This window comes from Meriones unguiculatus, chromosome 7 (genome assembly GCF_030254825.1).
Source record: "Meriones unguiculatus strain TT.TT164.6M chromosome 7, Bangor_MerUng_6.1, whole genome shotgun sequence".
NCBI classification, from domain to species: domain Eukaryota; kingdom Metazoa; phylum Chordata; class Mammalia; order Rodentia; family Muridae; genus Meriones; species Meriones unguiculatus.
Window position 1 is genome coordinate 21,207,888 of NC_083355.1, and position 68,682 is coordinate 21,276,569.

At 51.4% G+C, this 68,682-nt stretch overlaps 4 protein-coding genes and 1 long non-coding RNA gene across 5 annotated transcripts in view; all 5 read left to right on the top strand.

Annotated features, from left to right (window-relative positions):
- The window catches only part of LOC110541626 (keratin, type I cytoskeletal 14), a 4,276-nt gene extending 2,295 nt beyond the window's left edge, over positions 1-1,981 (top strand). The window contains exons 3-8 of the mRNA XM_021628349.2: positions 81-237; positions 386-547; positions 632-757; positions 863-1,083; positions 1,176-1,240; positions 1,735-1,981. Coding sequence (XP_021484024.1) covers positions 81-237; positions 386-547; positions 632-757; positions 863-1,083; positions 1,176-1,240; positions 1,735-1,832 — 829 coding nt within the window. The 3' untranslated portion in view covers positions 1,833-1,981. The remainder of the gene's footprint in view (positions 1-80; positions 238-385; positions 548-631; positions 758-862; positions 1,084-1,175; positions 1,241-1,734) is intronic.
- A 7,791-nt stretch (positions 1,982-9,772) lies between these two features.
- On the top strand, positions 9,773-16,070 carry Krt9 (keratin 9). The gene is made up of 11 exons (XM_060386728.1): positions 9,773-10,357; positions 11,257-11,339; positions 11,480-11,636; positions 11,905-12,066; positions 12,607-12,732; positions 12,847-13,070; positions 13,416-13,474; positions 13,562-13,921; positions 14,321-14,404; positions 14,561-14,737; positions 16,051-16,070. The coding sequence occupies exons 1-11, from the start codon at positions 9,773-9,775 to the stop codon at positions 16,068-16,070; spliced, it is 2,037 nt and encodes a 678-aa protein (XP_060242711.1).
- A 15,392-nt stretch (positions 16,071-31,462) lies between these two features.
- On the top strand, positions 31,463-37,475 carry LOC132655137 (uncharacterized). Its single transcript, XR_009592779.1, has 5 exons — positions 31,463-31,817; positions 33,057-33,270; positions 33,554-34,312; positions 35,149-35,368; positions 35,734-37,475. It is a non-coding gene; the product is annotated as an uncharacterized LOC132655137 (long non-coding RNA).
- Positions 37,476-53,141: 15,666 nt separating this feature from the next.
- Positions 53,142-57,855, top strand: Krt19 (keratin 19). Its single transcript, XM_021626276.2, has 6 exons — positions 53,142-53,654; positions 56,193-56,275; positions 56,527-56,683; positions 56,978-57,139; positions 57,252-57,377; positions 57,496-57,855. Exons 1-6 carry the CDS (start codon positions 53,223-53,225, stop codon positions 57,748-57,750), a joined length of 1,215 nt encoding a protein of 404 aa, XP_021481951.1. The 5' UTR covers positions 53,142-53,222; the 3' UTR covers positions 57,751-57,855.
- Positions 57,856-62,958: 5,103 nt separating this feature from the next.
- Positions 62,959-67,092, top strand: Krt15 (keratin 15). Its single transcript, XM_021626275.2, has 8 exons — positions 62,959-63,552; positions 64,285-64,367; positions 64,488-64,644; positions 65,063-65,224; positions 65,336-65,461; positions 65,640-65,860; positions 66,250-66,275; positions 66,739-67,092. Exons 1-8 carry the CDS (start codon positions 63,064-63,066, stop codon positions 66,846-66,848), a joined length of 1,374 nt encoding a protein of 457 aa, XP_021481950.1. The 5' UTR covers positions 62,959-63,063; the 3' UTR covers positions 66,849-67,092.
- Positions 67,093-68,682: the final 1,590 nt, after the last annotated feature.

Genomic DNA, 68,682 nt, shown 5'->3' on the forward strand with positions numbered 1-68,682 from the left:
ATAATGTGCAAAGGAAGAGAACAAAGCTGTCAGTGTGGCTGGGATGGATAGCTCATTCCTTTCCTCTTGAATCATTCCAGGTATGAGACGGAGCTGAACATGCGCATGAGCGTGGAGGCTGACATCAACGGTCTGCGCCGGGTGCTGGATGAGCTGACCCTGGCCAGAGCCGACCTGGAGATGCAGATCGAGAGCCTCAAGGAGGAGCTGGCCTACCTGAAGAAGAACCACGAGGAGGTGAGAGATAAATGGAAAAGCTGTGGATGGAGAAAAGCAATGGAATGGCAGACGGTGGGAAGGCCGTGTTCAGCCAGGATCACCTCTTGCTAGAAAACCCTGCCAGCCATGAGGCTCTTGACTATGAGACCTTTTCCTGCCTTTTCAGGAGATGGCCTCCATGAGAGGCCAGGTGAGCGGGGACGTCAACGTGGAGATGGACGCGGCACCCGGTGTGGACCTGAGCCGCATCCTGAACGAGATGCGAGATCAGTATGAGAAGATAGCCGAGAAGAACCGCAAGGAGGCCGAGGAGTGGTTCTTCAGCAAGGTGGGTGTCATTAGGAGAGGGAAGGGGTGCAGACCACCTGCTCTCCAGGGCTTTCTGGTGTGAACGGCGCTCTCTTTACCACAGACCGAGGAGCTGAACCGCGAGGTGGCCACCAACAGCGAGCTGGTGCAGAGCGGCAAGAGCGAGATCTCAGAGCTCCGACGCACCATGCAGAACCTGGAGATCGAGCTGCAGTCCCAGCTGAGCATGGTAGGGGTGCTGCTGACACGCGTGCGCGCGGGGGTGGGCCCTTGAACTCACCAAAGGGGCATGGCCTTTCTCAGCCATCCACCACCCCGTTTCCCTCCTTCACAGAAAGCATCCCTGGAGAACAGCCTGGAGGAGACCAAAGGCCGCTACTGCATGCAGCTGGCCCAGATCCAGGAGATGATTGGCAGCGTGGAGGAGCAGCTGGCTCAGCTGCGCTGTGAGATGGAGCAGCAGAATCAGGAGTACAAGATCCTGCTGGATGTGAAGACCCGGCTAGAGCAGGAGATCGCCACCTACCGCCGCCTGCTGGAGGGCGAGGACGCCCAGTGAGTGCCTGCCCACCCTCTAGCCCATGCCCCTTTCTCTTCACAAATGTTCCCCATGGGTCTAACGGTCCTGCCCTTGTCTTTCTTTGCAGCCTCTCATCCGCCCAGTTCTCCTCGTCCTCTCAGTTCTCCTCCGGCTCCCAGTCATCCAGAGATGGTAAGATTCTTTTTTGCCTGAGCTTGGGAATACCTTCAGATCTCCTAGCAGATCTAGGACCTAGATTAGAACCTTCTTGGGGGTTAAGCGAAGTGTTCTTACTCAATATCCCCTGTGAGTCTCTTCAGGTAGAAAAAATAATTTTCTAACTTCCCTCAGGCCTAGAACTGGTGGACCTTAATCTTGCTCCTCCAACGGATGATGCCTGGTGCTAGAAATCAGCACCACGGACAGCACCCCACAGCGTCCCTCTAATCCGTTTGGGTTTAATTGGACCTTCTAGGGCCTTTGGGTATAGTTGGACAGCACTGGTTGAGTACTCCAGTCTGAGGGGGCGGACCCTTCATGACCACATCGTGCCCCGGCATCAGTGAGTGAGGTGGCAATCTGGACAGAGGGCATCAGGAGACAGTTTACTTCTCAGCTTCTTGGCTTCTCTCCACTTCAGAGCACTCCACCTGCCCACCTCACTAACGCCCTCTCATTTTCCCTAGTGACCTCCACCAACCGCCAAATCCGCACCAAGGTCATGGATGTGCACGATGGCAAGGTGGTCTCCACCCACGAGCAGGTCCTGCGTACTAAGAACTGAGGCTGCTACGCACTGCGCAGGCCTAGGAGGCTCCTGTGTGGGCACAGTCACTGCTGGAAGAGCCCCCTATTGTCCCTAGACGTTTCGCCCTTTACCTGACCCTTGTCCCTCCTGGAGAGCAATAAAGCTTCTTTTTCTGCGTTGCACAACCACTGTCTCCCTGGTCATTGTCAGGAGTTGGGGAGGGAGGATGTGGGGGGTGTTGGAGCTCAGAGAGCACCTGGGACTGGGAGAAAGGGCCCCGGGGGCGGGCTTGGCTCCCATCCCAGGTTGCCTTTCACCACCTCAGAAGATCTAGACTGCTGTGTGTACCAGGTCATGGGATCTCTTAGGGCAGAGGTGTATTTCCTCATTCACTCATCTGTCCACACATTCACCAGAGATGGAGTGCCTTTAGGTGCCAGGGAGTGTGCTAGGTGAAGAATTATTTAAAATAAAAATAAAATTTTATTATTATTATCATTATTATTATTATCATCATTATTATTATTATTATCGTGTGTGGGTGCGGGTGTGTACTTGGCACAAAGTATATGTGGAGGTCAGAGGAAAACTTTGGAGAGTTGGTTCTCTTCTTCCACTGTGGGTTGTGGGGATTGAACTCAGGCTGTCAGGTCTGAGTAGAGCTTCTCAGTGGCCTCAGGTTAAGGATTTCTAATGATTTTGGGATCTTTGTGGAACTCAGACATTCTTCTCCACATATCCTGTCTCCAGAGAAGTGGACATCTTTGTGTGTCGTGTTGTGGGGTTCACTGGTCCCCTAAAACTCTGTGAACCCAAGGCTCACTCATGCTCTGTTGGTGGTCATAGCTTCCTGACCTGGGACTATGCAGTGAGGGTGTTAGGGGCCTCCTCTTGGTGGAGGAGTGACTTTTACCTTGTCTGATACTGAATAAAGAGTAGGAAGGGGAGGAGCATTATCTGGGTACATGGCAGAGATGCCAGGGGTGGGGAGGGCTCATGGTCCCCCTCACCCTCCCCCCCCCCGCTAGGAAAGAGTTGACAAGCTCTGTATTGGCTCCAATAGCTTGTTCATTTGGCTGGGTGACGGAAACTTATAGGTAGAGTTGAACGTGGGGTTGGAATGAAGACAGACAACTTGAACGAAGGGGTTAAAACCGTGGACCTGAGAATTCTGTGCTTGAGTCCTGGGTTCCCACCTCCACCAGCCCTGGAGAATTGGGGCAGGACACCGAACTCATGCTCCTCTTTCACAAGGTGAAGGATAAATGCCGTCACCACACAGGGCTGATGATCTCATGGAGCCAGTGAGCCTAACCTCAAGCTTGGTGTCTAGTGCTCTGTGGTGGCCCAAGATGAGATGTTTTTAGTAAACTGAATGAACGGTTGCTGGGTTGCTGGCGTTCCTTGTCCCTAACCTACATGCCAGGAAAGTCATGATTGGTCCGTGGCTTTGAAACCCTGGGATAACTTTTGACCGGAGTCTTGGCAAGATTGAGCAGGGGTGGACGTTATCTGAAGGATTGCAGCCTGGAGCTGAAGGACTGGATCTTTAGGGAGGAGAAAGGGAGAGAGAGCTGCCTTAGGGATGGGGAAGGATGGTTTTCAGGCCCTCGAGTGGTGGGAACTGGGTGGGAAGGGGCTTCATGAGGCTTGTATGGAGGCTGAACCCCAGATATCAAGGCGCCCACCAGGACAATGAGCTTCCTGTCAAGTAAGACATAGAATATAGACATGATTTGCACTGTAGGGGTGGACAGAGGGCAAAACACAGCTGCACTCGTGGAAGCCCAGGATGCTATGGATTGCTTGCGTATCTCTAGTCATCACCCTACCTGTGATATTTGAGTTTCTCCCCAAAGGACCCTGCTTTAGAAGAATAAGGGAGTATGACTTCCTTTGGCTCCAGTTTGGTGGCAGGGGAACATCCCCTGTCCTTGCTTGGATGGCTGCCACCGCTGTTTGGAAGGAATACAGGGAAAAGGCAGAGTCGCTTGAGGCCATTTGGATCTAGGCAAGCCCGGAATCAGGGATTAGGGGAAAGTTAAGCAATGATCCTGGATTTCAGGGACTGCAGGAACAAAAGGCAGACATCGCCGCAGTTCTGGGGTCCCATACGGACACCCTCCTCTCCTGATTTTCACAGCCACATTCAGTGGGAAGGGTAGGGCCAACAACTGATTTCTACTGATGACCAGTTTCTCTTAGTCACAGGGCTAAAGGCTACAGCGCCCACTTAAGACCTGGGCTCTGCCCCCACCCCACCCTTGGAACAGACCAGAAAAGTGACTCAATAGCACCGCCTAGTGGAAGCAAGAGAGGTTGCCTTTCAGAGCCCTGGGGCTGGGCAGTTGAGGGCTGTGTCTCCACACCCCGCTGAATGAGATTTGGGAGGAGTTACTTTTCTCCACCCACTCCGCAGAATGGGGCTGTGCTAGGTGGATGGAGATCATGTCTCCGATCTCCTCGTCTAAGGGAGGCTATCCTGCCTCAAGTCATACAGTTTGAGCCTTGCTACACCCAGCCTTCAGGTTCCTCGAAGGAGGGGCTATGTGTCCTCCACAACACCCACGTGACACAGGCTCCTGATCTTAAGGGGGACCCAGTACACTAGAAGGATGAGCTGGTAATAAGCAGGGTAATTGACACCCAGCCATCCAGATAGTCCGGAAGGAGGGGCGGAAGCAGACCTCCTGTCGCCGAGACGCAGGATAACGTCTTACGGTGTGCGTGTGCATGCATGCGCGTGCGTGTGTGATATGTGTTCATGTATGTGAAGGTACACTTGCATGTGCATACACGTGTAGGCCAGAGGTCAAGGTTGGGCTTTTCCCTCTATGGCTCTCCGCTTCCGTTAAAAATCTCCTTCCGGCCTCACAAATGTGGCTGGGCTGGCTAGGAGTCCTCCTGCCTCTGCTTCCCCAGCAGAGGGGATGCAGATGTGCATGGCTAGACCTGGTTGGGTCTGAACTCAGTTCTCATGCTTGCGGGGCAGATGCTTTACCGACTGGGGCTTGTTCATCTTTTTTTTTTTATTCTCAACTCTCAGAACAATGTGTGGAACACAGTACTCGCTGAAGAAAAGACACACCCAAAACTTACTATGGGGAGGCTGGTTGGGGGTGAGGGGAAGCAATATTCCTTAAATAGGTGGAAGACTCTGGTTGGAAGGCTCAGGGAGTCTTGGTTTGGTGGGGTCTGGCTAGGTGGGGTGACGATAGGTGACAAAACAGTTGAAAGGTGCATGTGGGCACCTCCAGCCCTGCACCAATCAGAAATGCCCACGTGCAGAGGTGGTTCATGAAGGGGCGGGCCCACGAGCCAGGAGAGGAGCTGTGAGTCATGTTTGTGTTCCCTCAGCCAGCACCCAGCCTCATGATGACTCAGGGCCTTCTGGCCCCTCCTGAGCTTAAGGACACACAGTGGTGGGGAGACAGTGGGGCCACAAGGGTTAGGCAGCTGAATCCAGGCAGGCAGGAGGCTTCTACAGCCAGAGCCAAACTGGCCTTGTCTCCTCTTGAGTCCCCACACCCTCAAGAGGAACCTTTCCCCCTGACACCTTGAAGGTAGAACTCATTCAGGGTTCTCCTCTTTGTCTCTCTGGTCCTCAAAGCCCCTCTATTCCACTCTATATATACACGATGAGGACTGGGACCTTTCTTAGGAGACTAGTGTGGGGTCCAACTGACTGAAGGGATGGGTAATAATAAGCAAGAGGGCTGAATCCGGGCCATCCAGGTGGTCCAAGTGCAAGGAAAAAAAGCATACTCAGTGCCATTCGTAGTCAGGAGAGTGTCCCAAGATGTGCTAGAATTTTCCAATACTAGCTGCAGTCTGGACACGGCCTATAGAAACAGATTATATATATACACACCCCCAAGGCAGGGTATCCTGAGTTACATGAGATCTATTCTTCCTTCATTGTCAGGAGGAATGGGAATTAAGGTTCACAGGGAAGACCCCGAGAGAGTAAAAAAATGAGCCATGCCACACAGCCAGGACGAGAACTTTCATTCAGTTCGGGATGGTCAGCTTCCTCATCTCTGGCACTGCCTTTCCCATGCCAGGCAGAGCTTAAAGAAGGGAGAAGATGATGCCAAGCTGTGATAGCCCAGTATGGTGGGCTCCTCTTTGGGTTGGAAGTAGATCCAGACATGGAGAGGGAAGAAGAACAGGGAGGAGAAAGGATGGGAAGGAAGGTGGATGCGGGGAGAAGGGTCGATGGGGAGGAGGGCAGGAAAATAGGAAGGAGAGCAGACAGTGGGAGGAGGGCAGATATGGAGGAGGTGGGGGAGGAAGGAGAGTGGATAAGGGGAGGAGGAGGGAGGGCAGAGGACACACACACACAGCTGCGCTTTCATACCGGGATTCCCCCACCTTGCGCGGTATTTGTGTTCCTGGCAACTCCACATGCAAGGACAGCCCATGGGGAAACTGAGGTCAAGGTCACAAGGATAGGGAAAGAGAGACTGATGGTGGCCCAGCCTTGCCTCACTGACAAGCTACTCTCCACTGCACTGTCCCGGGAGGCTCAGTGGAGGGGACTCCCTTTCAGGGGTAGAGGCCCTGGAGCCATACACAGAGATGAACTAGATGCAAGGGAAAGGCCTGTGCCTGCCCTGAACTCAGAGTTGGGGGGGGATGCTTAGGGATTTTCTGGACCCACGCAGATGGTCCAGATAAGTGAACCTTCGGGGAAAAGCAAGCAGATGCCTGTAATCCCAGAACTTTGCAGTCAGAAGCAGGAGACTCATGAACTGAAAGGTCAGCTAGAAGAGTTAGACCCTACAACAAGCCAAGCTGAGCTGAGCTAAGCCAAGCCAAACCAAACCCAACATATGCTAAAAACAGGGATACAGAAGCAGCTGCTCTCCCAGAAGCTTCCCACCCCAACGTGCCCTAACCTATCCTCTGCCTAGCTCAAGCCCTGGGACTTGGAATCTCTGTTTAACCCAGAGTGGCCTAAAGGTCAGTGTGCCTTTGGCAAATGCTGGGAGAAAGGACATCAGAGTGGCTCTGGGCATCAGATCACATCGAGGCCAGGTCTTGGGTGTTTCTAGTGGAGCTTGGCAGGAGTGTGGGTAGAGGTTTAGAGACATCAAGAAGTGGGGACAGTGGTCAGGCTCCCTGCTAGCTTTGGTTGAAGAGTGTCCCGCATGCTAGGCTTGCAAAAATGCTGTTAGCCTCTAGCCCCATCTACTTAATTGTCTATTTTAATCAACGTGTCCCGTACCAACCATTTAAATATTTATCTCCTTCATTTTGGTAAACTAACTTACCTTTCGTTTCAGCAAGCGCATTTGTGGAGGAAATCCTGTATTACTACAGAAAAAGAGGAAACTGAGAATCAATCATCATTCATAGAAGGCAAAGGGGGGTGGGGTATGATAGGGGAGATGGGGAGGGACAGACACGCCTGACTAGACGCTGCTGCTCCCTGCAGGTTCTGAACTCAAGAAGGGCTTGATTTTATTCGCTAGGATGATTGACAGGTGTGGAAGCTGCTAAGGGGAGGGACTGAGGTTTCTTTCCTTTAGGATCAGGAGACTGGAGAACAGAAACGGAAAGGGTTAATGTTGTTTTTGACGGGATCTGGCAATGTATCTCAGGCTGGTCTCCTTGTAATCCTCCTGCCCCAGCTCCTGGTCTGTTCCACAAGCATCTCTCAAGTGCGACCATCCAGAGACCCTTTTCCAGGGTCTCTGCTAGGAAGAGCCTTGTACTCTTCAGCCACCTCCCCACTGCCCCACACCTCCCGGGCATTTGTCTGACGCGGCTGGTCCTTTCTCTTTTGTTCTGTTTTATTTGGATCTTACTTGGGTCAGGAATGGGGTCTGGGCGCTGGAGCGTGTGCAAAATGGGCAGGTACAGGCTCAGAGCAGGCCCCGCTGAGGTCGGGGAGGGGAGGAGTCCTTGCTGCCATGGGGTGGTGTTGCTGGTGGTAGCAAAGTAACATCGGGAGCAAAGTAACAGCTCAAAACTGGAGGGAGGAGAAGTGGGAATTCAGGAAGAGGAGGCACACAGGCTTGCCAACGATGAGCAGAAATTTGCTGAACAGAGAAGATACGAAAGAACATTTCAGTGGGAGAGGCACCTGTAGGAGTTTGAGGGTTGTTTAAGGAGCAAAATCACACAATCTGCTAGGTGGTTTGGAGAACAGAGGGAAACAGGGCAAAGCCTGGGGACTGAATCTGAATACCAGGAACATAGAGCTTGTCTTAAGGGTACAGAGAAGTCAGAGGAGAGACGTCATGGGGGGGGGCATCTCAGAAGGTCGACGGGGCCTGCAAGATGGCTCAGTTGGGTAAAGGAGCTTGCTTGCACAAACCTGGAGACCTGAGCTCATTCCTCAGAGCCTGAGTGAATTCCAAAGAAGAGAACCTTCCCTGTAAAGTCTGCTCCTGTTTTCACACTCGTGTACCCCTATCAGGAACACTCACACACATTAATTAACTCATTGTTTAAACTGAAAAAAAAAAAAAAAAAAAAGGGTCAAGGGGCCTGGGAGAGCAAGGAGAGGTCTTAGAAGCTGACATCTCAGGGCCAAAGGAGGGCGGTGGTGTGGGGGACTCAAGAAGAAGCTGAATGATGAGCAGCAGCCTAGCCTTTCCCGGGAAGGGCAAGCTGTTTTTTTTTTTTTTTTTGGAGGAGAGAACAGAGGCACAGCGTGAGAAAGCAAGTCATAGCACAGCCACGAGGCACAGAGTCTGGACTGCGCCCAGCTGACCTGGCAGCAGAGCCCATGGCCTCTTTACTACTCTCTCTTGGCTTTGGTGACCTTAAGTGTGGAGCAAGTGTAAGTCACACCATTGTACCTTGCCACACTGCCTCCCCCCCCCCAGGGCTGAGCATAAGACAGGCGCTCAACCGAGGGAAATTCTGTTCTATTCACTGCGGGGCCCTGCGAAAGGATCAGGGCAGAGGCTGACGGGATGGTTCAGTGGGTAAGGGGCTTGCCAGGCAAGGACAAGGACCTGGGCTTGATCCCCAGAACCTATGTAGAAAGATGGGCTTATCGGTGGGTAATCCTTGGGGAGGCAGAGGGAGGAGGATCCCTGTGGCTTGTTGACCAGGTGGGCTTGATGAATCAGTGAGCTCCAGGAGTAGTGAGAGATCCAGCCTCCAAAAATAAGGAGATGAGTGACAAAGAATGTACACAAACACACAAACACGCTTGAGGCTAGACAGGTCCATCATGCTCCTGTTGTAAAGACATCCAGCACCAACAGGGCTGTATTTACTGGCCTTGCTTTCTTCTCGTAGTCTTCCATGTTAGTGTGACATGCTGCTCTGGAACCTTGGAGGATGCATATCCTCTTTTGGCCACCATACTGCCTCAACAAACTGGCAAGCCCTAAGGGCAGAATCCTGTCTCTCCTGCCAGCTTAAAGGATGCTGACAGCTGGGTTTTCCATCTGGTGGGGGGCTTCACTTGGGCAGGTGCTGGCTTTCTGATTCTCCTTTCAGCTCCTTGTGGGTGGCAACTGCGCTTTTCCTCTCCTTCACAGTAACTTCTGGGCAGGGGTTTCCCAGCTCAGCCCGCAGCGACCACCAGGGTGAGTTCAGAGAGTGACAGTCAACCACGGGGGAGTTTTGCTCTTAGATACTGAGAAGGCCGAGTGTCAGGCCCATTGTCAAGGTTAGCCAGACACCAGACTGTAAGATGTAGGTCACCCCCTGAGCAGCACGGCTGATTTATGGTGCCCTTGACAGCCTAATATCGTCAAATTACCCAAGACAATGGAGAGAGGCTGGGCTGCTGACGGGCAGTCACCAAAGGACGCAGAGCCTGGGGCTTCCCTGAGGCTCCCTTATCCTAGACCTTCTCTGAGTCTATGGTGGGGAAGCTGGCACGGGATGAGGGCACACCCGGGTGTGCTACCTTCAGCAGGGGGTATAAGTAGGCAACTTGAGGGATGGCTCGGCACCCAGCAACCCCGAGACCGGCTTCCTGCCTACAGACTCTGGCAGGCAGCACCATGAGTTGCAGACAGATATCCTCATCTTGGAGCCGGAGCAGCAGCGGTGGCTATGGAGGAGGAGGGGGAGGAGGAGGCAGCATGCGCTCTTCCTTCAGTCGCTCCTCCAGGGCCGGAGGAGGAGGGGGTCGCTTTAGCTCTTCCAGTGGCATTCATGTGGGTGGCCATTCGGCCTGTGGAGTTGGTGGCAGTTTTGGTTCTGGCTATGGTGGAGGATATGGAGGCGGTTTTAGTTCAGGGAGTTCCAGCAATATGTTCAGCGGAGGCTCTGGAGGGGGCCTTGGAGGTGGCTTTGGAGGTGGCCTTGGCGGTGGCTTTGGGGGAGGCTCTGGAGGTGGCTTTGGGGGTGGCTTTGGTGGAGGCTCTGGAGGTGGTGAAGGTGGTATTCTGAACACCAATGAGAAGACAGTCATGCAGAATCTCAATTCCCGTCTGGCCACCTACATGGATAAAGTACAGCAATTGGAGAGTGACAATACCTCCCTGGAGAGGCAGATCCAGGAATGGTATTCAAAGAAGGGGTCCAAACCCTTCCAGAAGGACTACTCCAAGTACTACGACACTATTGAAGACCTGAAAGACAGCGTATGTACAAGAGTCAAATCTCTCTCTGTCCCCCTCCCCCCACCCTTTTCTTCTTCTCAACCACTCTTACAAAAAGGTAAGATGCTGGAGTCCAAGTAAAGCCATACCATCGAATTGTCTTTCAGAAACTGAGCTTTCATCAGAAACAAACTCGTGTTTGGTTTCTAAGGTTGTAGGGCCTTGGGCTTGGATTTGAACTTCGATATTTTTTTTTGGGCACAGTAGGGAGGGAGCCTGGATTAGATTAACACTAGCAAGGTTAAGGCCCAGCTGGAGCTTTGTTTTGACCTGGTTTCAAATCAGCCTTATCCTTCCTATTCCAATTCTCTTGGGCTCAGAGGGGTCTTATTGATCTTTTCAGGTCTTTAGGACTCAGATGCTATCTGGTTGAATCAGGGATGGAGAGAATCTTTGGTTGTGAGGATGACTTCCATCGATCCATCCATCCATCCATCCTCAATCTACTTATCTTTGTATTTCTGACTGTGTTGCTTCTCCAACTGTAGATTTCTGGCATCCATTTACTCACATGCAATCTTAGCCACCCTTCAGGACCTAGTTCAATTGTCATCTCCTTCCCAAGGTCTTTCCTGGTTTCCCACGATGGCCATCCTTTCGACTTTGTGGTCAATGGTGGGCTCTTGGGATTTGTCATAGGCCCTACGCTGCTTTTGAAGCAGATCTTCAAATATTTGCTGACTGATTGAAGACCACACTGGGCACATCCGCTGAAGGCTCCGAGGGTGCCCTGCAACATAGAAACTGATGGAAAATTCCTCTTGTTTCCTGAACACCTTGGATGGGATTATCTCCTCTGCTGGCTGTATCTGGTCTTTTCTTCTCTCTGAAGTTGATCCTATCAAAGGAGCATGGCCTAGTCATGCAGGATTCTCTTTCAGATTGTGGATCTCACAGTGAGGAGCAACAAAACACTCCTGGACCTGGACAATACTCGCATGACTATGGATGACTTCAGGGTTAAGTGAGTCCTGGCCCCTTCCTTCTCCCTGTACTCTTGTTATCCACACTACACAAACTCTGCCATGTCCAGAGCTCTGGAGGTCCCAGCAGGATCTTGATCATTGCCCTCTTGATCATTCTCTACCCATGGCTGGCCTGCAGGTTTGAGATGGAGCAGACCCTGCGCCAAGGGGTGGAAGCTGATATTAACGGCCTGCAGAAGGTGCTGGATAGTCTGAAGATGGAGAAATCTGACCTGGAGATACAGCTTGATGGTCTGGAGGATGAGCTGAAGGCCATTAAGAAGAACCACTGGGAGGTAGGGTATTACCATGGCTTAGTGGGAACAAGGAGGAATAAGAAGACAGAGGTAGCAGGATGTGTGTGTTGGAGCATGGACTGAGGGATCCCTCTTCTTTACTCTTGAAGAGGATGCCCCCAGTTTCTCACAGTGTGGCCTGCAGCGGCAGTTGTCCTTTGATTTCTCAACGGTATTCTTTTGCACTCTGAGAGGACTTGTGGGAGAAGGTTGAATGATGGTGGGAAGGGTCCTACTTCTGACCTCATGCCCTCTTCTTCCTTGGCAGGAGATGAGCCAGATGACGGGCCAGAATGATGGAGATGTTAACGTGGAGATAAATGTCGCTCCTAGCACAGATCTTACTCAGATCCTCAATGCCATGCGTGAGGAGTACGAGCAGCTCATTTCTAAGAACCGCCAGGACATTGAGCAGCACTATGAATCCAAGGTGCGAGGAGTGGGCTGCCTCTTCAGTTTCCTAACCCTCCTCCCAGGTACCCTTCTACTTCCTTCCCCTCTTTGTCATCTCTTCATCCTTCTACCTCTTCATCTCTCTACCCATCCTTCCAGCCTCCATTGGATGAAATGCATCCTTCTTCATTTGGGGTGGTGCTGGTTTTAGGCAAAGAGCTAATGACTCGGAGATGAGCCAAATAAGATTGCCAGCCTTGAGAAGCTAATAGTTTATTAGTGTTTGTTGCCCAGAGCACGGTCAACTCACTATAATCCTATGCGATGTAAGATCCTAGTAGAGTTATATAGCAGCTTCCACAGCACACTGAGTTTCATGTCTGTTCCCTTCCTCCCTGGTTTTCAAAGCTAGGAACAGAGCCTGATAGATAATCTATGCAAGGAAATAAAGAAGGAACTTTGGGGGTGCCTGGTCTCTGCCTCGGTTTTAAAGGTGGAGATCCCGGAGAATGAGTCACGGTCTTTCTCACAGATGTTCCTGGCTGCCCCTCTTCCTAACTGAGCCTTTGGTTTGCAGATGACCCAGATTGAACAAGAAGTGACAATTAGCGGCCAAGAGATGGAGAAAAACACAAAGGAAGTGTCCCAGCTCCAGCGCAACATCCAAGAGTTGAACATTGATCTACAGACACAGCTTACCATGGTTGGTAGTCCTGCTCCAGATTTGCTGCCAGGGTGGGCACAGGATGGCTTTACAGGACCTTCAGGAGGCTCAAGGAGTGAAACATCTGTCCTGAAATCTCCTCTTGCTCCCTAGAAATCGGCCCTGGAACAGGCTTTGGAAGACACGAAGAACCGCTATGTCATCCAGCTGCAGCAGGTCCAGGAGCAGATCAGGGAGCTGGAGGCCCAGCTTGCTGAGGTCCGGGCAGAAACCGAGTGCCAGAACCAAGAATACAGCATTCTGCTCAGCATCAAGACACGGCTGGAGAAAGAAATTGAGACCTACCACAACCTCCTTGAAGGCGGCCAGCAAGACTTGTAGGTCCTCGTGTGCCTATAGCTTCAACATTGTAGAATCTCGTAGAATCCCATAGGCTCTGACAACATTTCTAGCCTTCTGAATAGAAGCAGTTAGAAAAGTTCTTGTATGGAAGGGTCTGATGGATTGAGGACTTCATCCCTATGTGTGTTTGGGGGGAACACTTGGGGGCATCTGAGGTTGGAAAGGAGAATGGTAACAATGAGAGAAAGGGGATACCTTCTGCTCCAGGGAGAGGAGGGTTTTTCTTCCCTCCCAGCTGGGATACTCAATTCACACTTAAGTCTTAATTCTGGCCAAGTTCATTCTTGTGTATGTATCTATGTGTTTTCCTTTATCCTCAGTGAATCGTCTGGAGCTGGACAAATTGGCTTTGAAAGTGGCAAAGGAAGACAAGGAGGAAGTGGAGGAGGCCATGGTGGAGGAAGTGGAGGCAGCTATGGAGGAAGTGGTGGCAGCCACAGTGGAAAAAGTGGAGGCAGCCATGGAGGAGGAAGTGGAGGCAGCCATGGTGGAGGAAGTGGAGGCAGCTATGGTGGAGGAAGTGGAGGTAGCTATGGAGGAAGTGGTGGCAGCCATGGTGGAAAAAGTGGAGGCACCCATGGAGGAGGAAGTAGAGGTAGCCATGGAGGAGGAAGTGGGGGCAGCTATGGTGGAGGAAGTGGGGGCAGCTATGGTGGAGGAAGTGGAGGTAGCTACGGAGGAAGTGAGGGCAGCCATGGTGGAAAAAGTGGAGGCAGCTATGGAGGAGGAAGCAGTTCTGGGGGAGGAAGTGGAGGCAGCTATGGTGGAGGAAGTGGGGGCAGCTATGGTGGAGGAAGTGGGGGCAGCTATGGTGGAGGAAGTGGAGGTAGCTACGGAGGAAATGAGGGCAGCCATGGTGGAAAAAGTGGAGGCAGCTATGGAGGAGGAAGCAGTTCTGGGGGAGGAAGTGGAGGCAGCTATGGTGGAGGAAGTGGAGGCAGCCATGGTGGAGGAAGTGGAGGCAGCTATGGTGGAGGAAGTGGAGGCAGCCATGGTGGAGGAAGTGGAGGCAGCTATGGTGGAGGAAGTGGAGGCAGCCATGGTGGAGGAAGTGGAGGCAGCTATGGTGGAGGAAGCAGTTCTGGGGGAGGAAGTGGAGGAAGCTATGGAGGAGGAAGTGGATCCACGGGAGGAAGTGGAGGTGGTCAAAGTAGAGGAGGTGGCTCCAAGGGAAGCAGTGGAGGCAGCTATGGTGGAGGAAGTAGTTCAAGAGGAGGAAGTGGAGGCAGTTATGGAGGAGGAAGTAGTTCAGGAGGAGGAAGTGGAGGCAGTTATGGAGGAGGAAGTGGGGGCAGCCATGGTGGAAAAAGTGGAGGCAGCTATGGAGGAGGAAGCAGTTCTGGGGGAGGAAGTGGAGGAAGCTATGGAGGAGGAAGTGGATCCAGGGGAGGAAGTGGAGGTGGTCAAAGTAGAGGAGGTGGCTCCAAGGGAAGCAGTGGAGGCAGCTATGGTGGAGGTAGTTCAGGAGGAGGAAGTGGAGGCAGCTATGGTGGAGGAAGTAGTTCAGGAGGAGGAAGTGGAGGCAGCTATGGTGGAGGAAGTAGTTCAGGAGGAGGAAGTGGAGGCAGCTATGGTGGAGGAAACAGAAGGCCATCTCAGTCCCAGTCCTCAAAATCTATCGACTGTGATGATGAATCACAAGGTAAAGAATTACTGGATTCATAGTCTTGTGCACATTAAGCAGCTCTCCTTTTTATGTGTGTGTATGTTATCTTTGGACTTTTTTGGGGGAGGGGACTATGTGTTCTTAACAGAAATAGATTTTTTTAGAAAAGCATCTAGTGAAGTAGTATAGACCCATACTTGGTTCTGAGTCGACCACAGGATGAAATTGAATGGTCTGAGTCTCAGTAGTGAGAGGAGATGGCTTGAGAATTGTGCACTGTCATGCACATTTCTATTGTAGCCTATAGACAGGCTCTGCTTACGAGGAATGAGGTTCAGAAGGAGTAAATCAGTTTCTCATAACCATGTAATTTCCAAATGATGGGATCAGCACCGTGGGGGCTCCATGGCCAGGGCCTTCAATCATCATTAGGACGGAAGGCCCAGATCAGTGACAACACAGCAGAAAAGAGATGCAGGGGCCTTAGACAGTGGTCTTAGTGTGACAAGTGCATGGGATAACTGTGAAAGGGAATCTATCACTGCTCCCATCATCTACCTCTAAGAGGGATTCATGTGGGTGAGTCTCTAGGTCATAAAATATTTTCTATGTACAAACTGAGCTTAATGCAGTAATTAAAAATCTGGGTTGGAGAGATGCTCAGCAGTTAGGGCACTTGTTGCTTTTGTAGAGAACCCGGGTTCGGTTCTCTGTACCCATGGTGCCTTGCAGCCACCCACAATCCCAGTTTCAGGACATCCCATGCCCTTTTCTGATGTCTATGAGTACCAGACACACATACAGTGCACATACATATACACAAGGAGTCAAAAAATACCCGCGTAAATAGAGAAAGAATACAGCATTCTTTATTGCCTTAAAAGCCATTGCCTTTTAAGCTATGATTTCATCTTTTAAACAATTCAACATGAAGTTGTAATAAATGGCTGGATAACAACACGGCAATGTACAGTGCAGAGAACCCTCTTGGTCTCAGTGGCCTTTTACAATGTCTCTTATATGGTTTGCATGTCCATTTGCTCTGCAGGGGGATGGATGTGAATCTAAGAATGAGGTTGGGGCTATCTTTGCCTGAGTAGCCAAACAATTTACTGTCAGGGCTGTGGGATGGTGAAGGGGTCTGGTCCATGGACTCTCCATCCTCAGGGTTGTTGCTGAAGAGATTGGGAATTGGATGGGGCCACGGGCTGCCTTGTTTCAGACCGTCCATCTCAGGGTTCTCCAGCTCTCTGAGAGCCAGGTTTCTTGCTCCCAGTTTCTTCATCTTTCTTCACGTCTCCACCCAAAGTCTCTCTTCTTACTGTTCTCCCCTTTCTACTCCTCTACAGGCCACCAGATGCGATACTAGAACCCTGGTCAACTTCCCCCACCCAGCCCCAGCTGAGACTGCCCCAGGAGGGCAGAAGCTGCATGAAACGTGCTTGCTGCAGCCTGACATCGAGACTAACTGGCGACAAGCCAGGGTACCCCTTTGGAACCCAGTTGGCATTGCTCCTCTGGACATCTGTTGGCTCTGTTCCCTGCTGGGGAGGCTTCAGGGCTGGGGAGAACTTGATTCTTCTATGTGTTCTGGGGGTGGCTTCATTCCCTTCCTCATCCCGACTTCCTAATAAAATGCTCCTATTGCAAGTTAAACTTGGATTCCGACGTGTTTGTCCTCTGAGATTAAGTAAGTAGCATGATGTTTGATCTGGTTGTGAACTTGATTGGGTTGATAATCTCCTGGGAGACTGTGATGCTCGTTTGGGTGTGTCTGTGAGTCCATCTCCAGGGATAACTAATTAAGAGGATTACGATCCATGTGGAATATGGGTGACATCCCGTAGGCTGAACCCATGGACCAGATAAAAAAGGGAGATGGCCAGCTAGCACATGCGGCCTTTTCATCTCCCTACCACACCTTCGGGCCGTGATTTGAGCTAACACACCATCTCAAAGCTTGACTGTGTGTCCAGCCTTTTAAATAAATATGTGGAGGCCAGAGGACAACCTTGGATGTCATCCTTAGGAACACCAGCCACCTGTTTGAGACTGGCAGCCTGCCACCCACAGAGTAGGTTGCAATGTCCCACAAGTCTCAGGGCGACGGAAGTGGAGGAAATTCTGAGTAGAAGTGTGTTAGGCATGACCGTATCCTGGTCTCAGACCTAGAGGGAAACAGCAAAGCTTCTCCTCTCCCCTTCTCCCAGCAGTTAGGCTCTGAGGAAAACGGAAAAGCCTTGTCTTCTGGTCCATGTAGAGATGTTGTTTGTGTTTCCAGAAAATGTCCACCACAGCTTTCTGCTCCCAGAGACTGTGCCCTACAGATAGTGCTCCTGCTGATCTAACGCCCTCTCCTTGCTCCAGCAAGTACACCAGAGACCCTGCGTCCTTCAGCTGGATGCAATAACCCTGCCTCCCTGTTCAAGGCTTCATAATAAATGGGATGAGGTTCTGGGTTGCTGAGGTTTCTCTAGCTGAGATTTCAGTCCCTCTGAGCAGCTTTCCTGTGTGTTCGGGTGTCTGTCTTTCTGTCTCTTCTTCATTCCCTTAGCCCCTGGCACGTCTCTCAAAGATCTAACTATCTCCACCTCTCCAGTGCTGGGGTTACAAGTGTGGGCTGCCTTACCAAGATGGAGACAGAATTTAGATCCTCATGCTTCTGAGGCAAAGAATTTACTGGCTGAACTTTTCCCCAGTCCAGTGCTCATCCTTTTGATATTACGGATTGACCTTGTCACCTATAAAGTTCATTCTAGAAAATCAAGCAGTTGAGTTACAAAGAAAAAAAAATTGCCCAGATTACCTCAATGTTTTAAGGAAGTTTATGATTTTGTGTTGTGCCATATTTATTGCTCTCCTGGGGTGTATGTGGCCCTTTGGGTCACAGGTCAGACATACCTCACCAAGGATTAAGACAACATTTGTCCCAGGAACATCTGGACAGTGCTTGGCAAGAACAGCTCCCATCGGCTCCCTCAGTGCCACTGTGACTTGTGGGCTGGAGATAGATGAACACTTACTACTTTCTGTGTCTCCACTGGGGCTCCGCAGGAGTTCTTTGTCTCTGTGGACATTCTCCATGGGCTCCCTGCAGTGGGGTAGCTTTGGGACAGCCAAACTCCTTTTGTGGTGGCCCAGGGAACTGAAGACTTACCTTAAGTCTGAGAGAAGCCACTTCATTTCATCACCGCCTTTGGAAGTCCCACGTGCTAATTTCACTTTGGTCTCAGGCCTGCCTGATTCAAGGGGACCTTGAGTAGAGCTTACCTTAAGTGGATGCCCAAGATGGCCTCCCCAGGATCCTTGGCCTTGGGGTACCCATACTTCTTCTTACTTAAACATGAGCCTGCATATTGCCCCAAATGGATTTTGTTAATTAGGATGTTAATTACGTTGATCTTTTGAAATAGAGATTATTGGGGTGGGGGGTTGAACCTGGCTGAACACAATAAGGAGGAGCCTGTAGAGATGGTTCAAAGGCTTTTACATGAAGGCTTCGTGACCCAAGTTTGATCCATGGAACCCACATGGTAGAAGGAGAGGACTAAAGGTTCAGAAGATCTCTGCACATGAATTGAGACACATGTACACACACACACACACACACACACACACCACACCAATAATAAGTAATAAATAAACCACTTTTTCTGCATAGTCATAGAAATCAGAATTTGAAAAATGAAACTTTCAAATATTCTTTATGACATTTGCTAATTTAGTGGTGTGTGTGTGTGTGTCTCAGAGCATGTGTGTGGAGGTCAGAAAACAACTTGGAAGAGCTGATTCTCTCTGTCTAGCATCTGGTTCCCAGGAGTCAAACTAAGGTGGTCAGCACTGGAGGCAAGCCTCTTTAACCACTGAGCAATCTTGCTCTCCCTGACATCTTCCAAACACAAGGAGGCATTTGGAAGCAGATTTTACCTCGGTCTGTAGGTCAGAACTCACCTTGATTTTGGCTTTCTGACACCTTGCAGAGAATCCAGTCACACCTGTAGTCCTGCTGAATAATAATTAAAGACTTTCTCTAAGCCCCTTAGTTTGCAGAACTTGGTAGGAAGATACAAAATACAAATCTCATGATGGTTAGTGCTGACATTTTGACAGACTCTAGAACTATCTGGGCGATGGGCCAGCGGAGATGCCTTTGAAGGCGTATCTTGGCTGTGTTACTGTGGTGGTTTGAATAGGACTGTCCCCCATGGGTTCAGGCTTTGAACACTTGGTCCTCTGTTGACAGTGTTGTGGAGCCCTGGGGAGGTGGAGCCTTGGTGAAGTGTGAGAGGTCATAGCTTGGCCCAACGTCTGGTTTGCTTCCTCTTTGCCACTGAAGATGCGATCTCTCAGCTTTCTGATCCAGCCTCCCCTGCCATTACGGACTCTCTCTCTCTGGAACAATCAGCCCTGATAAATTGCCTTTTTCACAGGCTAATATTGGTCATGGTGTTGTCTCACAGCCACAGGTGGGAAGACTCACCCATTTGGGTTGTGTTATTCCATGGTTAGGAGACCCTGGACTGTGTGAAAAGGAAACTGTGGTGGTTTGAATAAAGAGAGCTCCAACAGGCTCATATTTTTGAATTGGTGTGGCATCACTTGAGAAGGATTGGGTATGGCCTAGTAAAAGTAGGTGTGGCCATGTCACTGAGGGTGGGCTTTGAGTTTTCCAAAGCCCGTGCCAGGTCCAGTCTCTACCTATGGATCAGGATGTAGCTCTCAGCTCCTGCTGCAGTGCCTGCTGGCGTGATGCCATGTTCCCCACCATGATGATAACGGACTAAACCTCCCAGACCATAGGCAAGTCCCAATTAAATGCTTTCCTTTGCCAGGATGGATTGTACCTTAAACCGTGAGCTAAAAAACAATAAAAAAATGCACCTTCTCTCCCTGATGTTGCTGTTGTCGGAGAGGTTTATCAGAACAAGAAATGCGTGAAGGGAATGCGTGGAGAACACACGAAGGCATATACAGGTGGAGGGGTGCCTTGGAAAGAGAGAGCGAGTAACTTGCCACAGGCTGGGTCAGATCACTGGGGAAGAGGTTAGTGAAAGGGACAGGGCACTCATGGGCAGAGAAGCTCAGAAATATCCAAAATCTTGGCATCTAAGGAGGTGGGAGGAGAATGATATCTTTTGTACAAAGTGACTCCCAGCAAGCTTGAGCAGGGACTTTGGGGTCCTTTGCCAGTGCTCCACCTCAGCTTCCTAAAGATGCCCTGTACCCCTCTCTATGTATTTCTTTTTCCTTCCATTTGGGAATGAGAGAACAAGTTTCTGTACGAAAACTTCACTCAATTTCCACACCTCCCTAAGAACTCAGGGCCCTTCCTCTTCACAATCACAAGGAATCTCTGGAAGCAGCTTTATGTTGAACAGATATAGACCTCAGTTCCTGTCATTCAAGCTGGGCAGCCATTTTTGACCTCCACTCACACGTTTGTGCTAGAAGCTGGTCATCTGGTCTCCATGCCTCTGTACTGATTAATTCAGCTTGGTCAAAAATCCATCCCCAAAGCCAGCCTTTATGTCCTGCTGGTGGTATCTGAGGGCATCTTGAAGTTCCCTTGTGCAAGCCTAGCCCAAGACGTGAACTTTGAAATTGGCTTCCTCCCTCGGGCATGTAGGATCTGGCTTAGCTATAATTTTGCAGACAGTTCAGGGTGGATCTTGGGAGTAATTTGGACCTTGGGGTACAGTGAGTCAATTAATTCCTCTAAGATACGGGAGATGTTCCAGACAGCACTCTCGGTCTGTGGGCCTCATCTTTCCCCATCTGTGCACTGGGATTGAATTCAAAGTCTCAGAATTGCCAGGTAAGCACTTGACCATTGAGCCGTGTTCCCCTGTCTTCGAGGCAAGATTTTGTTAGTTTGCCCAGGGTGGTCTTGAATTTGCAGTCTCCTGCCTCAGCTTCCCAAGTAGCCAGGATTGCAGGCTTATGCCAACCAGGCCTGGCTTGGTTTAAATTTTCTGTAAGAGAATGTTGCGGTTCAAATGTTAACTGATGTTGTGACTTAGGAAATCTGAATTTGAATTTATTAGCTACTTCAGCTGTGTAACTTCAAGAAATAAACAAAATCACATTTATTTATTTATTTATTCATTCATTCATTCATTTATTTGTGTGTGTGTGTGTGTGTGTGTGTGTGTGTGCGCGCAATGTACATGTGGGAGTCAGAGGATGACTGTGGGAGTTGGTTCTCTTCTTCCACTGTGTGAGTGCTGGGGATCAAACTTAGGTCATCAGGCTTGAATGCAGATGTCTTTACCTGCTGAACCATCTTACCAGCCCACGAAATAAAAGTTTCTCCCGACCAACTGTGGAAAGTAAGTTCCTCTGCCTGTAGCATCACTAGCTCAGAGCGCTGAGTATACTGCTTCTGCAGTTGTAGTCAGCAGGAACTGGTCAACACCCACACAACACACGCAGTAAATAAAAATAATAGTTATTTTGCGAAATGGTTTACAGTTGGTGTGAGATAGTTACACACGGTGCATTTGTCACTTCTTATTTGGCCAAGTTATTCAGCATGACAATCAACAGGAATTTACTAGATGCCTTTGTTTTAACCAATGTTATTTTTATTTGATATTCGGGAATGCAAAAATGTGATTTTTTTAAAAAATACCAATCGAACAGTTGCGTTTATTTTTTTAAACCGTTGTTTGTATCTTAGAAAGACCAAACCAATACAGTAAAAAGGTGGTTCTCCCCCTCTTTACATATATATTATATATGTAAATATATAATATATAAATAAAATAATATATATGAATGTGTGTATATGTATTTGAAGGTGATAGGTGTATAATGAGGGAGATGACAGGTGAACTATGGTACGAGGCTGGGGGAGGAGAGCAGTGGCAAATCAAGTGGCTAAGGTCAGGGTCATTTAGAAGGTGTTGTATGAATGAGACTTAGAGTCTGGAGGCAGGAATGTGGCCAGGGATTACTCCGGGCACACATCACAGGTACAGAAAGCCCCAAGGCCTGTGTACAAGGCCCCTGTAGCCAGAGCAGCATGAGAGAGGAACTCAGTAGAAGTTGATAAGGTCAGAGTGCCAGAGATCACCCATCGCCTTGGAGGGCAGGCTAAAGGAACTTTACCCTCAGGGAACCTCAAAACCCACAGACAAAGGCACAGAGCGCTAAGACGTGAGCAGAGGCGTCTGGCTAGGAGTGCACTGCTTGAACAGGCATCTTCTGGAGAGCTGACCAGCCATATCAGCCTCTATGTGACCAGAAAACAAATGCTCACCACCAGAAAACAGAGGGATGTTGAGGTCATTATGGCAGCTGGTGTGGATGGGGCGTGGCTGACCGAACTAACACACAGAGCTCCAGGCAGAGGACTGACATGCCATCTGAGAAGAGGCTTGAACAGAGATGGGTGGGAGAGCAGTAATCGAGAGAGAGAGAGAGAGAGAGAGAGAGAGAGAGAGAGAGAGTCAGAGACAGTCCCTGGTGCTCAGAGTGGAGATGGGAGTGCTCAGAGTGGAGATTATGGACATGATCTGAAGGCAGAACTCACTCTCAGGATTTCTTGAGGGACTGTATAGTGCCCCTCCCCCCAAAAAGGAGGGACTAAGGATACCTGGGAATCTGCTGGGAAGGGAAGATTAGGGTGGAGGACACCCTGTGTGGAAAATGAGGGCCAGCTCTGTATGTGAGAAACAGAGTCTGTGAGACACTGGAGCCCAAGGCCCCAAAGACTCCTTCATTATCAGCCACACACATCCCAGAATTCTGTACCCATGGGGGTTTTTCCTTGCAAGGACAGGAACCACACCCGGAGGAGAGGAGCAGCATAAGTGACATTAGGCAAGTCCTGAACCTCCAGGAAGGATTCTCAGAGGACAGGGCTGGAAGGCTGCGGTCCGGAGGAAGCCCACCTTTGGCACCAGCTGCTGGCATGGTTCCCATAGCATGTCCCACTGCGTGCCACCACTGAACCCCTGGTGTTGCTGCTGTGGCTGCTGGGTGTCTGGGTACCTCTTTCCTCAGGACATTAGTACCTGGCTTGCAGGCTTATGCAGTGTGTTGGGCTTGGAGAGTCTGGCTGTGAGCCTGTTGCTCTGTCTGGAAGGGTAATTGATGGCTTGTGTTTTGGGGAGGTGCAGGCTTTAGAGGAGGGTTCCTTTATGGATCAGATGTGTGACCAAGATGAGGAACAGCTCTCTCTAAGAGAAAGGGGCAGGACACCATGCTAAGGACTGCACAGTGTTCCCTCATGATTCCTCACAGAAACCTCATGATGCTCGTCCACATTTTCTTTATTGTGTATGTGTATCCTACCTTGCACAGATGGGTGCTTTCCAAAGCTCTCTGTTTTCGTCAAAAGGCCCCAGGTCTGCCAGTTCCAGAGAGAGGGTGGGAGACTGATTGAACAGCGGAGGAATGAGGAGAACAGCTAGATTGCTGAAAACTCTCTGGGCTCCCTCTTTCTGTTATTCTGACACCCATAAATCTTCGGGGCTTTGATCTCTGAGTCTCCTCCCTTTGGACTCTGCTGCTTGTTACGGCTGTGACTGGCTCAGCAAGCTCTCACAGCCTCCGGCTCTGATGCTCTCTCCGAATCTCAGGCCTGAACATGAATGACGGCACATGCCTGGGATCCCATCGCCCAGGAGCTAGAGGCTGAAGGATCAGAAGCCCAAGGATGTCTTCTGCTACGTAGTGAGCTTGAGGTCATCCTAGGATACTTGAAAGAAAACAAATGATGACAACTACAGCAACAGTATGGGGGAGGATGGGAAGGGATGCCTCTTCTATCACGGATTGGAGAGAGAATTGTGACCTGAACACGTGAGGTCATAAGCCCACAGTCCAGTGCAGGAGGAAGCTGTGCGATTAGTGGTTGCTAAATCTCACAGCAGATGCCCTTGGAGGTGGAGCGGATGAGTCGTGAGATCACCCAGGCTCTCCTGGCTCAGTCATAGTGGGCAGAAAGGCTCCAAACTCCACGTCAGGTGGGGACGGCTGTCATTTACCAATTAGGTTTGGAGAAGACAGAATGTGATTTACCCAAGCCACCCAAACACACCCTCTTAGCATGGATTCTTGTGTCTTTTTAACAACCTTTAACTCTTCCTAAGATCAGATCTCTGGTCCCAGGTTCCTCAGAAAGTAGTTCACACTTGTTAAGTGAATGGGGTGTGAATGATAAGCAAGAAACGAGGGTATTGGATAAGTATTGGCCCCAAAGATGGCACCACTAATTAATTAATTAATTAACTAATCTTATGATGGCTTCTGTCTTCTGGAATCTCTCTGCCACCAGCACTTCAGCCTCAGTAACTTACCATCCTTACCTTGGCCCAGGCCAAACCCAAGCCACTATGAACTCTGCATTGGTTCTCAGAATGACTGAGAAATACTGGGGTGTACAAAGAGCTTTTTTATTGTTGCTGTTTCATTTTTTGAGACAGGGTTTCTTTGTGTAGCCTTGGCTGTCCTGGACTTCGTAGACCAGGCTGATGTTGAACTCGCAGAGATCCGCCTGCCTCTGCCTCCCTGAGCGCTGGGATTACAGACATGCACCACTGCTCCTGGCTACAAAGAACTTTTGTCAAGTCAGAGGAAACCTAGGGAAATGAAGAAGGAGCTTACCAATCCCAAAGAGTCAAGTTTGAGGCTGAAGGTGAGATGGGAGGCATTCGGCTGGTTGGAAGCTCTAGGCAGAGACCCTGCCCATCATGGTGAAGTCATTGACCTCTTCATTGAACAGGCACTTATTTTTAGACCTGCTCTATGCCACGCTGGGGCCAGTGGCTGGGCCAACCACAATGCCCGAGGCAGATGACAGAGGCTCTGGCCCCATGGAGTCCTCAACTTTTAGGACATGAAGGGACACCAACACCAATGATAATAGAACCAATGGATGGCTTGGTTTCCCCCAGAGCAGAGTTGATGGAAGTGGTGTGTGCTGGGTGGGGAACAAGCCTGAAGAGCTGGTGAGGAACCACTTCTTGGTATTAACTAGAGGGTAGGGAGGAACTAGTATAGATAAGGGGTGAGCTGGAGAGGGTGGGAGGGAGAATCAGGAAGGACATACCAGACAGCCTGAACTACAACCTGGAGGCCGCAGACAAACCCGTGCCATCTCTTCATAGCCCTTTCTCTTTGTCTGTGGAGGAGGGCAAGACCCCACTGGCTAAGAATTGCTCATTGTCTGTGTAACTACCAGCCGTCGCTGCTGTGGACCACCCTACCGGAGGATGGTTCCGGCAAGTCGACAAGTGATCTCTGTCCTGACGTAGGCAATTTGCTCCAGAGCCGGAGAGCACTGCCTGTCATTTCCAGCACTGTTTTCTCTGCGGAACCGTAGGGCTGGTGGTGTCAAGTGCCTCAACAGCTCCCAGCCTAGGCCTATCACACCCTGAATCTGGGAGACCCCTGCAGCCAAGCACTGTGCCTCGGCTGGGGTCCCTTCTCCACCAAGGAGCGTGCCACGCTGACAACAACTGTGTTCGCCATCGTTGTGGTCAGTGCTCTTTAACTTCCTCAGTGGCCACCTCACCACTGTAGCTGCACCTCTTCTGTCTAGGACTGAAACTTTATTAGTGTCATGGACTTTGTTTTTTTTACAACCACCAACTTTCCAGACTGCAGGGGGCCTGGTTTGATCTGACTCTAAGGCCCACCATCATTTTATTCTGTCTAAAACAACCACAGGACAGAAGTAGACATTTCCCCTGAGCAGGAATGATTTAAAAACTCTCTTCTTGGGAAGTAGGAGGCCACCATGGAATCTTCATTCCAACTATTTCTCATCTCTGGCTTCAGGTTCCCAGAATTCAACAAGTTTACTAGGTTCTGGGCCACCATATCTGGTCTCTGCTTCTCTTCTTCCTCCTCCTCTCGGCTTCCTTCTTTCTTTGTCCTTCTTTAAATGTGGGTTCTGAGGGTTTAGCTCAGGTCCTTGTGCATGAAAATCAAAGATTTCGCCAACTGAGCTATCTCCCAGTCTTGACGTACAGTGCCCTGGAATCCTCTCTTCCATCTCTGCTGTCACAGGCCCCCATGGCCCTCAAGGCTTTTCTCTATTTTCTCAGACACAAAAACGAATAAAACCAAGTTCTCTCTTGCCACGCTCTGACTTGGCAGGACTTCACACGTACTGAAAGTTTTCAAAGGCACGTTCATCAGGTCTAATAGAAATCGTGGGTAAATATGGAGGAAACAAAGAAAAATTAAAGCCCATGGCAAACAGTTACGTTTGATGCACAGACAATGAGTGGTGGAGGGAGGCTAATTGAAGTATCTCTTTCATAATAGTCTGAGCTTCTTCCTGGATTTCTTGGGCCTGTGGATTTTTTTTTTTTTTGGTGTATTAATGAATACCCAGTGGGGGATGGAGAGATGACTAAGAACTTGCATCTCGTGTAGAGGACCCAGGTTCAGTTCCTAGCACTGGGTTGCATCTCGCAGCCAGTTCCAGGGGATCTGAGGTCCTTGTTTGGCCTCCATGAATTCTGAGGGCAGGTGGTGTACATAAATCACACACACACACACACACACACACACACACACACACACACATACACACACACACATACACACTAAAAAAAACACAACTCTGAACAAAACGAAATCTTTTAGAATCGGAAGTCCTGGGAGTACAATTAATGACTGCTTTCATTTGAATTATTTGAATTCATTGAGGCATTTATTTAACCTCCCTCCTGAACCCCCTTCCCCCCCTTTTTGAGACACGTTCTCACTATGTAGTTAATCCTGGCTGTCCAGGAACTTGATCTGTAGCGCAGGCTGGCCTTGAACTCAGAGACCTGCCTGCCTCTGCCTCCTGAGTGCTGACTGAAGGTGTACACCACCACGCACAGCTCACTGGGGCATCACTTACCATCCACCTGGGCTTTGTGGCTGGCCATTGTTTTCTTCTTCTTTTTTTTTTGGCTCCTCGCACACCCGAATGCTTAGATTTGTATACAGTCTTGTGTTTTGCTACCCTTCTTACCGTGAAATGTAAATATTTTAAGGGATATTTAGATTATAGAGGTAAAAGGATTTTTCATCTAAGGGGCTGGGGTGATGGCTCAGTCAGTCAAGAATAGCCCACCCACATCGGTAAGCTCCAGGTTCAGTGAGAACCCCCGACTCAAAAAAATAAGGAGGGGAACAATAGAGGAAGTCCCTTCATGTTGACGCCTCTACCTGCTCGTACACACGTGAGCACACTTGCACGCCTATGCACCACACAGACAGACAGACAGACACACAGACTCACCTCCAACAAAGTTCTTGAGTGAGCACTATTTTATTTTATTTATTTATTTTTGAGACAGGGTTTTTCTGTGTGGCCTTGGCTGACCTTGGCTTTGCAGACCAGGTTGGCCTCGAACTCACAGAGATCTGCCTGTCTCTACCTTACTTTTTTTTGTTGACGGGCCTCTCAAAGGGCTTCGTTTCCTGCAAGGGCCCTTTGAGTTTCCAAGAAGAGGAAACAGTACCCAGAGGTCCCCAGACTTTTGTGAGCGTGGTGAACAATTGCATCTCCCGGGGACCAAAGACCTGTGAAGGATGTTGTTGGGGCAACCAGATGGTCTCGACTGGCCTTTCTCAGCTGGGCAGAGAATTCCTAGGCTGCTCAGGGTCCCTAATGAAGGTCATATGATCACTTACAGTTCCTGAGAAGACTTACCCACAGCAGCGTGCAACTAAGGAAGACGGTCGCGTCATAACTTGTCATAGAAGCTCATCATGAGGAATGGTGGGGGAAGCCTCCTCTCCTCCCCCCCAGCTCCTACTTCTCAGCATCTCCTTCCTCCCAGCAAGTGATCAGACAGGAACTGTGTTATTGTCCCAAGCGCCCAGGCCAGATCATCACACTTGTTTTTTTCTCATGTCCTCACAGACATGCATGTGGCACCCCAGAGCTGACACATTCCCCTTTGCAAAGTGTGGGACAAGAACCAGATGATAATGATTCAAAATCCAATGACTCTCATTGGCTGCGCTTCTGTTAGGTCCCTGCACAGAAAAGAAGCCGTTTGGTTGATTCTTACTAGTCCAGCATGTCAAAGGGGACGTATGGATAACTGAAGTGACTATTAACATATCAAATTGGATGCTGGCCACTAGGCTAATCCTGTATCCCTCAGTCCCTACCTGTAACAGTGTCTTCCTGGCTGGCCTATCCCACCCCCCACCCTAAACTTCTCTAGCCCAGGCACTAGGCTGGGCTGCCCTCCTCCAAACTGCTCTTCCCTATATAACCCAGCCATTTTGACCACATGGTCCTCTTTGTCCATCTTGGCCTCTTGGCAGCTGCTCTTGGTTTTCCTCTCTCCCTCTTCCCTCCTCTCACGTGGCCCCATTCAGTTGGCCAGCTGTGTTCACTCTGGACTTTTCCAGATGCCTCTGGCTTATGGTCTCCCTCATATCTATTATAAACCTCCTCCACTACCCCTGGGAGCATTCATGTCCTCCTTTTCTCCCTCCCTCCCTCCCTCCCTCCCTCCCTCCCTCCCTCCCTCCCTCCCTCCTTCCCTCCCTCCTTCCCTCCCTCCTTCCTTCCCTTCTTCTTTTCCTTCCTTCTTTTATCCCTCCCTCCCTCTCTTCCTCCTTTCTTTCTTTTTCATTCATTACTGTCTAGTGGCTTTGATCCAGTTTGTTTTCTCTATCAGTTAAAGAAATAAAAGGCAGGAAAATTGGCAAGTAGCAGCAGGGAAATTCACTAACACAGAAAACAGGAACAGACAGAATCAACTGATCAAGAAAGGCTTTTATGCTGGGTGTGGTAGCATATATCTTTGATGCCAGGCAGGTGGATCTCTGTGAGGTCAAGGCCAGCCTGGTCTACAAAGTAAGTTCCAGTACAGCCAGGGTTACATAGAGAAACACTGTCTCAAAAAAGAAAAAAGAAAAAAAGAATAAAGAAAGGCTTTTACTAGGAGTGAGGAACCCCCTCCCCCCCAAAAAAAAACATATAGAAAAATAAATGGGTGTGGGGGAAGGACATGGATCACACAATGACAACAAAGATGACACAGACTTGGACAACAAAGCCCAGCTTCTCCTGGAAGGTTGGAGACTGTAAAGTCTTTGAAGAGTTTTCCTCCCTAATTTAGAGTTGGTCATTTGGCAGAAAGACTGATTGGCTCACAACTGTTCTGATTGGGTGTGAACCTGTTGAACCAGTCCAGAGGCCCGCTGGCAGGAGAGAAAGGCCACAAGTCTTTGTTTTAAGCTTCCAAGCTTTTGTTTCAGGACCGTGTTTGGTCAGAAGGAAAACCCCAAGCACCCCAAAAGGTCCAGGCCCATGGCTAAACTCATGCTGGACTGTAGGAAGATTTCTGGTGGTTAGAAAAATGTCCAGCATTCCCCAGGAACGTGTGAAACAGGCTCCTGCCGGCCATTGACAGGTACCTGTGGTTGCATCTCAAAGCTTGTGCTGGCCTCCAGGCTCCTTATTTGTTTCTACATTATGCATTTCAAAGTCCAGGCTAGTCTGGCCCTTCTCATCTTCCCTAAACCTCCCCCAGGTTTCCCTCATTCCAGATACCCAGTTTCTATATAACCTCAAGGCTTCTCTTCTGCCCCTACGATTCTCTCTTCTCCCTCAGATGGCCCTGGCCAGATCCCAGTCTGTTTCTTTTTCTCTCTGCTTTGGAGTCTTCCAGATGCCCCTGCCTGCTCTCTCTTTCTCATCTACAATGAAAATCTCCACCCCACCCCCACTCCACATCACGGAGCAGCTATTTCTGTATTTTCTTTACTGTGTCCTCACTTATAGACAGAGGATGTCAGCCGCCTTGGAAGGTCACCATCTTTATTGCCTAGCCATAGCTCCTCTCCTTATCTGTCTATCAGGAAATCTAACTACTAGTCCCTCAACACAAGAAGGACCTGGACTAGAGGCTGAGGGTGATTAACTCCAGTGGCTTTGCAACACCTCACCCGGCTAAGCACCTCAAAATTTAGAGGGGGCCCCTCCCAGAGCTGTGAAGACCTAACCTTGACCTTTAAATCTCAAGTGAAAGTGGCTCAGCAATATAGTCCTGGCTGTCCTGGAACTCACTCTGTAGACCAGACTGGCCTTAAATTCAGAGATGTACTTGCTTCTGCCTCCGGAGTGCTGGAATTAAAGGCGTGAGCCAGCTGAAACTCAACCAGCCTTAAAACCAACCTCAAAAATCCCCAGTTTCCCAAAGCTATCTCCTCCTCTATGTGTCACACCCTATCTTGCCACCCCAGCAGCCCCCAGTCCAGAGGAAAGCTGTTCCTTCTCTGCCTTCTAAATGCAAATGAAATGAATCTTCCTCGCCAGCCAGCTCCTGGGCTCTCTTTACTTCATTCCTTTCTGTTCTTGGTGGCACCTAAGCTACTCTGGAATTTCCAGGGGATAGGTTTGGCAAACCCAGGAGGACTATGGGAACAAACAAGGAACAGAGCCAATTAAATGCACGAGATAGAATCAAGTTGACAGAGCTAAGGGGACAGGAAGAAGAGGGTGGTTTAAGAGTCATGGCTCCCAGAAGTGTACCCTGTCATCTGTACCGTGCCTTTCCAGGTGACTCATGTGTTCAACAAGTACTCAGAGAGCACACAGTCCCCGTTCTCATGAGTACCCTATGCCACCTGCAGGTGACTTAGGAACCACATCTGGCGAGCCACCAGCTGTGATGGGAAAGATATTGAGGCTAGGGAGCATGGAACAGGGTCACCAATCTAGACTTGGGGGAAGGCCATGGGAAAGGGCTTGAGAGGCAGGTAAGGAGGGAGAAAAGTGAAAGGGCCAGGGAAGCAGAAACAAGGCTGGACGCACCAAGGCTCAGAGACAGGAGGGTGAATGGTCACCAAAAGCCACATTGGAGCTGTGGGCTCGGGAGTTCCCTGCCTTCAGGCTGTGGCTGCTAACGTCAGACTCAGGTCTCAGAGTCCTGAGGCCTTCCTGCTCATACCCACGTTTCCTGTCTGTGTACTGTGACCCCGAAAAATGGCTGTGTTTGATGGAGGTCCCTAAACCAGAGCTAACTCCTGTTGCAGAATGGCTGCCTCTCCCGTCCCATCAGGTCCTCCAGGGAGAAGCTGAGGTTTGGAGAGTTTGAAGCTTGGCGACCTTGAGGCAACCTCCTGGGGGCAGGCCAGAAGCCGGGTGCGAACATGCTGCTTTGCTAGCTGCCTCACAGCTATGGCTGCAGTGCCCCCTCGTGGACACATTACGCATCAGGAAATTGTCAGATAAACTAATTTTTACAGCTGGACGGGAAGGGCTCTTTCTGGAAGACAGAACCTCCTCCGTACTTATGTTGACCAGAGAAGAAAAGACATAAGCTGAGGGGGACATAAGCACCGATGGAACTTTGGACTTCTGGCCCTACTGGGTTCTTCCTCCTGTAACACCATCAGCTCAACTCAATCCTCTTTGCTGCTGTAGGAAGGCCAGGGAGCAATCTGGAGTGTGGGTTCCGCTGTGCCCAGACAGGCTTGTTCTCATGAGTCCTCTGGTCAGCGTAAGGCTGGGTCAGCAGGACGGGAAAAGGAGCTGGGGGAGGAAAAAGCTTGCTCGGCTGCAGAGTGTCAAGTCTCCTTTGGCCTCCAGGGGGTGCTGTGGACTGTGTTGTTTCAGCTGGGGCAGCATCTGCCAAGCACAGGGAAACTTCCCCGCCGCAGCCCCAGGACAAAGGGCAGGTGTTTTATCAGCTGGCCGCGCTTGCGCAAGGCTCCCGACCTCTCTGCAAATGTTTCTCAGTCTGCACAGGAACAAAGATCCGGTCCTGCTCCCCTTACCTGGCACTGGCGGCTCAGAGGGGATCGCAGTTTGCCTTAGGGGCTTGTAGGGTGGTGGGTCTATGCAGTTAGCCCGTGGGAAAGCCCGCGGCTGACTGTGACTGAGGCTGACCTCCAAAGTGGATATCCCCGCCATACACACGTCCCAAGGCCGGGCTTCCGGTAGATGGCACAGCCTAAACCGCAGGGCTTTGGACTCTAAACGTCCCCCTCACGGGTCTCCTGAGCTTGTTTAGGGCGTATGTGAAGGTGGTAGAAAGCAGAGGCTCTGAAGAGTCGGCGCTACAACCGCACGAGGCTATGTTTCCTTATCTGTGAAATGGGCGGTGGCCGTTTCCCTTGGAAGGCTGTTGGAAGGCACGTACATCGTGGCTGTAGAGAGACAGTGTGTGTGTGTGTGTGTGTGTATGTGTGTGTTTGGGGGGGGGTCAGGGTAGGTAGTTTGTTTATTTTACATGTGGGCTCATCCCCAGAGATTGGGCCGGGACAGTCGGAACATGCTGTTACTCCCCGAGCAGGTGGAGAGGTTCCCGGAGGTGGTGTCCTGGAGTGCTGGGAGTGGGGCTGGGCCCTGCCAGCACACTCAAGATGGCCAGGGATCAGTGCAGTGCAGTGCAGGGATGGAGCTGACAGGGGCTGAGGCCTGGCAGGGCAGGGCAAGGGCAGGTAGGAGGGGGTGTGGGCTGAATCACGCTCCCTCCCTCCCCCCAATCTCAGCTTGATGGGATGCGGAAGGAGTGAGAAGGCCTGGCCGTACCTGGTGCAGACAAAGTAGGTGGGGAGGCTGCTCTGGGAAACACGTGGCACCCTGCCAGCCACACCCACTGGCTCGACCTTGCCCTACCCTGTTAAACCCCTAGGGTGGGAGTGGGGTGAAGGAGAAATGTTGGGGGGGGGGGAAATCTCAAATGTGTGAGGGCGTGTGGGGATGTGAGATGAGGGCCGGCTGCTCTCTTCTTCCCGTTTTCCCCCCTGATCCCTGGTCATCAAGACTTCCTTCCTGTGAGCTGGATATGGAGGGGGAGGCTCACAGCTGCCCCTCCCCCAGCTAAGGTACAGGCCGCATGTGTATCAGGCTTCCTGTAGACTTTCAGACACACCTGGTCCCATCGATTCTAGGCTCAGGGGTAGCTCTTGCGTGGGCGTGGACAAAGCACGTCCTGTGCAGAGATGGAGACCAGGCTAGGGAATGAGCAATCCCCAAGGGAAGCTCAGGTAGGGGTTCAGAGGGGGGAGAGAGCCTGGGGCCTGGGCAGGGGGTTATGTGGGAGAAGAGGCTGCTGGGAACAAGTTACCACAAACCAAGACAAACTCTTGTTTTTGAGGTGGGCTTCTCTAGTGCCCCAGATGACCATCAAATCCAGGATCCCCCTGCCTCAGATCAGCCTTCTGAGTGCTGGGGTTGCAGACATGCCCCTATGCCTGTTTCAAACTTGCTGTCTCACAGTTCTGGGCACACACGTCTAAAATGAGTTGTCTGGCTAAAATGTGAGCTTGGGTAAGAAACGCCTTCCTTCTGGAGGCTCAGGTGGGGAGGGCTGAGAATTCATCTTGATGGCTAATCTTTTTTTTTTTGTTTATCTGTTTGTTTTCCAGACAGGGTTTTTCTGTGTAACAGAGCCCTGGCTCTCCTGGACTCGATTTGTAGACCAGGCTGACCTTGAACTCACAGAGGGTCGGCCTGCCTCCTGAGCGCTGGCATTAAAGGCGTGCACCACCACACCTGGCTTTGATGTTAATTCTGAACTGTCAACTTGGCTGGATTTAAAATCGACCAGGAGGCCAGGCTTTGGGCGTGTCTTATTTCCAGAGAGGTGAGAGGTGAGAAGACCCAGCCTTAACATCGGTAGCACCATCTGGTAGGATGGGGTCCAGGACTGAAAAAAAGAAAAAGAAAAAAAAGAAAAAAAGACATCATGTAACAGGCCCCCAGACCTTACTTAGCACAATTAACTCCATGATGAAAGTACCATTTCAGGTCATAAAACTCAGCACACGGTACCACCAGCCAAAATAAAAACAAAGACCCAATTCACCATTGTCTACAGTTCTGGGAAAGTCTCTAAATGTACTAACTTTGCTTTTCGGCTTCTGCAGGTCTGCTTCTGACGAGCTGTTCTTGTTAACTGGAGCATATCAACCCTGGACATCGTGTTTTGTGCTTAAAAGCTCACCTTGAGAAAGGCTCAGAGCTCCAGTGGGATCCTAACAGCCAGTGCCGTCCCTGACAAAGGCTTTCTGTTGGCTTAAGCCCGTGTCTGAGCAGTCTTGTCTAGTGGACAGTCCACAGCCATTGAGCTGAGCACCAGCCCAGGGCTCTCTGCTTCCTGACTGTGGCTGCAGTGTGACCATCTGCCTGACGATCCTGTCACCATGCTTTCCCTGCCCCGGGGGACTGTCCCCTCAGACCTGGAGCCAACACAGATGCTCCCTTTGCTGTTAGGCACTTTGTCATAGCAACCAGACAAATAACCAACACGCCACTTCCTTGTTTGTCCAGTTTCTAGAGAGGCTAGAATTCTTTCCTTAGCTGGAGGGCCCTTCTTCACCTTGCGTCCGTTTCCATCATCGCGTCTCTTCTCTCTGATTTGACGGTCCTGTCTCCCTCTCGTAAGACCTTGTCACGACACTGCGCCCAACCAGATAATCTACCTCCTGTCTCAGGACGTTTGACTTAACCACTTTCTCCAAAGTCCCCTTTGGCTGAACCTGTGGGCTGGCTGCCCCATGCAGGGTGACGGAGGTCTAATGCCGACCTCTCACACAGCCACGGAGGGTGCATGTTCTCAGGGCATATGTGCACCTCTTCAGGGCGACTCTTCTGCAGGTGGCGTTGGAGGCAGGCAAAGCTGACAGGTGCGATGATTGAAAGGGCACTGCAGGGCGGCAGGGCCGGCCGAGTGGAGGTGGGGCTTGAGGAACGTTAAGTGGCCCATGCCAGCTCCCGTGGGTGGTTGCAGGACGGTGTGGCTTGGGGAACAGGGACAGAAAGCCTACGTGACATGATCAGTGCCTTGACCCAGACAAGTGTGTCATGAGGGCTAGGATTGGCGGGTGTGTGTGTGTGTGTGTGTGTGTGTGTGTGTGTGTCTGTGTCAGCCAGAGAAGCTTGTTTTAGTTTGTTTTCGAGACGGGGTCTTCATCTGTAGCCAGACTGGCCTGGAACACGTGGGTGATGCCCCTGCCTCAGCCTTCTGTGTGCTGGGATTACAGGCATGAGCCACATGCCCAGCTTGAGAGAGAAACTGGGATTGTGGCATCGGGGTGGGGGATGGTACGCTTGGAAGGAGGAAGGGAGCACAAGCTGAGGGGAATACAGAGGGCTCTGAAGCTGGAAAGGTAATCTTGGGGTCCCCCCACTGCCCCACAGCCTCCCGAAGGGCAGCTTCTGAAGACACCTTGATTTTAGCCATAAACCGGCTGGGGTTAGTGTGTTGGCTGCTCAGGGTGTCATTGTTCAATGCTGCCCCCTCCCACGTCTGTCTCTTCTTGTCCAGAGACTAAGCAGGACCAGTCTGATCCTCGTCATTGTCACCCCAAAATGTCTTCCGGTGTCACCACTGCTGATGGGCTCAGAGGCTGTACCATTCCTTTCCCCAGTCTTCCCCGGTCTTATGCCCTTAATGCTCTCCCAGTTTTACGTTCCGATCCTGAGCTGCATCTGAACACCCCATATTCTTCCTTCTCGCCAGGCTGCCCGACTCTGCAAGGCTCAGGGATTGAACTGACAGCAGTGACAAGGGACTGAAGAAAGGACAGACACACAGACACGTCTACGGAAAAGCCAGGCTCATGCCGTCTGTGCTTGCTCTGACAAGGGTACCAGCCACAAAATGACCGGGAAGGTCAGTGAATTTATTCTGCATAGGACATGGAGGAGGAGCCAGCTAGTCTCTGCAGGAGTGTCTGTGGGTAAGCAGTGTCAGGCTGTAGACATCTTGGAGGAGAAACATGCTTCCTTACACTCTGTTAAAATTCACACATGGACCAGAGGAAGGCTTTACCAATTCCCATGGGTCCGGGGAATTGGGGTTCTGTCACATCGACTTAGGATTCTGTCTGCTCCTTGCATATTCGCTTAGGGCTTTCATCCTCCTCAAGGTGTGCTCCTTCACGTAGCTTTCTCTGTGTCAGAAACACCCTCCCCATACCCATCCCGGCCCTTAGGAAGACAGCCTTCCCCTCCCTCCTTCCCACTGCTCAGGGAGCAGACAGAGCAGGCTACCACCTGGCTTTGTGGAAACATCCACCTCCACTGTTTGGTTTGTCTCTTCTAGCATGACGGACACACGGCATTCAGTCCCTGAACTAGTGATGGGGAGAAGCAGCTATCAAACACCGGGGCTGACTGTGGGCCAGGCACCACTTTACCCACAATTGTTGGCTTGGCTCCCTCAAAAACTGGAAGATCGGTATTTTTAGCCCCATTTTAGAGATGAAGAAACGGAGTCTCTCTCTGTGTGTGGTACTGGTTTCACAGGATACAGTTTTAAGTCAGCCGTGACTCTCCTCGCACTAGGACTGATTTGGCACCAAGGCCTGTGTGCTAAACCTGGGCCGTGCTGGCTTTATCGCTGCCCGTACGTTTTAGGGGCGGAAACTGAAGCTTGGTAAGATTGCGCAACTGGGCCAGGCTGATGAGCCACCCTCAGACCAGGTGTGCGCACTTCAAAGGTCAAGCTGGTCTCTTCCGCCTTCGCACACAGTCACTTATTAATCTTCACTACCACGCCGCATGGCTCCAGTTTTATAGATCTTTGTCCAGATCTTTCTCCCAACTCTAACCGCCCAACTTTGTGAGGAGCCACATGGGGCCTAGACCTGCATCCTGTTCGTCTTTGTGTTCTGTACCTGGTGCAGGGGCTGGCCCAGAGCGCCTGCCTACCTGGCACAGGAGCCAACGGGGGAAATGGGCAATGCTTCCCATTCACAGCTTTGATAAAAGCAGGGAGCTGCTCCCTCCAGGCGTTCCCTGCAGCCGCTAGATGCAGAGGGGCTGAGAATTAACTCCTTCTGAGTCCAAGCTTGGCTCCTCGCTCAAGCCTCATGGCCCGTAGGAACATTTGGGCCTGGTGTAGCGGTGTATGCCTACAACCCACAAGTCAGGGGACTGAGACAGGAGAATCAAGAGTTCAAGTCTAGCCTGGGCTGCAGAGCGACAGCCTGTTGGGAAAAGCAAGTAATAGCGTAAGATCTGATGTGATTGAAATGGTGGTTCCAGATATTTTACAAATATGGACGTGATTGTACAAAGGATATAGAGCAGAAGAGTGGCCTCTTGGACCCAGGCTCCCAGCTCCCCTTCCTGAAGCATTCCCGAGCTGCCACTTTCTTCAGAAGCCCTCTGAAGATGCCATACATGTGTACATAGAACACACACAAATGGAAGCCAACTCCAGGGGCCAGCAGGGTGCCTAGAGGCACGTGCTGCTGCTAGGCTTGACCACCTGTGTTCTGCTCTCAGGACCTACACGGCGGAAGGAGAGGACAGACTGCTCTCTGCCCCCCCCCCCCCCGCATCGGTGGAGTGACCTCCACCCTCCTCCACAATAAAAATAAATAAATACACACACAAAACAAGACAAAGGATGCCGCAAGTGGTGGCGGACACCGTGCTGCTCTGCCCCTTCGCTTTTTCATTTCGTAGAATCCGGCGAGCAGCTTTCTTTCCTGCTGGCATCACAGAGAGCTGTCACTGCTCGTTGGTGATTGCCTAGCACACACGGGGATACAGAGGCGACACACAGTGGGTGGTCAGGCATTTCCGGTCTTTTTGTGGGTATAAACACACACACTGCTGTGAATATCCCTGGACCCATGTCATTTCGCAAAGGTACGTCTGGATGGATCAAAAATTACCCGTCGGGGTGGTGAGATGTCTCGGTGGGCAAAGGCGCTTGCTGCTAAGCGCGAGTTCCATCCCTAGGATCCCCACGATGGAAGGAGAGCACCCCCTCCTGTAAGCTCTTCTCGGACCTCTTACACGTGTGCAGTGGTGATCCCCACAATAAATAACCGTAAAGCATTACGTTTAAAAAGAAGATTTATTTTCTTTGTGTGTGTGTGTGTGTGTGTGTGTGTGTGTGTCTGATACACCCTGGGACTTATTATTTATATAATTATACTGATTTTACCACAATTAGTGGTATGTGTGATGTCCAGGTTCCCAAATCCCTAATAAATAGTGAGCTATCAGCATTTATTTTCCTTTACCTGTATATTTATTTACGTCTAAGTTTTGTTTGCTTGTTTGTTTTTGAGACAGTTTCTCTGTGTAATTCTGGCTGTCCTGGAACTCACTCTGTAGACCAGGCTGGCCTCCAACTCAGATATCCACCGGTCTCTGCCTCCCAAGTGCTGGGATTAAAGCCTTGTGCCACCGTTGCCTGGTTTTTATTCTTAAATTTTGGAAAACCAGGTCTTGTTACGCAGTCTAGACTGTCCTTTCACAGTAACTCTCCTTCTCCCCGCTCCCAGCACGGTCCTTTCCATATCTGACATGTGAAAGGTGAGATTTCCCGGCAATCTGAATTTGCTTTCTCTTCTCTTGAGAGAAGCTGGATATTTGCACAGGCTTAACTACAATTTGCATAGCCTTTGGTGCTAGCTGTCTTTATATTCTTTGCACCTTTCCTTCCTTGGTTGCCGATGTCTTTCCTATCTGGAGGCATATTATTGGGTTTAAGGATCTGAACCTTTGGTCCATGATTAGGGTTGTGAGTGTATCGTATCCCTGAGTGTTCACTTCCACACTTTGCATTGAAAGTGTCTCCACATCCTTCAATTTCCATCTTTGCCTCTAGTTATTGCTTCCTTGTCTTATCTCTTCCGGTGACAGCCCTCATATCCGATACTTAGACTCTCACTGGTGTTATCTGCTTTATGCCTTATAACGTTCTTTGGAGATAAGTGAAGACACCACCATGGGAGGTGGCTCTCCAGCGGGGCCTCCTTGCTACCAGAGACTCCAGACAAGGTCCCTTCAGGTCTCTTAAAGCTGCTTGTTCTGTCCGGCAATTGCATTTCTCTCTGGAGTAACTAGCAGACAGCTTTGCTTGAGGTTCACGATACGAGATTTGAATTCCTAAAGCATGGTTTGGTTTTGTTTATCCATGTGATGCAAAACCCATGGCTTCTGCAGCACCCGTCAGGATCAAGCTTTGCATTGTCCCCATGGTACCTGGGTGCAAGCACGGGGCTCAGGCACCTTTAGGTCTTGACGGGGCCTCATGCTATTGTTCAGGTTGGCTTGGAGCTCACTTGGAGCTTTCCAAGTGCTGGATTACAGGTGAGTCACCGCACTAAAACGAGTCAGATCTTTTCCCCTTGTGATGATTCAGTAGCTGGGTAAACTGAGGCTGTGATTGAGAGGAAGGTCACCTGCCCGGGACTGGCTCCACAGTTAAGTCTCTTAGTTCACACCCCAAGCTTTGCTATGCTAATGTGGCCTTCCTCGCCTCACACTCACGTGACCTCCTGCCCTCGTGATTGCTGGTCTTTCCCAAGCTTCCTCACAGCTCCGTAGGCGGTCCGTGGATCTCCTGCTTTGAGCTAGTGGGCTGTGAGCGGCTTTCAGGGTAGATTAAAGATCTAGTGTTGTTGGCCGGGGGGATGGGACTTGGGAGGCTGAGGGACTTGAGTCTGAGATGGACGTGGGTTACATAAGAAAAACCTTGTCTCGAACCAAGCAGCAACAACAACAACAAAAAGACCAAATAAAATTAGGTTTATCAAATATGTAACCTCATTTACAAGAAATGTGACTTGTCACAATGCATACCATGAAACTGTCTCTCACATTCAAAGAGGCTGGAGCGTTTGCTGGGTCTCGCAGCCAAGTTAATGATACACCCTGAAGACTCAAGATTGCCATCCGACTGTGTACTCAGCTTATTTGTCCAACCCGTCTTTAAGAGGACACTGGATCCACCAACTTCCCTTTCCTTGAATTTCCCAAGTAATCAACTTTTACGGTCTAAGTTTATGCGTAGTTGCGGTCCTAAGCTATGAACTCTTCCATGCCCCTGATCTAGAGTAAGGTCCGTGCAGGTGTGTGTCATGGGAAATAAATGCTGGGAACAGCAAATAGACCGAGAGCAGTCTTCTAGAGCGAATACCGCCGTAAATGTCAGAAGCAACATGGCTGTAGGCTGGCGGCAATCTGTTGGCAGCAGTGGCGCACTACGGTTTGCTGTCTGGGTCAGTTGGAGTTGGAGACTTAATCTCTTGGAAAACCCTGCTAAACATTTCTCTCAAATGTCCCTCCTTTCTCTCCCATGGGATTCTTTTTCTGCCGTTCAATAAACACAGAGCAAAGGTCTTTGTCAGGACCACACAGGCACAGATAAAGGGACGGACGGTGTTCAGGCAGGCACAGGTTCAGGTTCATACAACAGACGGGCAATGACAGAAGACACAAGAGAGAGGAGTAGAGAGTACAAATCTCAGCTGGCTCTTGGTCCAACTACTCTCAGGGGGAGTGCTTGTGTTTTCTTTTCCTTAATGCCAAACTCACACATGATTGGCGATGCGCTTGTTACTAATGCATTTAAACCGACACAGCAACCCGGTAACAGTGATCACGGGACGGCATGGCATCATTCTCATTTTAATTAATTAATTTCTCTTCTGTCTGATTATTTACTATTGAGACAGAGTCTCACTAGGTAGTCCTGGCTGACCTGAAACTGTGTAGACCAGGGAGGCCTCGAACTCACAGAGATCTGCCTACCTCTGCCTCCTAAGTGCTCAGATTAAAGGCACCACGCGGCACCCCTCCCGCCAGGAGCCAGCATTTTAAACGAGTTTTCTTCCCTGGTTCTTCTGTTCGGGAGCCTGGGGCCAGAGAGCACATGAACAGAGCCTCCATGGTGGAGCTGCTTGCTGGGGCCAGAGAGCAGGGGGGTGAGTGGACCAAAGATAGCCTGACGCGGAGGTCCGGATGCTGGAGGCCAGCCCTCAGAGTGACCGTGGTCCTTTATTCTTGAAACAACGGGACTAGAAAAAGGGCACAGGGTAGGAGCAAAGGGCACTCACCGGGACAGCCCAGACAGGCAGCGGCTCTTAGGTCCTAGCTTCACGGTGCCCAGCACCCGCCTGGCTGACTCACCTAAAGCTTCGGCGTTTCACCTTCTGGCTTCAGAATCGGCTGGGTTTCCAACACCCGAGCCACTTACCGAAGCTCCCAGCTGGTACTCAGGGTGCCCTCCTCCACCCTGCTCATCCTCCCTGCGGACCCAGGATGGGATCCCTGAAAGGATACCCTCCTTCCCGGGTCCCTAAGCTCCACGCTGCCCGTCCTCCGTCCCTGGCCCATCTCCACCATCTGCGCCCAGCCTCCGGCCTCGGCCTTCCTCCTCACCGAGCTTCTGGTGTCCACGATGGGGAACCATCCCCCCGAGGGCAGCAGCGTGTATTGGGGCGCCTGCCTGACGCTCAACAGGAAAGTGGCCGAGGACCCACACGTGTGCCTGTGTTTGTGTATGTGGGCACATTTGCACATGCGTGCGTTTATTCGAGTGTATGTTAAATGTGTATGTATGTAACTGTGCATGTGCGTGTGTGTGTGTCTGCGTCCGTGTAAACACAAACAATGTCAAGTACCTTGGTATGTGTTTATATGTGTTTTCAAATAAATGTCCATACACATATGTATGCCTTTATGTATGTATGTGCATGTCTGTGTGTTTTCACATATGTGTGTGTGCCTGCGTGTACATAGATGTATCTGTGTGGATGTGAGCAAATGTGTAAATGTGGGAGTGTGTGTGTGCCAGCGTGGGAACGAGAGAATGTTTTCATCAGTGTACGAGTGAGAGTGTGTGTTGACGTGCAGATGTGTCTGTGTGTTCTTGAGTCAGTGTGCGAACAGGAGCCCAAGTTAGTGAGCGAACATGTCAGTGTGTGTGTGTGTGTGTGTGTGTGTGTGTGTGTAAGAGCATGTCAGTCTATGTGAGTGTGTGTCGCTATGAGTGTGGGTGGGTGTGCTAGCGTTCACGAGTGTGTTTGTGCCAGTGTGTGAATGCAGATGTATATTTTGGTGTGAGCATGTGTGTGACTGTATTTTGGTGTGCGCGTGTGAATGAGTGTCATCGCGCAAGTGTGAGCTTGTTTATGTGTACCAGTGTGTGCGACTGTGTGTGTGTGAGTCAGAATGTGTGCTGATGCGTGCACATGTGTGTCTTATCATGTCCAAGTGTGATGTGCCCGTATGGATTGGTGTGCATACACGTGGCAGCCTGAGCATGTTAATGTGTGTGACTCTGTGTGTGTGTGTGTGTGTGTGTGTGAATGAGCGAACAAGTTTCAGTTACTGCGAGCCTGTGTCAGCGTGTGAGTGAAGCAGTGGATAAGTGTCTGAACATGTGAATTTTCACTGTTTGTCAGAGGTTTTTTTGTCAGAGGGTTTTCACTGTTTTTCTGAGTTTTTGGCAGTATGGGTCCACGTGTCAATTTCCGCAAGTGTGTCATCAAATTCGAGTGTGTCAGTATTTGAGCATGTGCCTCAGTGTATAAATGTGCTCGTGTGTATGAGAGCATTAAGAGTGAATGTCAGGATATTAGTCTGTAAGTCTGAGCATGTATGTCAGTGTGCGTAAACAGGTGTCATATCTGTATCTGAACGTATCATAGTGGGATCCGAGTGTGTTAGAATGGGATTTGAGCATGTCAGGGTGATCATGTGTCAGCGTGCATGCCACTGTGATTGTTTGTGGCAGTGTGCAAGGGTGTGTCAGCGTGAGCTCGCCTGCCTGTGTGTGTCAGCGTGTGGCTCACTCTGCTTTCGTGTTACACATACTCCGACCCCATCTTTCTGCCCCGCAGACGTCCTTTCCCTCTCATGGCCACTTTCTAGTGTCATAATCAATGCTTTCCCACAGACATTCACGTGTGTAAAGGTAACATCTAGGATCGACACAAGAGAGAAAACAGGGCACTCGTCTTTTCGATGTGCGTTACTTTGCTTGACATAATTTAATTTTTTTTTTTTTTTTTAATGTCAAGGTGAGGACAAGGACAAGGAGACCTGGCCTGGCAAGCACAAGGATTTTCAGGATCTTCTCCCTCCCCCTCTCCCCCCTTCCTCCTGTACCCTCCCACTTCACCCCTCCCCTCCCTGGCTCAAATCCAGCCTTCGAGCCCAGCATACAGGCCTGGAAGTGTCTTTGGCTTGTGTGTTCCAAGGGGTCTGGGGGGGCTGAGTGCAGGGAGGTTTCACACCCCTAAACTTTTACCTTAATCCCAGGCTAGGTGGGCAAAGGCCTTTCCCTGACCCCCAGGCCTTTTCCTGCAGGATATAGCTTCCTGAAATGTGGGTCCTTGATCCATCCCTGGCCCTGGCAAGCTGGTCCCTTGTCCTGGTGAAGGTTGAGGCCGCCATGGGAAGGCCGGGTTGGCTGGGAGATGCTTATGGAAGTTGCTGAGTTTCTGGTGCCCTGTCACTGCGTGCCTATGTCTATGGATGTGTGTGTTTCCTTCTGAGGTACTGTGTGTGCCCTGTCCAAAGCGTTTCTCTGACACCAAGCCTGTCATGGGGTAGAACACTAGCTGTTCTTTCTCAGGGTGAAGACGCCTCTGTCTTCAGGTCTCAGCTCCCAGCAGTCTGATACACCCAGATCCAGGAGGCCAGGTTCCGGAGTGATGAGTTAAACTGAGGCACGTCAGCAAGGAGCATTCAGGAGTCGGGCTCAGCGTTCTGTCTCTGCAGCCACTGAGATGAGTCTTAGGAGTGTCCCTTCTCCACACTCTCTGCCCCTCTGCTCCAGAGGCTCAGAGAAGCCAGTCACCTCCCCCCCAAAACTGCAAGGCCCCACTTGTGAGCTTACATCCAGATTCATTTTCCTCCCCCCGAATATCTGCTGAGCAGATGATGTAACTCCCCTGCCTCGGTGGCATGGGCACCGGCAGAGAGAGCTTCATTGTCCTTGGAGAGGGGAACCTAGTTCTGCCTGAGGCCCTGCCGAAGCAGATCCAGGAGAATCCCAGGGGTACCACGGTCTTTCTGGGTACGGTAATTGGGTAAATTGCAGACTCAGATCAGTGCAGATGTCAGGTTAGTGTCTTCATGGTATCGTCAGAGCAGGCCAGTGCTCCCCCAGGCCTGGGCTGTCACTCACAACCAGCTCCAGCCCTTTCCATACTTCATAGCCTCCATGTTTGGTTCGCTCCCTGCCCTGAGGTCGGTGCCTCTGAGAGCAGCTGCAGGCTCCCCAGTGCTCCCCTGCTTTCCTCCTTACTGAGACTGCAGAGCCCCCTCCGCCCCCTCCCCCCAGCCTTCTCTTGCTTCTCTTCCTGCACTCTGTCCTGGCTCACCTCCCAGGTGCCCCACCCGGGGTCCTGGAGACGTTTCTCTGACACACCTGGCTTCTCTCCAACACCAGGCCTCGGCCTGCATTCTCAGACTGCAAGGCTCGCCTGAGGAAAGAGCAAGGCTCTGTTCCTCATTTGACTCTCTTTCCCCAGGTCACCCCAGAGAGGCCTCCCCTGACCTCCCTCAATGGCCCCGCCCTCAGTGCCATGCCTCCTGCTTGCTCTGCAATCCCCAGACCCCTACATCCCACCTTGGGCGTGAGCTCCAGCCTGGCGGGAAGCTTCAGCTGGGTCTGGAAGGTGCCAGACACAGAGGGGCGCCTGTAACTACGTGCTGTGTTCATTTCCAAAGGGCTCCTTTCTTCCTCTGGCCCAGCAAATGACTGTTGAATATGGTCATCACTGGAGTCAGCCTGGGGCTAGAGCCTGTCTGAGCTAGAAGCCTGCGGCATTCCGGGGGATTTCAGGGGGCACAGGGGGAACCAAGCCTGAGGGTCTCGGCAGAGGTGCTGTCTCTGGGCTGAGCAGAACCACAGAGAACCAGGGGCCCAGGTAATGGAGGAGGCAGCGGGACAGGGAGAATACTGCAGGCCTGGCCCCTCCAGAGAGCTGGGTGCGTTCTTTCCTTACTTTTGGGCAAGGGCACACACACACACACACACACACACACACACACACACACAGAGTTAGGAGCTCCCTGGAGGCACACTAAGGTGCCTGGTGGCCAGGAGTTTTTTTCGTCTTAGAGGAAGTCTGCCGAAGTTCCTGGACGGGACTGTCACCTCAGGTGAGGTTAGTCAGAGTCCCAAGCCCCCACCCAGTCAGCCTGGGTTTCACAGGATCTAGGAGTCGATGAATGTAAAGCTCTTGAAAGCAGAGTTCTGGACCCTTTGTCCCCACTGAGGCAGGGTAGAATATCTTTGAAGGCGACTGACCCTGGTGAGAGGGAAGATGGCCAGCCAGGGAGGGAGACGAGCTCTCAGGCCATCTGGGCAGCTCTGGGATACCCTTTTTTCTGAGTGAGGCTGGCACACCCCATGCCTCTTTCCAGGTCCCAGAGGACTTGGCCTGGGGCAGGGCAGGGGCTCCAAACAGGGCCCATGTAGAACAGGGGAGGGTGAGGCTGTGCTACCCCTGGCCAGGGAGAGCTGGGCCTCACCTTATGTGGAGAGAAGACTGTGCCTTCTCACTCAGCTAAGTCATCTTTAGCCTTCCCGGGTGTGGAATGTGGCACCCTAGCTGTGCCCCACTCCCTCTTTTGCCAAGACAGACTCCCTCTCTTCCTCCCTCCATCCCTCCATCCCTCCCTCCGTCCCTCTTTCCCTCCCTCCCTCCTCTCTCCCTCCCTCCCTTTCTCCCTCCCTCCCCCACATTTGCTCTGGTTCTGGTCAAGCTGTCTCCTTTTCTCCCCCGAGGGCTCAGAAAGGAACACCACCAGGCCTTCTGACTCAGCCAACCTGCCTCGTCCAGTTCCCTCTTGCAGGAAGTACCTGAGATGAGCCATTGTTGGCCCCGGGGTTCCCAGGGTACCACTCAGCCGGCCTGGGAATATCCTTGAGCGAGACAGAAAACAAAATTCCCCGTTCTCCTACAAACACACCCTCACTGTTTGGAGTCTAATCGGCTTCTGCTGCTTTACACAAACAGAACTTAACAAATGGCTGGTCTCAGATAAAGCGAGCGGCGTTATCCAATTTACTGTGCCAAGAGAAAGGTCGCTCTTCCGAACCCTATTCTAGCAAATACCACCCCGCACAACTATCCCCAGCAGGCCATGTCGGATAACTTCTCTTCCTGATGAGAAAGGACCTCATTCCCATGGGGTGTTTCTGTCCACAGCGCTTTATTCTTAAAAAAAAAAAAATCAAATACTTTTATTTTATATGTGTGTTTTGCCTGTATATATGTGTACCACATGCATGCCTGGTGCCCTTAGAGGTCAAAGAGGGTCCTGGATTTCCTGGTTACCGGAGTTATAGATTCTTGTGAGTCACCATGTGGGGTCCTGGGAACCAAACTCAGGTCTGCTACAAGAACAAGTGCCAAGCGGTTGCCCGAGCCCCTGCAGTGTTTATTCTCTATGAAGGCTCCCACGTCAGCTCTAGTTTGGTAAACACCGGCACGGTAGGTTTGTTGCCCCTGCTGCGACACTCAAAGGTCTGTGCCCTCTCAGGCAGCTCTGCCTGTTTCCGGGCTGGAAGGAGCCCAGAGACCGCTCACCCCCCCCATCATTATTTTGATGGGTGGAGGTCTGAGTCGTATTGGCTAGATAGATCTACACCGTGGCCCACACCGTGGCCAGCTGCTCCAGTTCCTCTCAAGATTCCTCAGTTATTTAAGGCAGTCTCCGAAGGGAGGTCTCTCAGGTGCCAGTGTGGTGGCTTCTGGCTGCGGGCCCACCCTGGGTACACAGTGACCTGTTCCAGCTTCATTCCTGTGGGGTTTAGAAGCACTGCCCGGAGGCCGTCCTGCCCAGCGTGGGAATGCCCGAGGGGCCTGGCGATACTTTCCGAGTGTCTGACCTTTGGGGCATCAGAGCAGGAAGGAGTCTTCCTCTAGGTCACAGGGGCCTGAAGAGCCTATCTTATATGACATGTTTCCAAAATTCTCCTAGACTTCCCCTGCTTCATAAAACCAGCTCGGAAGACCCAGGGCTTCCCAGAGGAGAACCTCTCCTTCCCATGCCCGCTCCCCTTTCCAAAACATTCTTCTTTCTTTCTGGATCAAGACCAGAGTGTCAGTGGGATGTGGGGGCGCACAGGCGAGGGAAGAGGGTGGCACTGTATCAAATGCAGTCATTTCCAGTTTTTCTTTGTGTATATGCATGTACACGTATGTATATGGGTACAGAGGCAGGAACCAACTGTGGTGTCATTCTTCAGCTCTTCAGGAGCCGTGTGTGTGTGTGTGTGTGTGTGTGTGTGTGTGTGTGTATGTATGTATGTATGTATGTATGTATCTATCTATCTATCTATCTATCTATCTATCTATCTATCATCTATCAATCAATACCTATCTATCTATCTATCAATCAATCATCTATCTATCAATCAATATCTATGTATCTATCTATGTATCTATGTATCTATCTATGTATCTATCTATATATCTATGTATCTATGTATCTATGTATCTATCTATCTATCTATCTATCTATCTATCTATCTATCTATCAGATAGGGACTCTCATTGATCTGGAGTAGACTATGCTGGCTGGCCAGCAAACTTCAGGGATCCACCTGTCTCTGCCTTCTAGCATGGAGGTTACAAGTTTGCATCACTGTGCCTGGCTTTATTTATTTATTGAGGTGAGTCCTTTGGATCTGTGTTAGTTACTTTTCTATTGCTATGATAAAAACCCCATAGCCAAGGAAACCTGTAGAGGGGAGGGTTTGTTTGGCTTATGGTTCTAGAGGGATAAGTGTCATTCATGGTGGGAAAGAATGGCACAAAGCTGCAGACATGACATCCGGAGCAGATGCCAAGGGCTCTTGAACTGCAGGCGTGAAGCAGAGAGGGCAAACTGGGAATGGCACAAGGCTTCGAAACCTCAAAGCCCCTCTCCCCAAGTGACATACTTCCTCCAACAAGGCCACGACTCCGAAGCCTCCCTAAACAACACTACCAACTAGGGACTAAAAATTCAAATGCCCAAGACTATACAGGTCATCTCCTTTAAACCACAGGCTTTAACTCAGGTGCGCATGCTCGCATAGCAAGTACTTTATCAACAGAGCCATCTCAACCCTGAATTCAGCCAGCTCTAAAAGTCAATTATACAGTGTTTCTTGGACAGCACATGCACGGATACATCCTTGCAAAAATGAGAACCACGCAGATCAATGCCGACCTCTGTCTTTTCGTCAGCTTCTCCCTGAAGAAACCTCTCCAGCCAGCCAGTCTGTACATTTCTTTATCGACATGTCTATATTCATATTCACATACACCTGCAGAAATAAGTCACCTTTCAACCATATGCCAACGTGCATTTATCATGTTATGTGTCATGGCCTCCTACTGCTTTTTATTATACCCAAACAACTCATTCTTAGGGCTCTCCAAGTCACTGTATGTTGACATTACTCATTCTGTTTGATTTCCGCTCCTAGATGTTATGTTCTTACCAACCAGCTCACTTGTCATTGTTTCTGACTTTTCGCTATTGCAACCAGGCTTCAGACCTCACCCCTTTGTGTGTCTTCCTGAATGCCTTGCAAGGCATTCTCTGGGGGTAAAACAAGAAGAGGCAGCCAGGTGGCTTGTGTGATGTCCTAAAAATGGAAGACGCTGAGAAATATTACCTGCCAGGTGGCTGCCGCAACTCCCCTCCCCACAGTTTTCCCGATGTTTGGTAAGATGGAACCCTGCAGCTTTTGACTGAGGGTATGGCTCAGTCTCTAGACAGATTGCTTGACGTGTTAGATTTCCAGCACTGTATAAAGCCAAGCATAGTGGCATAAAATCTGGAATCTTGGTGTCCGAGAAGTAGAGACAATAGAACCAGAAGTGCCAGGTCGTCGGTGGCTACACAGTGAGGTTGAAGCCAGCGAGGGATACATGAGATTCTGTCTTCAGAAAACCTACCACCCACCCACCCACCCACCAACCAACCAACCAACCAACCAACCAACCAACCAACAAGCCAACCAGCCAACCAGCCAAACAAACAACTGTTCCTTTGAGCTTATCACCTGCTGGGGAAAAGTGAGTCTTACACCCTCCAGGTTGGAGGGAGGTGGTCCCCCCCTCCTGGCTTCTTTCATGGGGCGGGGGTGGAGTTTAAGAAGGGGGGGAGGAGGAAAGGGGACATTGCTGCTTAGAGAAACCTTCAGGTAACCCTTTCCAGGTATTTGGTGCCTTGGATTCCAGATCTCCTCTGAGTTTCCTGTTCTTTTCTCCCCCTAAACCCTAGGTCTTGAGTCTCTCCCACTACATCCCCACTTTTGAGAAGATTTCTCATCTTCTGCAGCCCTCTCTCACTCTCTTCAGGCGTCCGTCCCTTCCCTCTTGTCTCTGCAGGGCATTAGGAAGGGCTGACGTTAAGCATGCACATCCAGTCTGACCTTTCCCTTTGTTTTTTCTTTTTCTCCTTCTTTCCTCCCCCCCTTGGCCTTTGAGACAGATATCTCCTGAGTCCAAGGATTATAGGTGTAGACCACCATTTCATCCAAGCTAACCTGCCTCTATAACCCCTAATGTTCTTAGTGATGGGAAAGTCTTGCATTACAGTTCCATCTCAAAACCTAGCAACATGCCTGGTGAAGATTAAGGGGCTTGGGACACAACTGGGGTTCAGCGAGTGACAGGGTGAGAGGTACCGTGGGTACTCAATGTCTGTCTCTGGGGAAGAGGACTGCCTTTTAGGTAAGGGGCTGCTAACTCATTCGTCGGTTGGGTCTGTGAAGTTTTCCTCATGTTTACCACTTTCTTCTCTGGTATGAGTCTATCCCTTCTGCTGGGCTGAAGTTGGAGGAACTGTGCTTGAATGGTCCAGTGACTTACCAAATAAATGACTGTACCAGAGCAGAGAGGTTGAGTAAGGACCTTGGTGGGTGACACTACTATGACTTCCTCAACTGGACCAGTCTTTCTCCAGGTCAGTGGAGGAAAGTGCCTTGACCTCTACCCAGCAAAACTGGACGAGTCTTTCCTCAATTGGATGAGTCTTTTTCCAGGATAGTGGAGGAAAGTGCCTTGACCTCTACCCAGCGAAATCAGAAAAAGCCATAATGGACAGGACTGTGGCTCTAGGCAGTTCAAGGTCCATGCTTGAGGCCTAGCTTCATTTCCTACCCAGGTGTCTCTGGTTCAGTTGGGCCCTTTTTGGGCCCGAGTTTTCTTGACTGTAAAGTAGGAACAAGAATACAAAGTTTACCAGATTACTTGAGATAATGTGTGCCATTTCTTACAGAATGACCCTGCTCGGTAGAGGTTGGCAACGCTTACCGGCAGTCATCATCATGACCTTCATTATTCTGCCACCATGCTGTCACTGTCATCATCACAATCTGTTCCATTCTACTCAGGGGCACTCACTCCCGGATTCCCTCTAGTGACCCCCAAGCCTTTCCCCATTTTCTCAGGGATTAGAAAAGCTCCCCTACCTTTAACTGATCTCTATGAGAACTAGTTGGTTTTGCTAAGTGGGAAAACTTCTGGAATATGTCCAGGTGGAGAGATAAAGTCTCCACCTGATTGCCAGGACTTGAGGGTTAATTTCAGCATTCTTCAGTGGGCATGGGACCCCAGACAACTCACCTTACTTCTTTGAGCACTCCTGGGTTGGGTCAGCCTTTCCTGCCATTTGGGGGCTACTGCTAAGATTCACCAGACAAAGGAGCCGATGGCCCTACATATTGGGGAAATGTGAATTGGAGCTAGACAATAATACTCGTAATTATAATGATGACAACCACATACTGTTTAATACTAATAGCATAATAAAATAATAATAATGAAGCTATTACTATTATTTGCTTACTATTTGCCACACACTCGATTAAGCCCTTCACAATCATAATCCCATTTATTCTTTGATATAACCCCGTGAGACAGGCCTCCTTTTCCTCCATATTTTACAAGTGAGACAGGCTTTCATGGGCTCTAGTACTGTGCCTTGTGCATTTAAAATTCAGCTGGAGCCAGCAATGTCTGTTCTTATGGGCAGGGTCTCTTTCCCACAAGATGCTCACCACATGCAGCTTTGAAGAGTCCAGCTTGGGGAGGCTAGATTGAATTCTTCCTGGGGTTCCTTCCAGCTGACCCTGCACCCCATCCTGGAGAACCCCAGCTTTAGAAGGGAGCTCATCTGACCTGCTTCTCCCCTCCTAAAGCCAGAGAAGGAGCAGACAAGACTAGACAGGGTATTAGTGATTTGCTCAGTGGGAATGAGCCGAGACCCTCAGTTTCCCCTGGTATATACGAGGTGTTCATCCTGCCTTCCTGAGCTCCTGGTGTGTTCAAAGCCACTTAGCTGTAGGTCAGACACTGCTCAGACCAGAGAGAGGGAGCAGGGTTTTCTCTGTGTCTGGGCCCTCAGTGACCAGGATCACAGGCCAGCCTGGGGCTGACTGTCTTTGGGTTTAGGAACCCTAAAGAGTTATATGTGGACCGGGCACTCTTGGGAGGGTGAGCAGGGCCTCTGCCACACTCTGAATCCCATATTGTGGGGCTGGGGTCAAAAGGTTGGAATTTGATCTTCTGGGCTCTGGATCTCTGGCAAGTTACTGCAATCTGGGAGAGGTTCCCTTATCTTTAAGATGGGCAGAGGATCTTGTTTTCTCTGGGCTATTGTAGGCTCCAAGAGGTCTGAAAGGGCTTTGTGAGATTGCTTCCTGGGTAATGTTGCCCTGGCAGGAGTGACAGAAAGCTCCTTAGAAGTGGAGGGAGCTGAGAACACAGTGATCTCCCTGGCTCTGTTGTCCATCCTAGCCATTGTTTCTGGATACAAAGTCCCTTTCCAAGCCCCTACAGTCAAACCTGAATAACAGAGGTGCTGCTGGGACTTACAGCATAGTAACTATCTGGCCAATCTCTTCCCTTACCTCTCCCAGGGAGCAGGCCTCCTCCTTAGGCCCAGATAAAGAATGACTCACAGTGGCTAGCTGACCCTGGCCACTAAAACCTTTATGAAGCTCCAGCCACACCCTGCTTCCTGACTGGCTTCGGGCTCCCTAGAGACCTTCTACAACTGATTCCCTAATTTAAAGTCACTCGTGGTAGAGGCAGGTGTGTGTGGGTGTGAGTGTGTGCGTGTATGTATGTGTGTGTGTGCGTGTGTATGTATATGTGTGTAAATATGTACATGTATGTAAGTGTATGTATGTGTGTATATGTGTATATGTGTGCATATATGTGTGCATATGTGTGTGTGGCCTGTGTATGTGTGTGTGAGTGTGTGTGAGTACTGTTGCCAGCTTCTTCCTGGAGAAGATTGTGACTAGAAGGCGCCTTTTAGTGGAGTAATTCTTCATTTAGTCATAGAAAACCTAGCTAATACATGAGAGAAGGAAACGGACTTTGGACACAGTTTCCCCCTGACTTTTTCACAGGGGGAAACTGAGGCCTGGAGATAGGAGTGGCTGGCCCTGCTGCCTGTCTCCCTAACCTCTCCCCACCACCCCTGCCAGGAGGCACAGGACTTCTGTCCTGAGACAGTTCTAATAAAAAAACAGAAGGTACCATGGGGACACCACTGAGGACCGATGAGGTGGAGTGGGCAGGAATTTGGGGTGACGCTCCCGAAGTACCCCACAGTGCGTATCAGGGAGCTTGGCCCGAGGAAGAGATCCAGACAGGCCTGGAAATGCTGCTCTGTGGGCTGGGTGTGGAGAAGGGCGCCTTCCCTTATGGAAAAGTCCCACTTGGTGTTGCTGGTTTGAGCTCCTTCACTCCTTCATTTTTGAGGTCCCCCCAGGATTCAGCCCACACCCTTTTAACACCTCATCAGCACTGCTCAAAGGGGGTTGGGGATGGGTGGGTGGGTGGCAGGTTCCATGCCATTTCTGTCTCTCTGTGGCAGGTGCCAAATGCCTTATGGGCAAGTTATGTGCCTCGGCCAGGCTCCGTGTCCTCACGGTGGGAAGACTGCCGAGGCTCAGTAGAGGTCTTGTTAGGTCAGAGTGGGGTAGGGGAGGGTGGTGCTGTCCCGGTGTGTGTGTGTGTGTGTGTGAGGGAATGTTGAGGTCCTGAGCTGGGCCAGCCATGCTGGGGGTTAGGTTTTGAGCACTGGCAGGGTGGCCTGGTGTTTCCAGCAGCTGTACCTATTGTCACCTGGGGCAGGGTGGGGCAGCTCTGTCTCAGACAGCCAGGAAGCCTGCAGCTTAGAGTGCCCTCAACAGGGATCTGTCTTTGTTATTAAGGATCAGGAGAAGGTGGTCTCTGCCACCCGGTGGGCTCTGAGAGTCTGTGATTTCCTGTGAGGTGTAGAAATCTGGTGTGTGTGTGTGTGTGTGTGTGTGTGTGTGTGTGTGTGTGTGTGTGTTACAAGGAGGAAACGTCTAATAAGCACGATCCCAGAGTGGTCACTGAGTTGGGGCTCAGAGGGGTGTGATTCCTTAGGGTGTCAAATTCTTGGAGGCCAGGATGATACCGTCACTCCGGAAGTCAGAGTTATCAAAGCCTGTGTAGTAGGGGGCTGAAGAGCCACAGCAGGGACGGCTGGGTTGGCAGTAGCTTTGGAGTGGGCTGGGGTGGGGCAGCTCTGGGAAGGACTGGGGCCTCTGGCTCCTGGGAGGGGAGAGGTAGGGGCAGAGCCGCCAGGAACTGACCAATGGGGAAAGCGCCCATATTTGTACTCGGGAACTTGGAAATTCCTGATTCCCGCCCCTGCGACATGTCCATCCCCCTCCTACCCGGGGCATAAAAAGCCCCAGGTGAGGGCCTTGTCACTCCTCCTGCGGTCAGCAGCTCTCAGGCCCGCGTTCCTTGTCCCTCTGCTCCGGTCTTCCTCGTCACCATGACTGCCTACAGCTATCGCCAGTCCTCAGCCACCTCCTCCTATGGGGGCATGGGCAGCGGTTCCCTGCGCTTTGGGTCAAGCGGTGTTTTCCGCGCACCCAGCATCCACGGGGGCTCAGGCGGCCGCGGCGTGTCCGTGTCTTCCGCCCGCTTCGTGTCCTCGTCCTCCTCCGGGGGCTATGGCGGAAGCTACGGTGGAAGTTTTGGTGGGACCCTGGCCGTGTCCGACGGGCTGCTGGCCGGCAACGAGAAGATCACCATGCAGAACCTCAACGATCGCCTCGCCTCCTACCTGGACAAGGTGCGCGCCCTGGAGCAGGCCAATGGAGAGCTGGAGGTGAAGATCCGGGACTGGTACCAGAAGCAGGGGCCCGGGCCCTCCCGCGATTACAGCCACTACTTTAAGACCATCGAGGACTTGCGTGACAAGGTGGGCAGCAGCTGGGCCCTGGGAGGTGCACCTGCTAGGGCTGTGCGGCAGGGCGGGAAGGTTGTGGAAACCCAGCCCGCGGGGAAGGGGGGGCGGGGAGGCAAGCCCGTTACAGCGACGACGGGCAAGATCCCGCAGGGTGGGGCGGAAAGGCCGGGCTGGCAGGTAAGTGGGTGGGACCAGCAGGGAAGGTGGAGAGCTGCTGGGAGAGAAGGTCAGGAAAAAACGAGAGAGAGAGAGAGAGAGAGAGAGAGAGAGAGAGAGAGAGAGAGAGAGAGAGAGAGAGAGAGAGAGAGAGAGACATCAGCTGTGGGCTGCCCAGAATGAAGACCCCAAGCCTGAGCCTCAGATGGGATGCTGCATGTATATGGGCTCAGGAGCCAGGGACACTCTTTCTGGGAGTCTTCACGTTTCTTTCCTCCTGTTGCGCTTGCCTGGTTTTCTTCACAGCAGTCCTCTTCCCACTCCTCTCCAGCCCAGGAGACCACCCAGGCTCACAAGGAGCTATGGGAAGAATGTAAGAACTGGGGGTGGGGGGTGGGGTGCATAGCAAAACCCAGTCTTAAAAAAAAAAATTTCCAGTCAGGCATGGTAGCTCAGGCCTGTAATCCCAGAACCAGGGAAGCAGAGGCTGGAGGATGAATTCTTAGCCATGCTCAGCCACACTTGAGGCTGGTTGGAGTTACAGGAGTCTCTCCCTCCCCCCTCTTCTCCTCCTCCCTTCCCCCACCTCTCCTCGCCCCTCCCCTCCCCACCCTTCCCCCACCCCTTCTCTGGCCACTCCCCCCCCCCCAAGCCCAAGCAAACAAGCAAAAAACTTTAACATGAGACAAAGAAAAGGAAAAAAGTATTTTAGTAAACGAGAGGGAGATAGAGGAGGTGACCTCTTGCTTCTGTGGACCGCTTTCCTGGAGGAGCAGGCACAGAGAAGGCGGCCTGCAGGCCTCCATGGGCAGTCTTCACTCCCAGAGAAGAGCTGTGTCCTGAAAAGAACTGTACCCTAGTGACCAGGGTGGCATTTAACAGCTCCTGCCCCCACAAGCTCTCCCAACATGCACTTCGCCAGAGCATTTTTTTTTTTTTCAGTGTGGTGTGAACCTAGCATGGAGCCAGGCACAGATCCTAGAGATGCCGGCAAGCAGCTAGAGTGCTTACCCCCCCCCCCCGCCTCCATTTTCTTTTTTTTTTTTAAATTTTGAACACGGTCACTGGACAGCGAGACTCCCAGGCAGCACAGCACATCCTCTGTCTCCTGCCTGGTCGCCTCATCCCCCTCCTCATCCCCACAGCAGACATATCTAGAAGCGATTCTTACTCCGCTGGGAATGATCTCTGATTTTTTTTTTTTATGCCCTGCTCTGTTTTCTTCAACAACACCCCCAGACATCCACGTAGCTGAGCATGGTGGCTTATGCCAATAATCCGTCATCAGGGAACGGAGGCAGGAGGATGAGGAGGAGGTCAGTGCCAGCTGAGCTTACCTAGTGGGGCTCTGTCTCAAAATGTCAAGCCAGAGGAAACCCAAATCAAACAAAACAGAACAAAACAGAACAAAACAAAACAAAACATAAAAGCGAAACAAAACAGAAGTTGTGCCAATGATGGAGGCGGTGAGTGGGCCGTGACCTAATCTTTGAAAAACGCTGAGCCCAGGTACTTACATCGGTGGTGAGCTGGATGATTTGAATGAACCCCTCAGATGGGATGAGCTCGGGATTTCCAGTTGTGGTGTTAGCCCGGTAGCGAGACTGAGCGACAACGAAGGGCGAGGTTGGAGGTGCCTGGTACAGTGTTGATTCCTGGAGGTAGAAGGAACTCTAAGTGTGGGACACAGACAGGGATAAGTGCCTCTTCCTCCTCCTCTTCCTCTTAAATAATTGTTTATTTTTGTTTTATGTACATGGACATATTTTATGGTGTTTTGCCTACATGCATGTCTGTGTGAGCATGTCAGATTCCCTGGAACTGGAGTTACAGACAGTTGTGAGCTGCCGAGTGGGTGCTGGGAATTGAACCCAGGACCTTTGTAAGAGAAGATCTCTCAACCATCCTCCCCCCCCCAGGAGTTAAGCTACTCTTTAATTTTTTTTTAATTTAGTCACTTCTCTCGTTTAGCTCCCTCCCTTGTCTCTTCCCTCTCTCACCCTCCCTCCCTCTTCCCCCACCCCCTCCCTTTCCCCTAGTCCTCAGAAAGGGGGAGCCCTCCTCCCCTACCATCTGACTCCAGTCTATTCTCCTCTGCTTCGTGTTGTGTTTCTAGGCCTTTAGAGTTTTACCCGTACAGGTCTTAGACCCGTCCTTCTGGAATTGCCTCTTTGCCTGCCTCCCTTCACCCTCCCCTCAACCTCTTGAACTGTGTGTCCCGCTACAGCCCCCAGGCGGTGGATCTAGGCCGAAGCCTCCCAGAGAGCAGACTAGTGGGTAGTGTCTGGGGAGCAGAGGCTATCCGTCCATTCCTCTCTCCTTCTGGGGGAAGAAAGTGACTAGGTAACACCTGTTTGCCAAACTGGCGCCAACTGCCGGCCTCCTCCCTTCCAGATTCTTGGCGCCACCATCGAAAACTCCAAGATTGTCCTACAGATCGACAATGCCCGCTTGGCTGCGGATGACTTCCGAACTAAGTAAGTGGCCCTGCTTTTGGGGGGGGGGGTTGGGGCTGCAAAAGCCAGGGCAGTGGGATGGGAGCAACTCCAATCCTTTATAGTGCTCTCTGCAGTGGAGGCCTGGGCTCCATTCTTATCTGCTTGAGCTGGCTTGAAGCAATGCACCTGTCCTCCTCCTCCCCCCCACCGCCCCAGATTCCTAAACCCTGGGGAAGTTGGCAGAGACACAGAATCAGCACTGACCTGACTGAAACTATTTCCTTGGAAAGGTTCGAGACAGAGCAGGCCCTGCGCATGAGCGTGGAGGCCGACATCAATGGCCTGCGCCGGGTGCTGGATGAGCTGACCCTGGCCAGGACCGACCTGGAGATGCAGATCGAGGGCCTCAAGGAGGAGCTGGCCTACCTGAAGAAGAACCACGAGGAGGTGGGTCAAGCTGGGCCTTTGTCCACCTTGTCCCAGAACTGGGAGACACTATTATCTTAGACACACTGATCACGACCTCATTTCTTACATCATTACTATGACCCTGGCTTGTGATCACGCCTCTCACGGTCCCAGCAGGACATGCTGACCATCAATCACACCTACTCTCCAGTGCTGGCTCCTAGACCTGCACTTCCAAACCAGCCCTCTTTGGCTCAGGGCTTTGGGGAGTGACCTGGTCCAGGTCCAGCATGCTTAGGTCTTGACATGCCCACTTCTGTGGTGTCTCCGCAGGAAATCAGTGCCCTGAGGAGCCAAGTGGGTGGCCAGGTCAGCGTGGAGATGGATTGTGCCCCGGGTGTCGACCTCGCCAAGATCCTGAGTGACATGAGAAGTCAATATGAGGTCATGGCTGAGAAGAACCGGAAGGATGCTGAAGCCTGGTTCACTACTCGGGTATGGAGAGGGTGTTGGTATCCTGTGAGGGTGGAGAGGAGAGGGGACCCTGAATTCCCCACACAAGGATATGCCCTGTTGCTTATTTTCTCCTTGTCTTGTCTTGTTGCAGACTGAGGAGCTGAACAGGGAAGTCGCTGGACACACTGAGCAGCTCCAGATAAGCAAGACCCAGGTCACAGACCTCCGACGCACCCTCCAGGGCCTTGAGATCGAGCTGCAGTCCCAGCTGAGCACGGTACGTGTCCCTACCCCATGGGCTGCACAGCTCGAGGCCTGGCGTAGCTCGGCTGGCGGCTGTGCCCGTGTTTGGGAACCTGCCTCTGCTGAGTCATGTCCCCTTTCCCTCCCCTCAGAAAGCCGCCCTGGAAGGCACGCTGGCAGAGACAGAGGCCCGCTACGGAGCTCAGCTGTCACAGATCCAGGGCATGATCAGCAGCATTGAAGCTCAGCTGGCCGACGTGCGCGCTGACACAGAGCGCCAAAACCAGGAGTATCAGCAGCTCATGGACATCAAGTCGAGGCTGGAGCAGGAGATCGCCACCTACCGCAGCCTGCTCGAGGGCCAGGAAGCCCACTACAACAGCCTGCCCACCCCCAAAGCCATCTGAGCTGATCCCGTGCTGTCAGCCAGACTCCCCTGGGGGAGGGGCACGACGGGGGTGATAGTTTTACTCCAGCTCCTGACTTGTCAATAAAACTATTCTCCAGGGCAAGGGCCGTCTGCTTATTTCAGCCCATGGAGAGATGGGTCATGTCTTAGCCCCTTGTTTTGTTTGAACCAAAGTTCACCCTGTCCCAGGACAGGGAACATGAACGAGGACGCAGTGATGGAAAGTCCCATTTGTATGGGTCACTTAACAAAGCAGGGCTTAGGGAGGTCCAGTTGCTTGTGTATGTAACTGCTATGATACATGGCAAAAGCGAGGTGCGTGCATGTGTGTATGTGTGTGCTCGTGTGTGCGTGTGCGTGTGCGTATCCTTGTGTGAGGCCAGAGGTTAACATTAACTGTCTTCTTCCCTCTATAGACAAGGTCTCTCACTGAACCTGTGGCTCCCTGGCTGGCGAGTTCCAGGGACCCACTTTGCCTCCTCATGTTGAGACTGCAGTTCTACTCCTGGCTTTCCTCTCATTTCTTCTTTTTTTTTTTAAACACTCATTTATTAGTGTGTAGGTGTGTGGGCACAGTTTTGAAGGGTAGAAGACGTCTCTTAGGAGCCCGTTCTCTCCTCCCACATGCGTTCTGGGGACGTAACTCAGGTTGTCAGGCTTGGTGGCTCACGCCTTTACCCAGGAGGCCTCCTGGCCCCACGCCAGCTTTCCATGTGGGCGATGGGGATCTGAACTCCGGTCCTTGTGTTCGTGGAGCAAGCGTTTCACTGCTGGAGCCATCTCTCCAGCCTCAAAAGTGGGATTTGAGACACTCTCAGACTTAGTTTTCTTTCCATGGTGCTCCCTGGGCTTGCGACGCATGTATGGAATGAATGAAGGTTGGACACCTTCTATGTAGCGTTAATAAAACAACCTCGAGGGTAGGATGAAATGGCATTTTATACAGCAGGAAGTGAATTCAAAAGGTGAAATCCTTGGTGGAGCCACCCACAGCTACACAAGACAATGGGAGATAGCATGGAAGCCGAACAGGTCTTGGCCATTGTGATCCAGGAGATCCTCCTAGAGTTGCTTGCCACAATGTCTCCTAGTCTTGTTCCACGTGAAGGCTCAGGACAGGGACCCCACTGGGGCTTTGGGACTTAGACATTCTGCTTAAAGCAAGGCTGGAGAGGATGTCCTTGTCGGTGTATGCCTGTGTGCAGGTACCAACACATTTGTTAGGCGGCAGACCTTCATAAGGCTTTTGACACTCACCAGCTCCTACCCTCTCTGTCCCAGTGCCTGGAATGGTTGTGGGCTCTGACCTAGACCTCCCACACAGGGTCCCAACCCGGCTTGTCTGGAGCCTGCCCCAAGCTCACAGAGGAACAAAGTTGCAGCTTCCTGGTGCAGCTCTGCGGCTGGGTAGGTATGGTGACCCTGCGCTTTATAGTTCAGCTGCCAAGAGTTGAAGCCAACTCGAGGTAAATAAGGGACCCATAAAACAAGATCCTGGCTGCAGGATGCTGGCTCTCACAACAGCTGCCAGGGACCTGTGGGGGAGGGGACAAGTGAAGGGTCCTCGTCTTAGTACCAAATCTGAGGCCTTTTAGGGAGGTGTGTTGGATGCTGGTTGCCCCATGCCATGATTTTTGCTAAGCCTGAAGGAGAGTCAGTCTCTCCCTCTCTCGCTTTCCCCTGGGGGGGGGGGGTTCTGTACCTTAGCTTGCTCCAAATCATAAGGCTGATTTATAAAAGTATAGTCCCAGAGCCCTGCTCTTCCCTTGCCTGTCCCTCCCCCCTGCCCTGTGGCCTCCTTTGCCTTTCAATATCCTCAATCTCCTTCCATCACTTAAATTCTCAGGAGGATTTAGAGCTGGTGGCAGAGGCCAGACCACACCCCAGCCTCAGATTGCCTGAAGATCCTTGTCCCTGCCTATGAAAGCCTCCCTTGTCATAGCCTAAACCCTCCCTCTGCCCCAGGGCCCCTGGAATGTGACTGTGGGGCGGGGTATGGGCCCACACAGGTGTGGCAGGCGACAGGGTCACCAGCACAGGAGGCTGCAAGTTGAAGTGTGGGACGAAGCCTTTCTTTGTGTGTACAGGGTGAAAAGGCTTTGTTGTTTTATCCTCAGAGCTCTTTACGGCACGATCTGGGGATGGAGATAGAGATGAGAATAGAGCTGGATCTTTCCATCATGATTATGTCTATGTATGGAGTTATTTTAATTTTCAGGGCATAGACTGAAGCTCAGAAGGAGGCCCAATTATTGCCCAGAGCCATATACCTGGTTAGAAATGGGAAGGTGAGACTGTAAGGTCAGAGGTTATTATGCATTCTATCCCTGGAACCAATCTAGGAGTCAGGAGAGGTGTGAATGGTAACTAACATTTAGGCAGCTTCTTTTTTCATGTACCATCTGGGTGCTCATTATGGTGCTGGGACCAGGTCCTGACAATCCATTTTGATCCGTGATCCAGTCTCAGAGAGGCTGCACATCACATCTGAGAGAGAACCCAGTTAGTGTCTTCCCACTGTGGGGAGCAGTCTGAGCTCAAGGAGGGATGGGCCTGTTCCAGAGAAAAGGCCAGAAGCAGGCATATATCTATCCAGCCTGCTGCTGAAGAAGCCCCAAACCTCACCCAGATATGTGCTCACAGTAGCTGTTTGGATGATAGGGCCTTCCTTCTTTCCGTCCTTCCGTCCTTCTTTCCTTCTTTCCTTCTTTCCTTCTTTCCTTCTTTCCTTCTTTCTTTCCTTCCTTCCTTCCTTCCTTCCTTCCTTCCTTCCTTCCTTCCTTCCTTCCTTCCTTCCTTCCTTCCATGTGTGCAAACGTGTGAGGGGTCAGAGTTCTTCATCAATCTCTTTCCATCTTCTTTTTTTGAGAGACAGTCTTTCTCTGAGATGGGAGCTCCCTGATTGAGCTAGACTGGCTGGACAGTGAACCTCAGGGGTCTACTTCTCCTTCCTGGATCCTCACCTTGTGCTGGGGTTATAAGCCTGTTAACACTGCGCCTGCTTTTCCATGGGTATTGGGGATCTAGGCTCAGGTCCTTATACTTGCGCGCAGAACCTGCTATTGACCGAGCCATCTCCCCAGCCTCCAGATTAGAGACTTTTTTTTTTTAATTTTTTTTTTTAATCAGGACAGAGAGGAAGGCAGGTGCCCCTCCAGGCCTGGAGCAGGGAGTAGACGGAAAACCACCCCAAGGGCTGCTAGCGGAGAGTCAGGGTGCAGAACAGGGCTGGCTGGAGTCCGGTTCTCCCTCTCCCTGGGGTAATGGAAGATTAATTGTTCTCTGTGTTAATTGCTGGGGCCGCCATGTCTGCAGAGGCTTTAATGAGCTCTGACTGATCTGGGTTTGATTATTTTTCTTTGGAAGGAAAAGACAATATCCTCCCACCCATAAGACAATACTATACTGTCTGAAGCCAGCACCGGGATGCCTGGCTTGCTATGAAGATGGCGACGAGCCCTCTCCCTGGAGCCCATAGGTCTCCTTTTAACCCAGTTCAGACAACAGGAAAGTTTTCTATGTCTTGCTTGGGTTGGGGGGGGGTTCATTCAAACCATCATAGTCCTGACAATTCCCTTTTCAGCTGGGCCATCCCTTGTTCGTAGCGTCACCCCTTTGAGCCCTAATTTCATTCCTTCTGGAACTTGGGCTGCAGTTAAACTCTGTGTCATGGATTAGAGGAGGTTGTGGACACAAAAGCACTTTGTCAATCATGAAAATATGGAACAAAAGTAGAGGATTATCCTGTTATATCACAAAGAAGGGTCGTCTGACGGCCAACCAGAGCTGCCGAGCCTGAGAATGTGCCAAATCCGAGGACAGCGTTCATTCTGGAGGGATCTCAGGATGGCTGGACTTGGCAGCCATCACTCCCTTCAGATGGACAGCTCGGAGTCAGGTTGGGAATCTTGAGCCTCCCTCAGCACTTTCCACGAAGTGAACGTCCTATACCACAAAGAAGCTGAGCCTTAGAAATCGACAAGTGCTGAGTTTCGTGGGATAGAGACAGGCAGTTCAACATAGGCCCAAGGCATGCCAGAAGCCCTATCTACTTTCCCATGCCATCTCTAAGTGCCAGCGCCTTAGAGAAAGAGTCCCCTCCCGCCCCCCTCCCCCACCCCCGAATGTGCAGCTGTCCTTTCTAGCCTCAGTATTACATGGGACGGATTCCTTGGCCTCTGCGCTTTGGTGCTTTGCACCTGCGTAACAACCTCTTCCCGCCCCACCCCCACCCCTGCCTCCGCCCTCCTCATAGTACTCAGGCACGCAGGGCCTCTAGTTCAGCCCCTCCCCGGCTGGCAGCAGTTGACAAGGCAGACGGGGGTTAATCTGGGCCTGCTAAGCAGGGACATGCCTCTTGCTGGAGAAGGCAGGGGCTTTCTGGAACTTGCCTGAGTCTTATCTGCAGAGGTTTGCCCCAACGCGTCTTGGGGAGCAAGCGAAGGTTTAGTGACATGTGCAGTTGGCAGATGACAGGGTTATCAATCAGACTCCTGTCAGCCTGAACCTTCGGGGCTTTTGTGAGCTAGTCAGGCCATGGGCTGGGGGACCTGAAGAGGCAGGAGGGGCTTCTTGAATTGGAGTGGTGGGAGGGCTGGTGAGGGGAGGAGAGAACATTCCCAGACAACCAGGGAGGGGTCAGAGGGACAGGTGTTGGCTTTTCTGGTCACCTCAGTTGGAACGTGACCCAAGAGCCCCTCTTTTTGTCCTCATCCTGCCCTGTGGACACCTGAATTCTCATTCCTGGGGACTTCCATGTCTCGAAGGCTCATGCACAGGACCTTTGAGTTGGGGGCACAGAACAGTGATGGGAGAAACTGAGAGCAGGGAGCTGCCTACCTCTGGGTGAAGCTCGCACGCTGGCAGTCGGGGGCAGAGCTGGCCTGGCCGCTCTAACGGGAGCCTTGGGGGCTGTGCTGTGGTGAGACTTTGCTCTCGCAGCTCTCTTTCTCCTAGGGTGAGGAACGAACCTGTAATCCAAGTGTTAAAACTATGGCCCAGGGCAAAACCCCATTAATTCTGAATCATCTCTTTTGTTGCATTAAGAAAGAGAAAAAAAAAAAAAAAAGGAAAAGAAAAACTCCCCACAAGCAAGCCTTGTGGAGGTGTGCAGGCAGCTGTGTTTGTCTGGAAGGCAAAGGAGTTGGCTCCACTCAGGGGGAGGAGGTGAGGCCCCCACCCCCTCCCAAGAGTATATAAGGAGTCTCAGCCCAGGGGCAACAGCACTGCAGTCTGGTTTCAGCCCAGTTCAGACGCTCCTGCTAGAGTCTCTCTTGCTTACTGGGGACACGCAGGCACAGGCTGCCTGACCATGGCCACCACATTCTTGCAAACCTCTTCCACCTTTGGAGGTGGCTCTGCCAGAGGGGGTTCCCTCCGTGCCGGTGGAGGCAGCTTTGGTGGAGGGAGTCTCTACGGGGGAGGCGGGAACCGAAGCATCTCTGCTTCCTCTGCTAGGTTTGTCTCCTCGGGAGCAGGAGGGGGTTATGGAGGTGGCATGAGCTGTGGCTTTGGCGGTGGTGTTGGTAGTGCTTTTGGTGGAGGTTTCGGTGGGGGTTTTGGCGGTGGCTTTGGTGACTTTGGTGGTGGCGATGGAGGTCTTCTCTCTGGCAACGAGAAGATCACCATGCAGAACCTCAATGACCGCCTGGCCACCTACCTGGACAAGGTGCGTGCCCTGGAGGAGGCCAACACGGAGCTGGAGGTGAAGATCCGGGACTGGTACCAGAAGCAGAGCCCAGCCAGTCCAGAGCGGGACTACAGCCATTACTTTAAGACCATAGAAGAGATCCGGGACAAAGTAAGTCTGTCCAACAGGGGTAAACAGATGGCTGGCACATCTGTAACTCAGCATTACTGCTGACTAAGAAAAGCCCTTTCCTGCTGTGTGGCCTCGGCAAGGTCAGGGTACACCTGCTTTCCAGCACACCTGTTCCACTTGTCAGTGCTGAGGGAGTCAGTGGTCCTGGGAATCTGATTTGGATGGGTGGGGGTGCCTATGAGAGCAGTGAAAGAGAGTAACTCCTTCTCTTTGCCCCACAGAATTTGGAAGGATCTTTGTAAATTACATTTTGGCCTGCGTGATGTTTAGGCGTAGCCTCCTGAGTCCTAAACGTGTGGACCGTTTGTTTCAGCTCTTAAAGACGTCTTTCTTGCTGGAAGCATTGTTGGATCTTAGGAGACCAGGGGACTCAATATAGGCTGTGCCACCCCCTCACTTTCCCTTTTACTAACTGGATCTGTTTTCCTTAGCTGCAAATGCTTTTCTTAGCGGCCGTCCAAGTTCCCAATGGGTTCTGGAGACCAAGGTCTCTGTCAAGGCATGTAGGAGGCAGGCAGCCACTGTGAGCTGTGCCCAAGTAGGCTGGTGTAGTGTGTCTCTGGAGAAGCCTTCCTAGACAGAGCCAGCTCTCTCCATTGCAGGCTAGCCATGTCCCACAGGCAAGTCCTTAGTTTTCTATGCCTTGAAGGCGTCACAGGGAAGGTAGCATGGGTCAGCAAGCCCTTAGGTACAACTCCCTGTCTCCCACAGATACTGGCTGCTACCATCGACAACTCACGTGTTATCCTGGAGATTGACAATGCCAGGCTGGCGGCGGATGACTTCAGGCTCAAGTGCGTGCCCACTGCATCGCCCCTTTCTATAGCACCCCCTTTACCCAGCTTTCCTCTTCTCTGACCCAGAAACCTAGGCCCCTTACCTTTCCTGACTTTAGCTCTTTTCCTCTCCCCCAGGTATGAGAACGAGCTGGCCCTGCGCCAGAGCGTGGAGGCCGACATCAACGGCCTGCGCCGGGTGCTGGATGAGCTGACCCTGGCCAGGACCGACCTGGAGATGCAGATCGAGCAACTGAACGAGGAGCTGGCCTACCTGAAGAAGAACCACGAGGAGGTGACAGCAGGACAGGGGGATAGGGATAAGAGCCAGACTGTTGGCGTTTTGCCACAGTCTGCTGAGGGCTTAGTGGTCAGAAATGTGCTCCACAGGCCCCATGGAAGAGGAAGGGCACTATTCTTTGGTAATCTGGACCCAAGGCCAGGCCAGGTGCGAACTGCAGGACTGGTTGGCTTCACGGGCTTATTGTCTCAAGGTCCTTGTTTCATAGGACCCAGAGCAAGAGAGGTCCTCCGAGCTTGGGGGGGGGGTGTCCATATGATCCAAGGGGGAACAGAGATGGATAGGGTGGCACCGTGTGCTAAGGTCACACTGTGAGTTAGACTCAGAGTCAGTTAGCCCTCAGGACTCCACATTCTTAGTTCTGTTTTACAGCCTTGCCTCTATATGACCCCACCCCTCCTCCACCTTGCAGGAGATGAAAGAGTTCAGCAATCAGCTGGCCGGCCAGGTCAATGTGGAAATGGATGCAGCACCGGGGGTGGACCTGACCCGCATGCTGGCGGAGATGAGGGAGCAGTATGAGGCCATCGCGGAGAAAAACCGTCGGGATGCAGAGGCCTGGTTCTTCAGTAAGGTGGGTCTGACTGTAACCCACCCCACCCCAGCTCTGCTCTACCCCTCCTCCCCACTCCATAGGCCTCTGAGGGGGCCCCTGGGGCTCATGGTCCTCCTGTGTCACTTACAGACTGAAGAGCTGAACAAGGAGGTAGCCTCCAACACAGAAATGATCCAGAGCAGCAAGACGGAGATTACAGACCTGAGGCGCACCTTGCAGGGCCTGGAGATCGAGCTGCAGTCCCAGCTCAGCATGGTACATTCACGCTGGCCTATGGGGTGACACACGTGCCCATCTTCCGTGGCTGGTGAAGCCTCAAACTCCCATCCCCAACAGTGGTCACTCTGGTCACCCCATCCTGTCCTTCCTATCCCTCTGCTTTCAGTGGGTTATCTTCTAGTCTGATGGGTCTTTGGATCTGTTTCCCCACCAGAAAGCCGGGCTGGAGAACTCCCTGGCAGAGGTGGAGTGCCGCTATGCCACACAGCTGCAGCAGATCCAGGGCCTCGTTAGCAGCCTGGAGACCCAGCTGAGCGAGCTCCGCTGCGAGATGGAGGCTCAGAACCAGGAGTACAACATGCTGCTGGACATCAAGACTCGGCTGGAGCAGGAGATCGCCACCTACCGCAGCCTGCTCGAGGGCCAGGATGCTAAGTAGGTGCAGAGGGGCAGGGAGAGATGAAGGAGGGGGATGGATGGGCTGGGATGCAGGACCCTCAGAAGCGGGAAGCAGGGCATCTCAACAGCTGTGTCGTTGAGTGCAGAGAGACCTAAGGAATCTGGAATCTACATTCTGGGCTGTTATTTTGGGTAGCCACTTCCTCTTTCTGGACTGGGGCTTCTCCTAGAAATGATGGACAGGACATTACGACATCTCCGAGTCTGTCTGCTTAGAGCGGCAGGCAGGATGGACTGAACACCAGGATGTCCCAGCCCCTAGAAGAGCCACGGGGGTGGGGAGGATTCCTCAGCCAACCGGGGGTTCCCTTAGTGAGATTGGAGCTTTCTCCCTTGGTTAACATCTGCTTTCCCTTCTCTTTCAGGATGGCTGGTATTGGCGTCAGGGGAGGTAAGAGAGGGTAAAGCCCTTTGGTGTGGGTGGGAGCAGATTATTGGAGCTACCATTCTGCTTATAGGGGGGAAGAAGGAGAAAGAGACAAATATCCCAATAGGGCACAATATTCAGGTTTCAGGAAATATCCCTTCCCCAAGGACCCTGGGTGGGATTAGAAGTTTCTTAAGGACATTCCAGGCTGTGTAGGTTCTGTCCTGGGCTTGCCTTTCTACCTGGTCTCACCTTCATGCTGATGTGATGATACGGTAACTGCTGTCCACGAGCAGCTTAAAACCCCCTGTGCCATTCATTCACTGCTGGGGATTCCTGAGGTTTCCAGCTCTCACCTCTGATAAGTAACTCAGCAGGCCTCCTGGCAGCTCCAGAGGGATTGGCCAGTGGCTGTTCTCAGGGCAGCTGCCCATTTTGCCAGCTTCTGGAGGTCCCCCTTGCCGAAGCCTGCTCTTTGTTTCTGCAGCCTCCCTGGGAGGAGGTGGCGGCAGCAGTAGCAGCGGCAGCAATTTCCACATCAGCGTGGAGGAATCAGTCGACGGAAAGGTGGTTTCTTCCCGTAAGAGAGAAATCTGAGTATCTGGTGCAGGAGAAAAGACCCTGGCTCCCCACTGCCTTCCAGGCTGAGAGAGGCTGGAAAAGCAGACTCCAGTCCATGCCTTCAGGGAGCGGCCGATGGAGAGGGCCTCTCTGCTTTCCGGTTCCAGGCTTTGCGTGTTCTCCCTTTTATAGTTTTCCCTGCTTCCCTTTAAGCACGGAGGTGCACAAAGCAACTGACCTTTGCGTGGTGTCTGTTCCTTCAATAAAGAATCACTTTTCTTTTCACAAAGGCCTCTTGGGCGTGCGTCCAGTGTTTTTTGGTGGCGTCCAGTTCTGAGGAGGTCACCATTCTGACACTTACCTCTATTTTTTTTTCTTTTCCTCCCTGAACGATAATACACAATTCATTCTTGAGTGTGCAGGGTATTGTGGTCCCAGAAGGTGGCTTACTTTCCTGCATTAGCCCATGGGATGGGGAGGGCTGGAAACGGTGGAAGTGGCTCTGAGGCAGTTCCCTAGGGTAATTTGGGACACTTAGCGCAGAACACAGGTTTAACGACTATTTTTCAAGTGAGTGGTATACAGCAGCATTTGGATGTCACTGGGCTAGGCACGCTCATTCCCGTGTCTGATTCAATACCTACCGCCGTAGGTGGTCAGGATCTGTCCTTCCCATCTTAGAGATGAGGGCCCTGCTGTTGTAGCATGAAGGGCTTGCTTGCCTGGTGGATGGGCAGTCAGCATTGGGGCTGGACCGGATCTCATACTTACATGACTTCATAACTAGGTCATGTTCTGGGATCCCAGGCCACGGCCCTTCACAGCTCCAAGCTTACCTTGCACACTAACTTTCTTTTTTGTCTAGCTGGGCACATTTAGCCTTCAGGAGGACCAGCTAGCTCCATCTTTGTCCATCTGTAAAGCTGTACTTTGTCCCCCTGAAGCAGACACCTCCTTCTAAATGGCACACAAGTCATCTAGAGGGACAGATACTGGCTACAGGAAGCCCTCTGGTGTGCCCAACATCAAGTCTGAAGCAACTCTAGCCCTTTCTGCCTTCCTTGATCCAGAGCTCCATGCCTGCTCCCAATTCCCAGCATGCCCCTGGGGCCCATCGGAGCAGCAGTGTCCACACACACCTGCTTATTGCCTCTGATCTGGGAGTACTTCCTCTGAGCCCAGATCTCATGGTCTTGAGATCTGGGTGCTTCAGCTGGGCAATGTCTGGCCCTGGGGTGAGGGCTGGAGATGAGAGGGAGATGTCTATTTGTCCAGCCTTCCTGGAAAGAGCAGTCTGGGAGAAGCTCTCCCTACTCTTTAAGGGAAACACCAAGCCCCTGGAGAGGATCGGCATTGCCTCCATGGGTAAAGCCTCTTCTCCACACACCACTGATGGAGATAGTGCCTGGTTTTCTGAGAAGACCAAAGGGACAATGTGATTCCAGACAGCACCGGGAGGCCAGACTTCCATAGGCTGACAGAAGGTAATGGGATTTACTGAGTGTCTATACTATGCTGGGCCCTGGGCAGGGCTTTCCATAATACCATCTCATTAAGTCCTCTGGTGTCAGCCTCCAGAGTCAGAAAAGGAAATGGAGGCTCAGGAATGTGAAATAAGCCGTGCATAAGCCAGAAATGGCAATACAGGGCCCCGATGAGTCCCTCTGACCCCAGATCCTTGCATTTCCTCCAATGACAGAAGGTAACAGAAGCTGAAAAACTTATTTATTATTATTATTATTTTTAATTATAGATCTGCTCACTGGAACCTATTGATCACCAGGAAGCCTGTTCAAATATCATAAAGAAATGCTGTTAGAAAGACCGTCCTGGTATCTGGCCTTTGTCTCTCATGTGGCTTCTGCTCACA

What these genes read in the sequence shown, in the direction of transcription:
- Krt19 (XM_021626276.2), top strand. Translation starts at nt 53,223, where the DNA reads ATGACTGCCTACAGCTATCGCCAGTCCTCAGCCACCTCCTCCTATGGG. An exon ending in TCGAGGACTTGCGTGACAAG is followed by an intron (nt 53,655 to 56,192) that starts GTGGGCAGCAGC and finishes CCTCCCTTCCAG; the next exon opens with ATTCTTGGCGCCACCATCGA. An exon ending in AAGCCTGGTTCACTACTCGG is followed by an intron (nt 57,140 to 57,251) that starts GTATGGAGAGGG and finishes GTCTTGTTGCAG; the next exon opens with ACTGAGGAGCTGAACAGGGA.
- Krt15 (XM_021626275.2), top strand. Translation starts at nt 63,064, where the DNA reads ATGGCCACCACATTCTTGCAAACCTCTTCCACCTTTGGAGGTGGCTCT. An exon ending in GCGGATGACTTCAGGCTCAA is followed by an intron (nt 64,368 to 64,487) that starts GTGCGTGCCCAC and finishes CCTCTCCCCCAG; the next exon opens with GTATGAGAACGAGCTGGCCC. An exon ending in AGGCCTGGTTCTTCAGTAAG is followed by an intron (nt 65,225 to 65,335) that starts GTGGGTCTGACT and finishes TGTCACTTACAG; the next exon opens with ACTGAAGAGCTGAACAAGGA.
- Krt9 (XM_060386728.1), top strand. Translation starts at nt 9,773, where the DNA reads ATGAGTTGCAGACAGATATCCTCATCTTGGAGCCGGAGCAGCAGCGGT. An exon ending in CAAAGGAAGACAAGGAGGAA is followed by an intron (nt 13,475 to 13,561) that starts GTGGAGGAGGCC and finishes GCAGCCATGGAG; the next exon opens with GAGGAAGTGGAGGCAGCCAT. An exon ending in GGGCAGCCATGGTGGAAAAA is followed by an intron (nt 14,405 to 14,560) that starts GTGGAGGCAGCT and finishes GAGGTAGTTCAG; the next exon opens with GAGGAGGAAGTGGAGGCAGC.